Source organism: Ammospiza caudacuta, chromosome 8 (assembly GCF_027887145.1).
Source record: "Ammospiza caudacuta isolate bAmmCau1 chromosome 8, bAmmCau1.pri, whole genome shotgun sequence".
In the NCBI taxonomy this organism is placed as follows: Eukaryota; Metazoa; Chordata; class Aves; order Passeriformes; family Passerellidae; genus Ammospiza; species Ammospiza caudacuta.
This window is the reverse complement of record NC_080600.1, coordinates 22,310,777-22,372,447: the sequence shown is the minus strand read 5'-3', so window position 1 is coordinate 22,372,447 and position 61,671 is coordinate 22,310,777. Positions and strand designations below refer to the sequence as shown.

Sequence of the window (61,671 nt, the reverse complement as noted above, 5' to 3'; positions counted from 1 at the left end):
CAACACTGCTAGAGGCTCACGACTGTGCATGCACACAGGCACATTTTTGTTCTGTACATGGAGTTATGGTTCATGTCCCTTGGGCTGCTTCACTTCATGGCATAGCCCTAAAAATTCCCCGGACTGAAGTACTCGTGTGAAAGTAGCTGCAACCAAAATGTGTGGTTTGCAGTTCTTCATTAAAGTAATGACACCAAACAAGTGTTTATACTGCAGGCTGATCATTCATTAAAAACCAGGAAATAATATTTCTGCCACCTTTTTTTTTTTTTTTTTTTGGAAGGTGCTACTTAAAGCAGAATAAAGCAAAATCTGGTAAAATTAATGAAAATTTGAATAAATCAAATTTGTTTTGCAAGGTGAATTTTAAAGGCAAGTACACTACTAACCAGCTCTTTTCTGCAGCTCTTTTAAAGGTCCATTTTTATGAACTACTCCGTTACTACTCTTTCATTTGTTTTTTTTTAATACTGCAAGTGAGCATAGACATACAGCTGGAATAACTAATTTTTCTCAGAGCATGTTTCACATACGAACTGTAGAAAACAGCTGTATTTTCAGTTGCCTCCAAATTTGTTGCATGTCTATGGGGTTGCTTGTTTGTCAGCCTTTTATTTTCCTAATGATTTTGACATTTGTGCCAGGCACTTCAGGCCAGAGGAGTGCTTTCTGTACTGCTGGCACACTCCTGCACTACCAACATGGAAAGAAAGATTCTCATTGATTTCAGTGGTGCTGGATCAGACCATTAGAGCACACTAAGTCTTTTACAATGAATGTTTTTGTGACATATATTTTCCTGAATAAATAAATATGTGTCCTGGCCTTGTAGCAGTGCACAGTTCTGTATCCATCAAAATGACACAGACCAAATTCACAGAGATTTACTCTGAAATTAAGATGAAACCTTATGACTCTCTTATGGCAGTCTGAATTTGGTGGTATGAACACAACTATATTCTGTCTTAAGAACCAGTACTTTGTATTAATTGTGATTTCTGCTCACGTGACAGGGCCAGTTTAATAGGATCTTTCTCTTCACAAACAGTTCTAGCTGTATGAGGATTAGATATTGCTCCTTTGCACTATTCTGTCAGCAAGCTACCCAAAGGAAGGAGCTAATGCAAGTCACGTGCCAATTCTTAAATAATTAAATAAAAATGCCTGTGATATCCGTGAGACAAATAAATGATAGATAAGGTCTAAGATTCGCTCATTTAAATTTAATCCCAAGAGTTGTGTCTCACACGTGCTCAATTCGATGCCTAGCAGTTGGAAACAAGTTTCAGATTTGGCAGCTAGTTGCAAGAGCACAAGCTGCAATTTTCACTGCAATCGGAACAAAATATTCCAGACTGGACTCAATAGATACCCACCACCATATAATTTTTCACAGATTATGAAACTACTGTTTCCTGCTCTTAGTTTTCCTCAGCCATCATCAGAAACCACAGAAAGACCATTCTCTTTCAGTCATATATTAATTTTTGCCTACTGACTGTTGCTCAAAGGGCCCCAGGCTACAAAGGGATATGAACAAAGTAATTTTTTATGTGTTCCCATTTTGCCTCAAACAGAACAAAAATATTGATTTGGAAGGCTTCCAAGAGGAAAAAAAGTTGTAAAATTACTGTTCCTAAGTGGTATATGTGAATGTAGAGATTTAATACCTTTTGGATAGGTAAATGATAAGAGAAGAACGCACCTCTTTGAAAACCAAGTTTAGGCAAGAACCCAGGCTTGCCTGGGTATCTGTCTCCCCAAGAGGACCAGATTTAGTATGTTACTGCTTGGAGTTACAGCACAGGGAGCACCTTGCTGAGGGTCAAACCAATGACTCTGTTTTATGCTATGAGCTGCATATCCAGGTTTATTTTGACCATGCAAGTAGCCAGCAGTAAGCTAGAAAACAAAAATATGCAACCCAACCCCCACATTTTAATCTCCTTTTGAAAGTGTCCCTCTCCATTATTTATTGGTACAACCTGGAACTGTGGTTTATGCAAATAATGGTACAGATTGCTAGCAGAGGAGAACAGACTACAATTTCTTATAAGAAAAATCTTTGCAGACAAAATTACAAATTGCAAACACCTCCTTGGAGTTGCAAGAACTTGTGTCTAGCCGCTAAGAAATCATACTTATGATCTGTCCTGCACCACTCTGCTAGCCTAAGTGCCAGGGAGCCCCCAAGAACACTTGCAAATCTTCACTTGACAAGTGAAGAGAAATAGGTATGGAGAGAAACCCCAGATGAACATGACCAGTTTGTCATTAAGAGGTGACTGAAGTTTAGGGGACACACATTCTGTTCTATTTGCAATATATGGCTACGTACAGCTATGTGTTTATGTGATTCACTCAATCTCAATCATAGTTTTTTATAACTTTTCCTAATGTCAGTGAACTAAGGAGTCTTTGGCAAAGGAAAGTCACCCTGATAAAGAAAGATGCACCAAATGACAAATCATTCTTCTCCCTATCATAACAATATCTGTTATTCACATGTCTACTTAACCACATCTCTAAAATGCCCCCATATAATTCTGGGAAATATATAGGGAAAAGATGCTTCACAGAGCCAATGCGTTACTGTAGTTTAGCTTGATCTGGAAGTCTTTTGCTGTTCTTGATCATCAGCCAAGTGAACAAAGTAACCCTCAGCTGTAAATCTTCCTTGGTTGTTTAAGCCAATTTACTCTTACATAGAGTGTTAAAATCTCTGCTGGAGATACAGTCCTGAGAACTTTTTGTAAAGTGGACAAGGCTTCCTTTATACTGAAAAAAATTAGACCACTGGTCCACAAAAGAGCTTTTCATAAACAATTTTGGTACTCTTGTGTTTTGTTTCTTTAAAAGACAACAGCCACTGGCGATTAGCAGATTGAAAACCACTAGTTTAAGCAAACAAACAAACACAGGAACAAATCCAGTCCGTTTCTTTTCTACTAGCCTAGCAGACTTCCCACCACCTGGAAAATAGATCTTTTTTACTACGTTTCACCAGAAAGAATAGTATTGCAAATAATAGCTAAAAAAATTCATTTTGTTCTGAAAAATGTGGCATTTTTAACCAGGATGGTGTACATGCCTTATGGCAGTGTTTAATGGTCTAACTCAATCAGCCTGTCCTATGGCCCTGACCTTAGAGCGAGAACCCTACACTGCCAGCACGGGGGACACACTAACCTGGGTGCTTGAGCCCTTACACAGGGAACAAAGACCTCAGCAATGCATCAATCCATGCTGCTGTGGGTGAGCATAAAATGCCACCCACGTGTGAATTCAGAGGATCAGGAGACCTGCTTCTGTGGGGCAAAAAGAACCATTCCTTCTGCCCATACAGCCAATGGAAAACACCTGTAACCCAGTAATATGATTTTGGTGACATTAGCATAGCAGGAGGATCTGAGAGCTAAGGCTTTCCTGCCATTACTCTTCATCTTAACGGCTGTGCTACACTAAATCTACATTCCTAATGCCTCTTTTTATGTTCCTTTAACAAGTAAGCTAGATGAAACACTATAAAGTTTAGAGTGGTATTTGAAAACAGATAAAAATATCGCTAAATTCTTTAATGACTACTCAGATCCGATTTTGCCCAGTTACTGTTCAGATAATGGAAACAGTTTCTAATCCTAGCAACCTCTAGTATTTGATCCACATCTTAAGCATAGATATTGGAATAATTATTTTTAATACACAGACATTTATAGATTTATAAATTACCCAATTTATGTGGAGTGACATTTTCTTCAACATCCAAGCGTATCAGATCCAATGATAATTATCAAACAGTGTTAAAAGCCTATCAATAAAATAATCTATCTTTCCCTTTGGAAATCCAGCTGAGTAAATGTGTAGTAGGCATATGACATCAATGAGCTATCAACCCCATTTTCTCAGGCTGGAGAGACCAGCCCCCAACAGTGCATTTAACAGGGTGACATCTTCTAACAGGTCCAAGAATTTGTAAAATTTTGTAATTGTAACCAGCACTGTGAGAAATGTGACTTTAATTTCAATGTGACCAGGAAGAAAGTTCAAAAAAAATAGGACAGGACTGGCTGAACACTCTTAATGTCACGTCTCACTTAAGAAATGGGCCACCTGGTGCTTCTGGTTGCTTTTCAAATGTAGCACTAAATCAAATAGATTTGTTAATCTGATTTTGGACTTTACATGTGCCAATTGTTACAGCAAGAGTTATACAAGAAAATGGCTCTCACAAATTTGGTGTAAGGATAAATTTGAAAGAAAAAAATAAAGATGCACCCAAACAAGAATAAAACCTTTGTCTGCAGGTTGTCAGTGCCATTCATCTGTGATGCTGTTGTGTCCATCACCAGTGATCTAAGGCCTGCAACAGAGCTCACCCACCCCAGAGGCAGATGGCCATACATTGGAAGAACCAAGAATTTTAAGAACATGGCTTTGGCCTGTTTTGCTGAAGAAGAATGTCCTAAATTTGAATTTCATTGTATTCAATAAAAAGATGATGGTGTGATGGCATATCTAGATGTTGTTGGCATCAGTCACATCCAGACAGAGACACCCAGATCTGTGGTCACTGCCAGCCTGCAGTTTGTGTCCTGAAGTCTTCATCAGCTGCAGCCTGAGCCTCACCAGTGGCCACATGATGTACCAGCAGTGTCACCAATTGTTCACATTTGCTGGATTTGTCACTTTCAGGGCTTGTTCTGCATCGGTCTTCTTTGCATCCAGCTCTGCTGAAAGTTCAGTCAGACCAGCCATCTGACACATCACTGCAAGTCTTCTACACCAGCACTAATTTAACTAAACACATTTAGTTCTAAACATCTGACTAAGAGAGTTTCAGATCCTGGCAACATTACTCTTGTAACTTTTGCCATCCTCCAGGGAGCTGGGAGGAAGTAAGGGATTTGGAACATCATGCATACACATGGCTGTTAGCTGGACTAGGCTGGAATTTAGCTGGATTAGGTTGAAATTTAGCTGGATTAGGTTGAAATTTAGCTAGCCTGTGCTCCCTGCACACTTATGTAAACTGAATATGGCTCATGTGGCTCAAAATATTTCTCAACCAGGCATTCCTTTTCCATGTCCCAGTGCTCAAAAAGATAAAAAGTGCATCTTATTTGCAAAATGTTCTGAAATCATTGCTGCACAACTTTTTATTTCCGCTTGCCCTGTCTCTACAAAGACCAAAGAAAACACCTGGTGCTTCTCTCACATCTTTCTCCTGGTGCCAGGAAAAGGATCAATCTGATCTGCCACATCTCCTCACAAATCTCAGGAGGCGCCCAGCCACACCAACTCATACCTACAACCAGAAAGACCATGTGTTTTTAATGTATATACATCCAAGTTATTTCAGTCAGCATATTTTTTTTCCTTACCACAGTTGTACCCTGGGGAGAAACTATGTCAAGTATGAACTTCTACAGCTGTAATGAAGATATGGCAAAGCTTTTCTTGTTCCTTTTATGGAACAAGACAATGATTTTAGATGGAATAGACTCAGCTTCTGAAGTTTCTGCCATGTTGTATCTACTGAATCAGTTCTCAGTCTCCCTTAAAAATATAGAATGGCACTCTGATGATGAGGCTATGTGTCTAAACTGGAGGTGTTGGAAAAAACCCCAACAAACCCCACTAGAGAAAGCTTATTTATGAGATACAGGGGGGAAATGATTCAGAAAATAAAGTCACTTCCATGTAAGCTTTTCAAAAGAGGAGATTTCCCATCTAGAGGTGAAAGTTTTATACAAGATCATTCAGCTCTGCAGCATTTAGCTGTAAAAATGGAAAAGCCCCTATAAACAATGGGTTGCTTCTACGAGGACTAAGTAATCAGGCAGAAGCAGTCACAACTCTTGCTGAAGTGAAATGAACAGCATGAAAAGCCAAGTCCTAAGCCACATCCTGGCTCAGCAGAGACAGCATTCATGCAAGGTCAGCAAGGCTCATGTCCCTGCTCCTGCATGTTGGTCTCCCTAAGGCACTCCCCAGGGCTGTGGAGGTTCAATGGGATGGCTTGGATCTGATGAATTCTCTACCAAACTTTCTTCTCAGGTGTTCTAAGAGCTCCAAACATAGGACTGATGAAGGGTTTTGTAGGTGGGTCTTGCTCCCTCTCCCTTTCTTAGATCATTCAAAGGGTTTTGGTTTTATTCTGGTGTGGAATAGCAACACATTCTTAATATGAAAAATCTTTTGGGACAAGGCAACCATTTCCTGCCCAGCTCTACAATAATTCACAGCACATCCCTCTTACAGTGTGTTGCAGATAAATATTTCAATACAGCTGTCTCTTCCCTCCATGCAGGGTAGGCAGTTTTGATCATTTCTACAGGAAGAAGAAGAAAGTACTTTCTTTCTATGCTGGCCTGTAGAAGAGGATTTAGACCCTCTCACAAGAAGCTTTGATGAATTAATAAACCTCCTCAGTATTTACCATGCTTGTCCAGAAACTGAATTCAATTGCAGCTCCTTAATTTTCCAGATAACATCTGTAGAGTTTGAGAAGACTTGCTTAACCAGTGCCTACAGTCAAACTGTGAATCATTATTCTTATTTTCATTAACAAGATGGATCTGAATTTTGCTACAGTATGAGCTACACAAATATCAGGATGAACCTTTACAGACATTGCCACTGCAAACTGGAGTCCTGATTGCTGCTTTGTCATTTGTACCATTTTGACAATGCAGTCCAGATCCATGCTTTAAAAAAAAGACTTGTGGGTGTCTGTTCAACTAGGGATTAAAGAAAAGATAGCCAAGTATGGAAGCAGCCTGTTAACACAGGTTGGATCCAAGGAAACCAAAGGCAGAGTTTGGCAGGAGGAGTAGTGGACTGTGCAGTAGCACAGGCAGGGAAACCAGGACAAACTTGTTGTCTTCCTTCTGGAAGCTCCTGCTTGCAGATCTCTGTAAGATCTGCAGATCTCAGATCTCTGATCTGAGATTTTATTTAAAAGTCAAATCCTGATGCCATAAAGCATAACCTGTGTGAAACCAGTTGCTCTAAATGCACCACTGGCATGTGGAAATAAGCTCCATGGGGAGTGAGACCCTGCCATGGTCCTGGGCCCCAGCCTCCCCTCCAGTGACCCAGCGGATCTGTTCAAAGCTCAGTCCAGGCCATTGCTGTCTTTGCCTAGCCATGGCTCCTCCTTGTTTAGACTCTGACCTGTGAGCTGGTGCCCCTGTCCCTGTGGAAGTGCCTGATGCCCTGGGCTGAGAGCACTGGGATGGGCTGTAGAGGCTGTGCCCTGCCCACCTGCAGAGCTCCTCTGGGAAGCTCAGGTAAAGCCAGGAACATCAAGGTCTGACTTCAAGACCTTAACTATTTCAGAGCACAGATTCCTCAGCAGCTGCTGGGAATGACAGGGATATGCAAGAGCCTGGGGGCTGGTAACACCTTCAGTGAATAACATAGTGAAGTTTGGGTTTCTGCACAGCTGCTTTGATGTCCGCTCAGTGCAGCTGCAGGGATGACAGATGTGCTAAAGGAGGCCTGGCACCCCTGAAAATCTCACTCTGCTGAATAAAAGAATGCAGAAAAGGAGGCGAGAAAAGGTGAAGAAAATGATTAATCAAATGGTGTTCATACAGTTTGTGATTCCCCCGTTTGCTTTCAGAAATGCTATTCTTGCATCCCTTAAAACTCTAATAAACCCTTTCTATCTTCATGTAGGTTGCTGGAAAAGGCATCAGTGTTATTTTGTTTGTCAATTAAGAATGCAGTATCTTCCTTAAGTGTGAAGTGATTAATGTTAGTACTCTGACTATTGCATTTTTACAGACACATGTTCCTAGAAGTCATATCTTATCTTGTTTACGCAAAAATTAAACCCTTCTGAGCCTATCTGATTATGAAAATAAGAGAACACTGTCAGCAGCATGCAATTAATTTTATTAGTATGAAAATCAATTATAAGGTACACCTGAACTTTCACAAGCCCAACTTTATTTCTTACCCCATCAGGGACACTACCACAAAACATTTACACCAACTTCCCAAGGAAATGCATTGGAGCTACAGAATTGAGTTTGGCCTCAATTTTGAATTCAGGTTCCCTATAATGGTATCTCCTTAGTAAACTCACAGGACTGTGTGTGTAACTGAAAAATTTGCAACTTGGCTCATGCTTGAGTAGTTTTGGCACCATTCCTTATACTGAACAGTGGACTGCATTAAATGGCTGATAGGCAAACACTTGCCTTAATGGTACACTAAATGCCCTGTTAGATCCATTTGATCATGCCAGTCCAGCTTCATCTGTTTCTGTTGGTCTGTGTACCTTGCCAGACTGTTTAGTGTACAGAGAACCTCTGGCATGGAGTCATGCTACAAACACGCTCCTGCTGCTGCCTGGCACTGGATGTGTTGGCAGGGAAGGACTCACTCAAGTCTTCCTTCATTGTAGAGATTTCCAGCAGCCATAATAGCTCTTTAAAGACACTGACAGGCACCATAATGCTGAGGAGCCCCCAGGATGCCCTAAGCTACACCAGAGGGGCTGCCTGATTGTGGGCCAGGCAAGGAGAAGGCATTTCAGTGCTGTTTTTTCCCCTCATGTCTCTCTACTTCTTGGCCTTTTCTCAAAACTCCAGCTGTACCACACAAGTAGTCTTCAGACACTTCACCCATGCACAAAATTTCTGCACAGTTCTCTTTGACAGATTCATTGCTAATTGAATCTGTGACTGTCAGCATTCCTCCTGTGTCTTGGAAAGGCCTGGCTCGTTAGAGACCTGCTCTGTGGAAATGCAGGGCAGTGTTTTGGGCAGACATCCCCAGCTGTGCACTGAGAAAGTGCTCTGATGAGGCCTGCTGAGCAGCACGTGGCCCAAACTTGCTGTCTTGGGACGAAGAAAGGTTATACTGCAACACAGATCAGCTCTGCAGTGTCCTCTACCACCTCAACAGTTCTCTGAAGAGGAATATTTGCAATCAGTGTTGGGCTGATACAATACTCTTGTATCCACCTTAAACTGGACTTAGCCCATAATGTGCTTCATGAACTTGAGAACAGCATGTGACACCTAGCAGCATTCTCAGTTTGGGAGAAACTAATTTAAATGCCTTCATTTTCTGGTGATTTGTTTAATCTTATCTACTGTCATCCATTCATCCATATGGCTAGCTAGACTGTAATTTGAATGGCCAAAAATAGTGTTATATAGCAAGCAGCTTGAGAAAATGCACAAGACCAAAAGTTTTTGTTGTCATCTATGTCACAATTCCTTTTGTAAAATATTCCTAACAATCGTATCTGCAAAGGACCATTCTGCAGATAAAGGTATTGTTATTGTTAGCCATACATTTTGTAAAATATTAACAGAGAAAAAGAGATGTTAAAAACTGCCAAAATAATTGATTAAGGGAACTAATTAAAGGAACTAATAAGAACAGTTGCTTTTTCCTAGGCAGAATATTAATCCTATTCAAGTTCCACACTATTTAAAATGCAATGTATGTATGTATATATGTCCTAGACCTGTTTCACCTGCAGTTTAACCCTAGCAACTAATACCTTACAGGCAGCCCAGTGGAGAGATGGGCTATGAGAAAATGGAACTCCATTTTTGGTGTGCCTGTGTAAGCATTTCTCATTGAGGGACTTTCTGAAATGTGAAGCACACGGGACAGTGTGGTTCTGCTTTTAGGTTCCCTTGAAAACCCAGCTGGAAGCTCATCCTTCTCTGCACTGAAATCACAGGGACTAGCACCTTGAGATCTGCTGTGAAGCCTTTGAAATCCGTGGAAACTAGGGAGCTTTCCGTGGCATGGAGCAAGAATTACCACAATGAAGTTTGTTAATGGTGAGGCCATCTGAAGAAACAACTCACACGCAGATCCTGCAGGAAGCCAGGCTTCATCATGAGACTGATGCATTTCCCTGAAAAGCTGGAGGAGAGAGGCATGCTGAATAAAGTAGAAGGTAGGGATGCAGTCAGTTCCATTGCTCCCATCTATTGTCCCTGGAGATATCCCTGGAGGATTTCATACAAGGTGCTCTGCTGAAACAGTCCTTTCATTTGAGCAGGGAGGAGGACTGGGAATGCAGAAACAAAACTACTGCCCCAGTCTCCTGTCCCAGAGACAGAAGCCTGACCGTCTGTGTTCTTCTGCCACTTGTTGGAGGCATGGCCTCAGCACCACTCAGTTTTCCTCCTGTTTCGGCTAATTGTTTGGATTTAGCAGCAGATTGCTGTTGATATTTATTTGTTCATACTTGCTAGATTACATCCTGATTTTTGTACCCTGATTTATTTTGCATCATCTGCCTCCATTTCTGCAGATGGCATCTTTGTATCAAACGGAGCTCTTCAAAGAAACATTATTTTTTAAGTGGCTGCTATGATATGGATTTGGCCTAGCCTATCCTTAGTTCAAGTTTTTGCCCCATGGCTTGTGTTTTTAGCCTTCTAAGTAGTTCTGATAATGAAAAGACTCAAACAGCACAAACCAGCTTAATTTAGACTCTTGCAATCTCTTAATGCAAAGCCACTCAGCTTCTCAAGACTGCTCGGAGTTTCTGTAATTTCAATGCTATTCAACTTACAGCTCTAATTAGAAATGTAGCTTTCATCAGCATTTAAAATAATCAGTTCTCTTAAACTTCACTGTTCTAAGTCCTCGGTCCTTTGTTCCAATGTATCTACTGGCTCTTCTGCTTTTGCTACTGCTCTAATAGCATGCTTCCACTATCATGTGAAGAATATATTCAATATATTCATGTTTAGAGTAATTCAAGAGTAAGTGTCACTGGGGGAGTTTCACACACTTTACAAACATTATTACATGTTTATGTCCCATGTCCTTTGTACATAAAATATTTAAAATTTTACAAGACTGAAATGTTGTGCTATCTGTCCTTCACAGTAGAGTAAGTCATACTTGATAAAATGAGATATTCTAATTCTTAATAAAGTGTGGCTAAAGGAATGAGGATCAAGAGGGACTGCAAGATAATGAAACAAGTAATTCACATATCCTTTATCTTCTCAGCAATCAACATACTGAGTATGTAATTTTATAGCATTTTCCAACACTTAGGTAGTCTTTATATTACAGATTTAAAACCAAGAAATTTATGGTTGCTTCAAGGCAAAGTATACTTTCCAAAAAGCAGAGTTTGTCTTCTGGAATTAAGACTCCCAGCCTTAAGACGAAGAAAAGGGAGCTATACCCTTTATATGTAACCCACTGTCCCCGAGACGCTTCGGGAAGTGTTTGGGGTTCCGTTCCCTTGTGCCCCATGTCCAAGCTGAGGGGGCAGAGGCTGAGCAGGCAGTGCACGGCCGGGAGCGCCCGAGCTTTGCCCTCGGGCAGGGATAACGGAGGGCACTGACTGTGGCTGCCAGCCCGGGGTGCTCGGGAAACGGAGGACAGTGACTGGCTGCCAGGCCGGGTGCTCGGGAATTCCCCCGAGAGCATCCCCGGCGCTCCCGCCCCGCCGGCCGGCCCGGCGCTGCGCCCCGCGGGCGTGGGAGCCGCGGGCCCCGCCCCGGCCCCGGATGCAGTCGCTGCCCCGCCGGCGGCGCGGCCCAGTTCCTGTGCGTGCCCTCGGCCCGCCCGCGCAGCGCCCTCCCTCCGCGACATGTCGCTGGTGGCCGAGGCCTTCGTGACTCAGCTGGCCGGTAAGGGGCGGGGGCGGGCGGGACGCCGGGGCCGCGCTCCGAGCCGCGGGGTGAGGGCGGCGGCGCTGGGATCCCGCGGCCTCGGTGCCGGGGTGACCCCTGGGATGGGGCCGCGGGGAGGGCGCTGTGGCGGGCGGGGGGCGGCCGTACCGAGCGGTGCCGCACGGAGCCCGGCCCGGAGCACGGGGCCAGGTCCCGCTACACGCCTCCTCTGCGAGCACGGCCGTGCGCGGCCACCAGGTCCTCCTGTATGGGCTCCCTAACCCGGCTGTGCCGGCGCGCTTCGTTACTTTCATTTAATCACTTCTTTGAAACTGATTCGTTTACTTCAGTGGTCCAGCACACCATGTTTATAATTGCGGCAGCTGGCGCCGAGCCGCGCTGCGTGGGAGGGCTCGGTGCGGCGCCGTGCCCCGCGGTGCGCTCTGTGTCCCGGTGTCCCAGTGTCCCCGGTGTCCCAGTGCCCCGGTGTCCCCTGTGCGGGGAGGCTCCGGCGTGTGGCGGGACTTTTGCTGCCTGTCGGTGCTCCCGGGAGCCGCTTCAGCTGCGCCGTCTGCGCCGGACGTGACCTTGAGCTAAAACCGAAAGTGTGTGTCACTGTGGAGCTGTTTAGCAAGAAATTATAATAATGTGCTCTCAAGGAAAAAACCAAAACATGAACCGTAGATAATGCCTGGCTAGGAAGTTCAAAAGCCAGGTAGTGTGTTGCATGCTTAAAATAAGTGCCTTGGTCAGTTTCTCCTTTCTTCTTAGTCCCTGTTTTGGAATTTTTGCTGCTGTGCAAACTGCCAGACAATAAATACTGCAAGGGAGCAGTGTGTTGATTAATACTGACCTGTTGAGGAGGATGCTGGAGTTTTGTCTCCGGAGCTGGGTCTTCTGCCACTTGATAGAGGCCTCCACATAAGGATCTCTATTATGAGCGTACCCTGACTTGTAAGTCATGTGAGGGTGGTGGCTCTTCAGTCTGGGTCTGTAGAGGCACCCATGGACAAGCTTGAAAGTTGTGCTGGCCTCTTGAGTTGGCACTTACTAATACTCAGATGTTAGCGCAAGCCATGCTTATGTTGAAGGCCAGAGCTCTGCATCCTTGGAATGTGGAGAATAGGGTATTTACTTGCTTTTAGCATATTTTATTTATATTGTGAAATACAAGGATAATGGTGTACATGACTGAATCTTGATTCTTCTGTCTCCTTAGTAACCTTTATGAATATTCTAGAGTGACAGCTTGCTAATACTTATTTCTTCTGGAATTATAAACACAAACTCAAGACTATACTGTATGTAGGCATCTTATTGCTCTGTTATTCAAAAAGCTGTTGTTTCACAGTTTCAAAAGCAGTTATGTGCCTTAAAAATAAAAGATACATTTGCCAGTGGGTTGTGACCTTTGTAGCTTGTCTGTATGAGGCACCAGGTCCAGATTGAAAGTAAATAATGGCAACATTGCTCATATTTGCAGTTCATTGCTCAATTTGTTAATATGAAAGAATTTTTAAATTTAAAGGTTAACCAGGATCTTGGCCAATGCCCACCACACAGCTGAATTTCCTGAGATGTTAACCCAGACACAGGGAGTATTTAATTCTGGTACTAAGAAAATATCCCCCAGATCTAGGAATATTAGTGAGGAAGAAAAATGATGTTTCTACAAGGAAAGAATACTGCTTAACAATGACACTTGTTTTAATGGCATCTTATCCCATATCTGTGCTTGTGAATGATTGAGAATTTTTTCCATGTTCCTGAAAATGAAATTTTATTGGCTTTTCATTGGGTTCCTGTACATGAAGATGTGCCTTTGTCGCAGCAGTTGAAATGAGCTGCTGCTGCTCTTAACGTATAACAGCTATAATGCATGGGTCCTTATGTACAAGTATTTTAGATAATTGGCTCAGCATAATTTGTTTTCTAGAAATGTTTTAAAAGCTTAGGAGAGGGTTTTAGTAGAGAAGAGGATCAGAATTTTCTTTTACACAGCAACTTTTTGTGTATGTATTTGGATTTTTTTAAAGTATTACCTATCTTCGCTTTGTGTGTGCCTTGTGCATTCTCTTCACCATCTCAGCAGAAACTGAAACACAGAAAACACCTTCTTCTGAATGTAAGAAAACCTTCTTTCAGTGTGAGGATGATTTAGCATTGGAGCAGATTGCCCAGTGCAGTTGTGGAGTCTCCATCCCTGGAGGAGAGTGGAGGTGGGCAGCGTGCTGTGGCTTCCCATGGGCATCCCAGAAGTGCCTTCCAGCCTCAGGGGTTCTGTGCCCATCAGTTCTCAGTGCTTGCAGTGCTGCAGTAATTCTGCATCCTCTCTGAGCAGCATGCATTCCCCTGACCATGCTGGGCACAGCCTCCTGCTCTAATGCTTTAATGATTAAACACAAGACAATGACCGAATCACCTGTGTGGAGTGTCATGCTTGCATTAGTGGCATTCAACCATTTGCTCGTTCAGAAATACAAAGAGGCTGATGTTATGTCTCAAGGAATAATAAACAAGTGCTTCCATAGCCTCGTGAGTTGTAAGCATTCATGAAAAAGAGGCATCACAGTTTAAATCATCCATTTCTAAACTGTAGAAAATATTAATTGAATAATATGGTAGAGAATTTATTTAGAGTAGCTCAGCATCAATCACATATTAACAGGATAGGAAATGAATGTTTATGCTGTAAGAAGAATTAGAGTGCCAGCTTTCAAGTGGTCTACAACATTAATCTCACTCTAGTAGTTTTGAGAAGCTGACTGCTCAAATAATCTCTAAATGATTGTTGAACATACATTTAATTGATCACTGAATTATCCAATATGCTTTATTTTTTCCCCCAAAATACATTAGTTTTAGGTCAGCGATCAAAAGAGAGAAAATAATAATCGTTGCTTGTCCTTTGATCTCTGGAAAATGACTTCTGTTTATTGCTGTTATGTCCAAGGGTCTCAGGCTGGTTTTAATACTAAGGGAAATGAATGCAGTGTGAAAAGCAGGTGCCCTTCTGCCTTAAGGTATTTGATGTTCATAGTGAGTCTGCCTCCAGTGTGGCCTGCCAGAGTACAAATAAATCTTTGACATGCATGTTTTGTGCATTGAGACAAGCTTCAATCTGAGTGAGAAAAATTCATTGGGAGCAGAACCTGACCACCTAAATGGTTCCCATTCATGAAGACATGATATTCAAACTGAGTATGCATTTTGTGCATCAAAATGCACGTAGGTTAGCACTTCCTCCATGTGTGAGGTGAAAAAAATTGTTATTCTTGCTTAAAATAGGTTGTTGTCAGCAGAGATTGTTTAAGCCTGCTGCAGAAGTTCTTGTAGTGAAAAATTCAAGTTTATTTGAAAATACCAAATTTGTCAGGCTACATGATTTTATCTTCCAGAGTCTTTTACATGTGTGCTTTTCATTTGGTAATCAAGCTGAAAGGAATCCCTTTTAACTCCTGTTCAGTTTCAATAAGCAAGTTTCTTATGTCTCTCCTGCCAATTTATGCTCAGACATGTTTCATGACTTGGTTTCCACCAATCCTTTGAGTGGATTGCTTATCCAATCTATTTTTTTGGGTCAGGGAAAACATTACTTTCACAATTATTGTAGTATAGTACATATTTCATTTTGAAATATTGTTATTTCTTGTTTTTAAGCAGCAGCATAATTACAGTTTATAATAGAGCATGCTTCTTTAATTGTTTCTGTCTCCATTAAGACTAAGCAGTCTTTCTCTAATCAGCATTTTATTGTTACATGTTTTCTGTTAAAGCAATGTCTTCTTTTCTCATTCCAGAAATGAGATTGCTCTAGAAATAATGCTAACAAAATCAGTGAACCAAATGTAGCACCTCTTTTGATACTGTCCAGTTTGAATTGGAAAGTAAATTTTCCTTGGCTGATGAAACCATGGCAAGTGGTTTGGATGGGAGTGATGTTTTGGAGCCTCAGCTCAAGAGGTCACAGGAAGAAAAAAAGCAAATAATGGGAGCAACTTTGGAGAGAAATCAGATTTTTCTTCTCTTTCTCACTCATTTTTTGTCTCTGGTCCTTGGGTGCTCTGTTCTCTGACTGATCTCAGGCATCAACCTGGTCTGTTCCTGTAGGTTTGGACCAGGTGAGTCACCTTTTCAAAACAAGAATAAATGAAAGAGCTTGGTTGCTGTTCTTTGCTTTAGTTGAGCAGGCATCACATGTTGTACGCTGCTGGGCATTTTCAGCTGTCTCTTTTGAAAGGGAGTGAGAAACTGCAGCTACATGCAAGCCATGGTGAGGATAAAAAAGGTACACACCATGCTCTCAAATTTTTATTATTATTACTTTGGCATTCTGGGCTTTAGTTATTAAGAAGATGACATAGATATCACATGAACGTGGATGTTTTAACACAAAGCATAAGAAGTTATATGTAGTAATAAAACCCATGAAATGCTCAGGAACCATTGGAAACATCAAAGGAAAAATGCCAATGATGCTGCAGAGAATGCAGGACAAGTCTTATTGGGGAGGATGGGAGCTCAACTAAAAAAAATTTGGTTTGTACATTCTGAATTAGAAAGTAAAAATGCTGAGAGGTGGGAATTTTTAACAGTTCTGCCTTCTAGCTGTGGTATAATGACAGTGAAGCCAATGTAGTGTTTGCATTCCTAGCAAGAGCTTCCAAAGCTCAACTGCATGTTTGGTTTTTTTGGCATTTGAATGCTATATTGGAGGAACTCTGGATGCATTGGAGTGCTCTCACTGAAGGCCTTGGAAAAGAAATGAGGGAGACTGTGAGGGTATGATTAAGGGAGCAGGATAATGTTTTCAGGTTCTGAAGCAGGGAGTGTGCAGTGTTTCCCAGAGGTGAGGGAGAGTGTGAGAGGTGCTGTGGCAAATGCCACTGTCTGCTGTGGCTGGTTTAAAGGCCCAGAGCCCTAAGGCAGCATCTTCCCCTGGCTGGCTGCAGAGTGCTGGCTGTCTGCACTTGTACCCTGCAGAGCTCTCCTGCCTGCAGAGCTCAGCTCATCTGGCACCTCTGCAGGACTGGTGCTGCTGTGCTCAGGGCTATGGGAATGAGACAGTGGAGGGGAGCCTTAATGAAAGGCCGGAGGGGCCAGGGCTGGGTGAGCTGGAATTGTGTGGGAAGCAGCTTTTGGAGCAGCTATGGGATGCTGAGGTCCTGTCTGGTGGGACAGATGTGTGTGGACCAGAGGAGGGGTGCTGTGAACGAGGGAGCTGGGAGCTCCTTGGGGCGCTCTACAGAAGAGGCGGTCAGACTGCCTGCCAGACATCTTCAGGGGAGGAAGAGTTCAGACTGCCACAGAAAGAGGGGTCACAATCTAGGAGGGCTTTCAAAGGATTGATTTAAAAATGTACATATCTACAAATGTAGATATCATGGCTAAGAAATGTTCCAGTCCAATAAGGCATTAATAAGTATCAAAGCTCCACTGTCCTGCTCTTCACAGCTCCTGTGCTTGAAGTTTGACTTCTTGGGTCAGGACCAAAGAGGAGCAAGGGAGTTAAGTAGCACAGAGGGAAGGGATTGATTTAGAGATCTATAAAAAGATAATTTCAAGAATTACAGAGCTTCTTTGAGATGGAGCACTTATGCTGAATATCAGAAATAAGTAAAATAACTCCAGCTTGTCAGGACTTTATAAATAAATCTTTTGCGATCATTTAGCTGGCACGCTGTCTGATTTTTCTGAAGAAATCCAGATGTTGATTTAGGAACAACTTTTATTTATGGACTTGGTTTTGTTGAGATCTTTTTGGCCTCGTCTCCTGACAGGATCTCCCTCCTGTGGCCTGCCCGAGCAGCAAGAGTGCGAAGCACCCTGGAGGATTGAACCACAGATGTGTACACTCCTGAAAGTCAGCTCAAAGACAGTAACAGAATTGCACTAATGCTTAAATACATGCAATTAATAGCTTTCTTGGAGGGTGAAGAAGCAGATTATGTCATGTTAAATGGCTGCTGCAGTAATGTCTCATGCTGACTCTCATAGTGGTATAGCTACAGGAAACTCAAGTTTGAGAATTGCTGCTGAGATTGAGACTTTACATTGAATATCTGCTCAATCAATAATTACTGGACAGTCATGTTTTATTTGAATTGTAATATCTCTACAGAGGAGGCCAGGGACATATTTGAGCAAATGATGTAATTATTTGATACATGATTTAATGCAAGGTGTTTAACTAGTGTGAAAGTTGGTTTTCGTTTGGCAAGGCAGTATGAAACATGCTTTGGTCCTTTTTCAGCAGAGCCAGGGAGTTGCTGATGCTTTCGTTTTTTCTTGGCTCTTGTTAGTTTATAGGATCAGGCAATTACATGAAATTGATGTGTACCCAGTGTGGGTGGGTTGAAGTGGTGGGTCTTAAGGAAGCTTATTCACAACTTTCTTGTACTTCCTTTATTGATCACTCTTAATGTATGAGATGTAGACATTTAACTGCTTTGGTTCCAAAGTGGCTGCAGCTTCACTGTATTGGTCAAAATGTACCCCTCCACTTATTTCCTGAATACTAGAAACACATCAGTTCCTGGAATTTTCTTTTTAAACAATGTATTGTTGCTTGAAAATACAGATTTATGTTAAAAGAGTAAGAACTGTTTCTTTGATGCATTTTAACATCAAATGACTTAGAAATCTTCCTTGTTTCTGCAGTCTGGGGAATAGCTTTACATGTGTTTTTCGTTTGGTTACTAAATTTAGAACATTGTGGTCCTTTCCATCTCAGAATATTCTGTGATTCTTTGGTATTGAGCAGCAGGTCCCCCCCATGTCCCCAGTCTTTGGAAACCAAAAAGGGTAACTTTTCTTGCTGATTGTTGTGATGTTTGCTTCATGACATTTAGAGACTTGTAAATAACAGTGTTGGATATAGATGTTGCCCAGATGTAAGACTGAATTTCTTTTTAGTGTTTACTCTTGTGAAAAAGCAGTTTTTAGAATCCTCATATTTTAATCAAATCTGTACCTAGGGAGAGGCTAAAGGAAGCTGTGTGAAAATAATGTGTAAGTTAATCTCTCCAGCTGTAATACTGCAATACAGTGATTCAGATTAATGCCAAGTATTTTTGTTTGCTTGTTTTTAATAGAAGGTATCTTGCCTCTTGGCTCTTACAGCAGGCCTTTAATGCCAAGTGAGCCAAACTGGTAAATACAGATGTTTTAGTGTATTTTTTTTTAATGTAAGTTTAGTATCAAAGTGTTCAAGAAAAATGTAACAAAAAGAAAAGTGATCCATGCAAATGTGGTGATTTTAGAGAAGGACTAGTCTTTATTTTTATATGATCCATAACAACTTCATAATATTTCATAAGTTGCTGTGTTAACGAAGGTCAAATATTCCCAGGCCAGATCCCAGCCTTGCCTACACAGCAGCACACAGTGAGCTGTGTGGAAGAGATTGTTAGTCAGCTGAATACTGCATTGACAGAAACAGAAGGTGTCACAGAATAAACTGAGAATCATGGCAAACTGAGAATATAGTAAACTTTATTTGGAGGAGATTTGGGGCAGTAATTATCTTGATTTACTGGTTATTAGCCTTGATTCCTATTAGGCATAGGCTGCTTTTATAACAGAAAAATATTCCAATCTGCATTGCCTTCCAAAAATATTCTTGTTCCAACAGAATTCTATGGTATTGCTGAGAGCTGGGAACAGACTAATTTCAAGTTGAGTATTTTCCTAAAAACTTCTAACTTGTTGATGACTTCATTTCTCATTCAGGAGGGAACATCTTGATGCCTGGGTCTAGAGCTCTCTGGCTTTTGTCTGTGGCTGGTGTTCAAGAATGTCACAGCTTGCCAGCAAGCTAAACTAGTGGCAGACTACAGGGCAAATCACACTGCCTGCCCTATTGCTGAAACTGGCTATTCTTACTAGACCACTGAAGTGGCTAAATTGTTGTTTAGCATATTCCACAGTTTAACATGCAAAGTATTTTGTCTTCTCATTTTCACAGTCAGAGTCTTATTTTTTAAGTAAGAGGATTAAAGGCATAACTGTAAACCATTTATTTCATTACATCTCTTTCATCATCATGAAGCTGCTGGGGGAAGGTGGATAAAAATGTTTGTTTCCCCCATACATCCTGGCAGCACTGACACAGGATAAAGAGTTTCCCAGTAATTCAGAGTGTAGAAGTTGAAATCAAGTTTTGTGCAGTCATAAATAGATTCTGACCAAGGAGTTGGTGGGGCTGAGGTACTGTAGAGCATCTTAGTGATATGGTGCTTCCTCTTGAGCAGACTTCACTGGGGGAGTGTTAGTGCAGCCTCTCATTCTTTGAATTGAGGTTCACCAGTGGGCAAGTGTAGTATGTCCTGTTTGAGAGCTTTAGTTGGAACTGTGTAGGCTTCAGGTGAGCTGCTGATTGATCCCCTGCTGGTAGTGGGGTTCAGTGCTCTTGAGTCTGCTTACAGCATATTTGTGTTCTTTTCTCTTACTGTCCCAAAAGTATTTGGGTAGGTGAAGTCCTGTTATTGAAATGTCAGTCTGAAACATCTGGAAACATTGAAATCAAGTTGTTATTTGAATATCTTAATGTTGCTCAAGTAAAGCATTTCACACAATATGAAAATCTGAAAAGTGCACCTAATGCAATGCACCTTCAGTGGCAAAGAATTTGATGTGACTGTCATGATTCATTCTGTGCTTTGGAAGATTTTTTTTTATAGAGCAAAAATTAAGTTTTTTCTAAGTCATTCTCTGATAGGACAGGTGAGGAGTTAGGAATCTGTTTCAGTAGTTACAAACCTGAGTACTTAAAACTCTACTGGGAATGTGCAACGCACCAGTTCACAGAATTTTCTTCTAATTTGACAACTAAGAACCCTGTTATCACTTTGAAATCTTCAGCATTTTGTATGCTAAACTGTTAATAAGTAAAACACTTAGACTAACAAATACATTTAGCTTAGTGAAATTTTCATGCATTTTTAGTCATCCACAAAACCGAAGAAGATTTGCTGTAGGTTTGCTTGCTGTTTGACTTCCCCATTTGTAGGGGTGCTGTGTCTGCTGAATTCTCAGCACCCAGGATTACAAGGCTTATGTAGTGATGTTTTCTGTGTCCACATCTTTTTAGTTCTTATTTCCCTGTTACTTTTGAACTCAAGCCCTTTTCAGACATTGTTAATGGAGGGGAGGTAGAGGGGGGGAATAATCCCACAGATTGTTTCCCATAGGCTGTTTCCTATAACTGGCATTATTGTTTTAATCAACAAGCAGTGTGGTAGAGAAGTAGGGAAAGACAATAGTATGAGATTTGATTGTCCTGAACAGCAGACAATCCACATGAAAGACTAAATATTTGAATTTGTTAATCATGGGAAAAGTTTCAGTAGGGTGGGAAAACAATTTTTACTAAAGACTGCAAGCCTGCGAGACAGACCCATTGAAAACCACACAATAGTAATTCCTCTGATTATAGAGGCAGAAGGAAGAATGAAATAGTTCCTTATTTCTAAGAAATGTAGAGAAGCTATTCCTGTAAGGCATGCTTCCAGGCAGTTATTTCATCCTGTGAGCAAGTAATGATAAAAATGTCTGTTGCGTAGGATCTAACACATAAATGTGATTCTGTGTTGAAAGCTTCTGAAGCTGAATTGACATCGCATTTGTTAATTTTCTCTTTATATACCGAGTGCCACAGTAGCCGTGGTTAGCAGAGAAATGAACATCTACAGACCAGAAGATTATAGTTGCCGAAGGATAAACTGGATTTGACTTCATTAGTGCACAAATGATAAGTTTGTGAGGAGTTATTATAGCATTAATCAACTTGATGGATTGGAAATATGACAGAACTGAAGCAGCGTGTAATATTAGTGCCTATTATTCTACAAATTATGTCTTCACCTACATTCATAAGGCAAGAGTCATTGCTGCACATTAAAGATGTTACACTCTTTCTCCTCTTGCGGAGACATGTGACAAGCCTTCAGTGATCCCTGCTCCTCTCTTCCCCAGCAGGGCTCTGGTGTCCCTTGGTGTCTGCACCTTGGAACTAACCAGAGGCAGCATGGGAGCTCCTGCTTGAGTTTAGCTTGTGCTTGGTGAGCCTGCACCCCTCACGTAGCAGTGTGTATTTAAACTTCCTGCTTCATCAGAAAGAAATGTTTCATATTCTAGACAACTTGGAAGTGGGAGAATGAGGAGAAATTGTAAGGTATGGGACAGATAGCGAATGGGTATTTAATTATTTGATTTCCAGAGTATTGCACAGGTATTTGTACCTCTGGTATTGTGGAACGTGATCTGCATGCAATTCTGAATGCATACTGCAGAATTTGTTTATTTTCTAGGATGTAGGTAATTACATGTGAATCTTAATGTGAAACTGATAATTTTAAAATCCAGTCTGTATAGAAATAGTGAAATCAGTTACCTTTGATCTGCTTTGCATGCAAAGAACTGAGGACTTTGGTTCAAGGCTTGTGAGCATGTGTCTACCTCATCCAAACACAGTCAGAATTGTGGCCTCACTCTGGAGACTGTAAGGTGCCAAGTGCAGGGTGTATTATTCATTTTCTTACAACAGCTGAAATTTGGAGTTCCAGGTGTACTCATAATGAAGGCTGAGATTTTCATTTGGCTCTTTGTCCTTGTTTCATTTACTCATCAGAAACATATTAGTACACAACTATGTGTAAGTGAATGCAAAGGCGTTAAACTTTCCTTGTCCTTTCCTTCCCTCAAGTTGGGTGCTCTTGTGTACTGGGGCTGTGGGATAAAGACTTTGTATCATCACTAACAAAATTAGGGTCAGCAGATATGGTTAATGAAAATAAGTATGTGATCAGTAGATTGTGGAAGTAAGATTTATGCTGAAAAGGGCAAAAGATACACAAGCAATCTTGTATTTTACTTTATAGCGGGGATATGGCATGCCTTAGCAACAGCGTGGTTTTGGATTCAGTGTGCCAAGAAGCTGGTGTATATGTGTGTGTGTGTATTATATCTGTCTCCATGGCTGCATATAGCTGAGTGCCAAAATCAGACTGGAATTAGAATCTGAATTTCTTGGAATGTACCTAGCTCTTTTGTTTGATTTTTTTGTAGTCCAGAAATATTTCAGCCATGTGTAAAAAATAGGCGACTTCCAGTTTGGGCTGGAATCCAAGAATTAGTTATAAATCTGACATTTCAGTCAGAAGAGGATCAGGCAAAAAGTTTTAGTAGGAATGGGCCCATGCAACTGAAGGTCTCTGTACCCTTTTGGGCATGTAAAAAGGATGTTTTCACTGTTTGGCTGGAGCATTTACAAGATCATTGTAACTTTGTCAGTTAGTTACTTCTGTAAGTATCTCAGAGTCCAGAACTGATAATTTTGCTAAAATGTAGTAATAACATTCTTATTTTCCTCCTTCCATTTGCTCCTGCAAGACTTCAGTGGACTTGAAGAAATGTATATTAGATAAATTATTTTAAATGCTTAGGGTTGTAGTACTGCAGACGCTATCTTAGTTTCTTTTTATTTAAAGATGTAGATGTACTTCCACGTCAAGAATTTTTACTTCAGGGCAAAACTTTAATGGTGGGGTGTAAAACCAATAACTGCTACAATAAAACATAAAACATTTTTCCATGACACTTAAATGTGATTAGTTGCTTTCTCATGTCCATACTAGTATCACTGATAGGCTCTGTGCCTTAATGTTAGAGGCAGTGACCTTCACAAAACTGTGTACAGTGTTTTAAGCTTTACATTTTGTGTGACTCCCATAAAAGTTAATACTTCATGAGTATCCAAAAGGAATGATAGTTAGAAAATTGTGCACTTTTTCAGTTTGAGTTCTAAAGGCAAAGATTCAAAGCCTTACTTAAGCCGGTGACATATTTATGCTTGATCCACACATAGCTATTTATACACATTATTGCTTTAAAAAATAATTTACATGATTAGAGCATAAATTTTGTTTACAAATGGCTGTTCTGGGTAGAATGCAAGGTTTGAACTGATATTTAAAAACAGTATTTTTAATTAGACATTAACAAGGAATGTAATGGATACAAAAAATGTTATGAACTGTTACCTTAATGCTACCATTAACAGTAAATTGGTACTGATTATTATTTTTGTCTTCCCTTACATTCATATGGTATATGATTGATTACATGCAATAGTTCTCAACTGGAGGATGTGATTGTCTTATTTGCTTGCCTCATTTTTTTAGCAACTGCTCAACTGTTTTGAACTGATGATTCAGTTTCTTGAATGCATATTGACATTCCCATTTTAGGGTTGAGCAGTACATAGCTTAAAGTTATAGGCAGCTCTGGTCGTCCTGCTCTGGTGGGCAGAGTTTTGAGATGCCTGGGCTCCAGGTTCTGTGGGTATTACATAGGATCATGAGGATGCAACTTTAAAAGGCAGAAAGCTTTTTTCTATTTCCTTAAAGCATTCTTCACACATTGGAGGTTTGTGCTTCTTTCCTCTGTGTCTTGTTCTGTTCTCTCCAGAATTCTTCATTTAGTACCTTAATAAATAGTTGCTCTTGGGAGTGGCTAGGATTAGGATGGGAAGTGGCCAGAATTAGGAAGGGAAAATATCTGCATAAGTTGCTTCAGAATTACAAGGCTGTTCTGTAATGTAGCTGGAATTTTACTCTTCCTGAAACATTCCATTCCGGGACTTCCTTCTCCATGATGAACCCCTGTGAGCAGGAGAGAAGTACAGCAGGGGAGCTTGTCAGTGGGACATTTTTAGGGCAGGCTAAATATTGCATCATCATCTTTGCACTCTAAATTCTTGCTCTGGGTAACACTCATGTTCAGTTAGCATTTATAAGCACATTGGTATTCAGCTTGCTCAATTAATATCTTCTCTTTCCACAGCCGCAGAGCCTTGGCCTGAAAATGCTGCATTGTATCAGCAACTGAAGGGTAGGTACACTGGTTTGGGCAATTAATAATTACCTTATTTTTAGAAAACACATTAAATATGCACTAAGATAATTAACTGCAAGGAAGCACAGAAACTGTTAAAGTAGTCCTTTGTGTTTTTTTGTTTGGTCAGAGGTTTTAGTTATGCTTGGATCTGCCAATATAAACCAGCTATTCATGGCCTATAAGGTCCTTGGTTTATTATTGACTCATTATATTGGCTGCTGTAGCCGGTGTAAAATGATGTGGTTGCAGGCACAGTTGGCAGATTTACTGCACCAATAGCTGAGGCAGCAGATTTTTGAAGTCTTGTGGTAAAGTAGGCTCTCAGTAAAAAGGAACTGTTAAAATGTATAGGCTAGGATGGTTCACTCTCCCTTTAGCAGCTCTTCATATATCATCAGATCACATTATGGCCCCCATTTGGGGCTCAGCAGCCTGCTACAGTTGTCAGAAGACTGCAAAGTAATGAAGACTAATAGGTAGCAGCTCTAGTCTTCTAAGCATGGAATTTTTATTGCAGTGAACTTGTCATCTTTCTTTTGTGTGACAGACCTAGACACAGTGTGCAATATTAGCTGCAAGCTGCTTTTATAGGTTTCTGAATACTTCTACTTTTTAGCCAGAGGAGATATGAAGATGCTATTTTATTTAACTTTGATTAGAAGGAGAGTAATTGGCATAAAAGTCAGGCATTTGCTTTTTCTCTTGTAGTGTTTTTTATTTTTTTAATTGAACATTGGTGATAATATATGATAAGTGCAATTGCATTTGTGGGAGAAAAATTCCTGTTTTTTTTTTCCCATTTTTTAATATTTATATTATAGATTTTCTAGTCCAGCTGCATAATAATTATATATGTGCTCCTTGTTTTATGCATAAGAAATGCAACCTAGCATCGTTTACAGTTACAGGTCAGTAGCTAAATGGGCGCTGTGTTTTTGTAATTGTGTGGTTTATTTTTTCTTCTTTTTTTTTTCTTTCAACAGAGGACCAAATTTTGCTTTCTGATAATGCATCTTCCCTTGCTGTTCAGGTAAAATATCATATTTTCTAAACTAAAGATGTTAAAACAATTGTATTTTTAAAATTATTATCTAGGTAACATAACGATACTTAGTTAAAAGATTAATTCAAGAATTATTTCTGCCAAAATGAATTACTTACTTCCTGCCTCTGATTTGCTTTATGTTGTCATTGAAGTGCCAGAGCCTAGAGGATTTGAGGATTTTGAAAGTCCTATGTAGAGTTCTGCTCCTTGTATTCCTGTTTATATTGGTCTATGTACGGTATCTGCTTGCCTACTCACTCTGGGAACTGCATGGTTCATACCTTTTGTCACTTGCTGTGCATGTTTGTCTTGTAGCACCTTGCATGATGTTTGCCAGTCATTTCATTCTCATAGCTAATACTATGCCCAAATATGCCCAAACGCAGGGCATATTTGCTTCATGCTGTGAGCATTGCGTCTTTCTGTGTCTCTGGTAGGTTTTTTTTCAATTTCATCATGTGTACAGGCTGGAGCTCCAATGTGGTTTTTAGAAATAGTCCATATAATTGACAAACTTGCACCTGTAATTGACTTAATAGCACCTCTGTGGCTGTGAAGTCCGTGTAATCTCCATTAACCTGTTAGGTTCAGTAACCCCAAATCTCAAGGGGACGTTTTCCCCGTTAGGAGCAAAGGCCTGGCTGTTAGAGTGGTGGGGAGCAGGATGTCTGTAAGGTTCTTGTCCTTCAGAGCAGTTTTGTGGCTGCTTTGATTAGCAGGGAGTTGCACTGTTCTCCTGTGCCTTGCTTTTTGTGCGTGGTCTAGCTCAGAGAAGCTTCAGCATGCAGTCTTTGAGGGCTGTCCAAAGAGGTCACATTTCATTACCAAAAATGGGACACGTGGAGATGGTAACTGATATTACTGGGGAAAAGGTTAGGATCACTTGATCATGGTAACTACTTCCAGGATCTCTTAACTTTTCCTTCCAGTCTGGCACTCTAGGAGATAGCTCTAAGAGTAAATTCGATCACAGGAAGAAGATAGCTTTATCCTTTGCTGGAAAGAGGAATCACCTCTGATACACCTAATAAATGGGGCAGTGTTTATTGGTTTGAGTAGTATGTTTTATATTGATCTCAGTGTTCCTTTTTACCCCAGCAACTGTATTTTGGGGGTTCTCATGAATTTCCTTCCCATCTAGCAATACATGTATATGTGGCTTGTATTTAAAACACAACCCCCCCCCATCTCACCAACAAAATAACCCTAAAATTTCCTTTTCTAATGCATCATTTTTCTTTACTGTTTCTAGTACATTGTTATCCTACACATGTCACTTAGATGATAAATTAACTATAATATATTAAAAATCCTTGTTTTTCTTCAATATTCTCTAGCTGGACAGCTGATAGTAGCCATGACTATAAATATGGCTCTGGTGGATATCTGATCTTAAACTTTATAGAATAATTCTGTATTGAGGAATTGTATCAATTTTGAAGAATCTGTGTAACATGGTTTTGACAGGGAGAGGATAACTATTCTTGGTGTCTTTGATCCATTTTGAAATGATACTAGGATGTGTAGTGATTAGAGAGGTTTAAATACATCCGTGTGTTTTGCATAAGGAATTTGTTTTTTATTTGATTGTTTGTCTGTTTATTGGTTTTGTTTTTTTTTTTTTTTAAGGAGGTGGTGGGAGTTGGAGGATATGTGTCTTTCTCAAAGGGAAATTTGGGAATGAGGGATAGGAGGAGAAATAGGAGCTGGTACCTGGGACTTCTTTCCTACTACTGTAATTCTTTTTCCCCCTGTTACTGATTAGGGATGCATCAATATCACCAGAGGAGATACATAGCTTGTTTGAGGTTGTTGAACTTCCATGTGGTGAAAACATCAGAAATTTGAGTTGAAAGCATGTGGAGTCAGCCATCACCAAATCTTTAAGAAACATGGTTTAACTGCAAGACTCTGAATGTGCTGTAGCCAGTCTTTCAGGTATTTATAAAATCTCTTGTAGCACCTCTTTGTGAAGCCGCTCTCAGGTCTCAGAGGGATGTACATGCTGATATCTACACATAAAGTAACACATGCAGTCCAGTGCCATAGTAAGTAACAGTTAGAGTAAAACTTGACTGTTTCACAGTTGCCATCCCTGCAACACAGATGGCCTTGCAGGTACTGCTGGTTGAGGGAGCAGAGCAAGCTGCTCTCACTGCAGATGTAATTAATGAGTAGAGAGGGCTGCAGGTTGAATATAGGAAGTTGGTTGAGTCTTGCTGTTTTAATAATGATTGGACATACAACTTCTCATTGGGTAATCAAATCTGGACTCTTAATAACCACATGTCAGATGAGAGAAAGGATGACAGTCTTCTGGGAATTGCTGAGTAACTGCTGGTGCTTATAGTAGTTAAAAACCAACCAAACACAAAAATTGTTCTCATCTTGTGGAACTTCTCTGGCAGGGTTGTTTATTTTTGTTTGTTTGTTTTTTAATTCCTATTCTGCTCATTGTTTATTTCGGAATCAGACTAATTTAGCGATTTCTTTGGCTTTTACTGCGTTCAGATTCTTTGTATTTTCTGAAAATACACTATAACTTCAAGTAGCAAGTGCATTATCTCTGGTACGTCTTGGTGTTTGCACTTCTTGCTTGTTAACTTGAAGTAGTGTATTATGCAGTCAGGTTCACTTGATCTTGGGCTGCAATGCCTTGGTATTGAATGAAATTTTATTTTCACTGCAAATTAATTAAAATCAAGGGAAAATACTAATCAGTTATGATTATCCAGCTATTGAAAGGAGATTGTAACAGAATGAAGACTCTGCTCTTGTGGACACTCAGCCCTCTTCCCATCAGTGTTAATGAAAACACACCTCCTGGGTAACATGACACATGGTTAAAATCATTCTCCATGTGCAACTACCATTGTACAGCATTCCTGCTTATCTGGCTTATCACAATGAAAAAAAGCCACCAAAACCAATACACAAATATATCTCAATAACAAAACAATGCTACAACTTTAAGGAGGGAAAAATGGAGTTTGAAGTTGATTAAAACTGAATCACCATAGGAGAGTGTACTTCAGTCTGAAGCAGAGGGTCTGTCCAGGCTCTGCCTCCTTATTGATGCCTGGTGCAGGTAAAGCCATTTTATTTAGAGCCTGGCCAAGTAGGAGGGAGGGGGTTAATACAGCTGCACTCTGCCAGGCCTCTTGCCTCAAATGGCAGCTCAAAGCATCTTCTGCACTGTTCCAACTTGTCAGGAAGAGGAATGTGGATGATGAGACTGCCTCTTTTATTACAAGTTCTTCTGGAATCTTTATGCAGTTAGTCTCATAGTCTTGCTCAAAAGGCTGTCTAAAATGTTCAGAATTCTGGAAATTCTGACAGCTGTCCTGAGGTTAGAGAGCCTGCAGCTTATTTTGTTAAGATATGTATTAATTGCTTGTGCAGTTAATGTCCTTGTAAGTGGTCTTAACATATTCCAGAGAAGGGCTTTTAAAATCGTCTGTTCTTAGGCCTGAATGACAGAAGGAAGTTTGGGCAATTTAAAATTGTGTTACACAGGCCAATTGCTTATTTACTTCAACAAGTAATCAAATAAATGTGTAAATCATACATGATTAATTGCCCTTGACAGACTTGTGATTTTTTTTTCTCTCTCTCTGTGTGTGTATGAATTGTGGTTTAGTTTTTCTCTAGACAAAACATTAGCAGAAATTTGAACTTGTTGCTGAGTCTTAAACAAAAGCTTGGTACTGAAATGAAAATCTGCCAGTCCCTTTTTTTAAAAGAGAATAAAAGCTGGAATTCTTCGTGATGAGGAATGCAGTATCAACATAATCAATCTAGCAGCATTGTGTTGTTGCTGAAAACATTCTTAAATCCCAGGCTATACAGGTACTGTTTGTGAGTGAAACATCTTTCATATAGTTCTAAGATGAAATTACCTCTGAATGAATAGAATCTTCATTTATCTTCAAAACCCCTGTGCTACCAGTGAATCCACTCTTTCTACATTCTACAACAAGAATTACATTATACCATTAGAGGCAGTGCCATGATGCAGTATAAAATAGATTGTTTTGGAGAATGAATGTGGCTTTGCTATAAATTACATTCACAGGTACAGAGGAATTTGTTATTTTGTTTAAAATAGTCACAAATATAATTAAGATCTTAATTTATGTTAAACTACACATGTGGCCATTACCATAACTGGATTAGGAATTTAATCTGTCACTCAAGCAATGATATTGAACAGTTTTCATTTATAACCTTAGACACACTATTTCAGTTACAGGGACTGCAGCTGTTTGATATGAAAACTGAATTATTCTGGAGATTTTTTCATAGGTATATTTTAAAATGTGTTCCTGCAGTAAAGTAGAGAATAAGTCTTTAGTTGTCATCACATACTGTCCATTGTATGCTCATGAAATAACATAAAATGAAAACAGAAAATGCATTTCACTCCTTCTTCCTAACAGTATGTTGTGTGAGTGCCTTTAGAAGGGCTGCTGAGTAAGAGATGGCTTGGAATGGCTTGTTCTTTATTAAAAACTAATCATGAATATATCTTCTTCAAATGGAGCCTGGACTGTGCCATCTGAAAATAGTGTTCCTCATGTGGCGACGTAAATTGTGAACTATTTGAGTCTTGGCATAAGTAATTTCATTCTTGCCTCTGATCTCAGAAAGTGCAATCTGGATATGATTTACTTCAAGTTGTAACTCATTTTTAATGAGTGTATGTGTTTGCTCATCTGTGTTTTTCTGGGAGGAAGCTGTAGGGGAAGAGGAGGGCATTGTGGTGGAGCTGTTGGCAGGGGCATTGGCTGCCCAGTGCCTGTCGTGTGTCCGGCTGACGGTGTCCTTAGCTGGCAGGGCAGAGAGGAAGGGAGAGCAAGAGTGAAAATCACTCCTAAACCAATTAACTCTGGTAATATATAAAAAAAACCTCCTCTGTCCCTTCTCTTGTATTCCCATTGTATTTCATGTACAGTCTCTTCCTGTCTTGTCATCAGAGGAGGACGCAGTGGCGCCCCTTTCTTGCATTGTTCTGGGGTTGGCAGCAGCAGAGATGAGAATGTCAGTCCTGTGAGAAGAGGAGGGTTGGGGAGGCAGGAGGAAGGGGAGGGTGGGCTGAGTTGTCCTGTGTCTGGCTGTGGTTTCTGGGCTCTGGGCTTTTGAATTATGCCAAATCAGTGCAAAAGTGATTGCTCTGATTGTTTTTTTAAATAATTGAAATCAAACATCCTACTTATGTTTTGAATTTTAAATTGGGTGGGCTGTAAGAAGAAGCAAGCCTTACATGGATTGTGTCCTTTTAAGCAGTGCTGTTGTAAATATACTCCATAATTCTGGCAGGAGGTGTCACCTGCCATGATTGAAATGAATGATATGCATAACATATTTGATTAATTTTGTAACAAGTGTCACCTCAAAGCTTCCTATCAGCCCTCTTCACATAGTTACCAATACCTCATTCTCTCACAGCAAAAATATGAACTTGGTTGTTCCACCTGATTTTGAATACAGAGTGGCTCATGCTCATCTCTGTGAGTGTAAGGCAGTTCAATACAAACCACAGTCAGTGTGGATCAGTGTGCAGTGGGGCAGGAAAGGCATTGAGAGGCTTCCCCAGACTTTTCTTCAATTCATTGTCCACAACTCTTTCTTCCCTACTCTGTAAGAGTAAATATTGGGAGGGTAGGGGAGGACAGACATTATTCATCTGGTTGCTTCTGTTTGCCTTGCTCTCATCCCTTTCTCCTCATGGATGTGCAGAAACCTTCCATGTTTGTCTACAGCAAAGTCTCCCATTAAAAACAAGGTGCACAGGGGCAGTAGCAGCACTGTAGACTCAATGGTTTCAGCCTGGAAAAAGAGAGGTATCATTGCTAAAAATGTTTTTTTCGTATTTCTTCCTTCACTTTCTAGGTATTAGGTAATGCTACAGCTAGAGAGGCTGGAAGAGTGTGAGAGAGGAGATTGTCAGTCTGCAGGAAAGAGGCAGAGAGCATGTGTGGGAGAGAAACTGACAGACCCTATTAAGCCAAATCTTTATTTTTTAATGCCTTTATCTGTTTCTTACATTAACCTCATCCAAAGAAAGGATACACTCTGTTCCTCTGGTGCTGGAGGAGATCCAGCTTGAGGCCTGTAGGGTCACCCTCTCTGTTCTTTGGTAGTACACTTTTTTTTCCAGAGGAGAAGAGAGCTGGAAGTGTAATGCTGTTGGAGCTACAGGCATCTTTGTGAGGTGGGACAGGCTGTGCTCAGTTAAATATCTTGTTTCTAGTTTTGCTGTTACTGCCTTGCTTGCCATTTTCTGATGAATTTTCACAAGGGTGTCATTAACTAGATTGTGTGTTACTTGGAATTTAGTTGGCCCTTTTCAGTCCTTTTTTAAGTTGATCAGCCAAATTTAGGATGTTAACAATAATCTCTGATGTACTAGAATGAGCCTGGGCTCTTAGTCTTTCAGATTGCTCAACTTTTGATGCCTTGTCTTTGAAGGGGTGTTGATATCTTCATAAATCTTCATAAATCTCAGCAAAACTGCACTGAAGTGGTTTCAGCCTTCAGTCTCTTGCCCAAAAGCACTCAGAGGAGCTGAGCACACTCCCATTTGCTCACAGAAAAAGATTTCTCTCATAAGAAAAGCAAGGGTAACTTGCCTGCTCAGACTGTGTATGTGAGGTACCCAAAGGGAAACAAGATGTTCTGAGCTGAAGTAATCAGTGTTCCATGGCATCTTTTATCAGAGTTGGAAGCCATGGTGGTCTCATACCATCTGCACACCAAATGTGCTGGTTCTTGACATTCTGTGTGAGTGGTCAAAAAGGGAACAAATCCTCCCTTGATCACTGGGCTAAAGCATGTAATGAGATAAAGACTCAGAGAAATTGCGGCTTTGTTCTGTATTCTCTCTCTAAGATTTCTTTGATCTGTTCCAGTTTCAACTCTTTTGGCAATAGTTCATGCCACTTACTGTCTAATATCAGTTATTGTCTAATATCTAGCATACCTAGTTGAATGCATCAGAAAAAAAATTCTGGCAGTGAATATTTATAGGAATGCATTGGTCATGATCCTTGTCCTTTTTTTTTCTAAAAGAAATGATAATTTCCATAAATATGGAATGCATTCACTGTGCTTGAAAAGTCAAAACCACCTGACTTGTTAATGCTAATCATTTCCAAAGCTTGTCAGTTACATCAGTGAAAGAATGTAAGTACTTATAGTAATGCAAATTGCAAGGCTTGTTTCTTAGGCTGAGCCCTCCTAATTTGGGATAATACTGCTGTCTTTTACTGATTCACATGAATATTTTAGTTGACATGAAGGGTGTCCAGTGGACCATTAGTTTAAGCTGAAGCAAAAAGTAGATACTGGCCTACTTCTGTAGTTAATGTTTAGGTAAGCAGTGTAGATTCAATAAGGATTAAAATTGTCTTATACTGTGGACCTTTCCTTTATTTTGCTGCAGAACATTTTGTAAGGAGCACTTAAAGTTGAGCAGGTCATGGTTTGGATACAAGTCACAGCTCATAATAAACAAATATACTGGTCTTTTTATTCTCTGGGCTTCTATCTTTTAAAAGATGTAATAGCAGGGTTTCAAAAAAATTTTCTTGAGTTGATTGTATTTTATATTTAGATTATACTGTTAATATTACAGAGTATATTACATATTTAGGTTTATTTCATCACTCATCTTAAAGCCAATCCTAAATATAGACAAAGACTGAAGTGGAACAGGTCTTGGCATGGGGATGCTGAAGGGGGTGCTGGAAGAAGCCTCGTAAAGCTGCTGAAGGGGCAGCTCCCGTGGTCAGTGTTTCAGAACCTCGCCGGAAGACTGATCTGGTAAATTCAGCACTGGATGGGTTTATCCAGTTTTAAGCATGAATCATTCTTTTCAGTGTCAGTACTAATGAAGCATTCATCAGAGCTAAAGATGACTATTCCAAGAAAGTTTTCTCAGGTTTTTGATGTGGTGTTTACTTTAGGGTCTTCTTACATTTCTTTTTAATTTTGATTTTTTTAACTGAGGGTAGACGAAATGATTTCTGATATTACTAGAATCTGTGCTCTATTATGAAAAGTAGCAAATCTTAAGGTTAGGGTTTAGGTTGCTTTCATGTGTGTGATTAGAGTCTGAGCAGCTGAAGCTGTGAGAATGTGGTTTACTGCCAGATCCTGCCCTCTGAAGAGCAGGGAGGAGGCTTGTGCAGAAAATGCTGTGTTACAGCACTCTTTTTCTTCATGGTGGGAGCCTGGTTGCTCTAGGCCTTTTTTACCTCAAGTCACGTTGTATAAATAGTTAATAGAATAATTTTGGAATCTGGACTTGTGACCTGTCTAATTATAGAGACAAAATGAATGATAGGACTGAGCTGAGCTGTGAGAGTCTCTAGCAAGTAAGAGATTCCTTATTTGCCATGTTCTGTCCAAACTGCAAATATTTGTCTTGACATTTTGGTATTTCAGCAGAAACAGCCTGTGGATTTTGTGGTAGTGGCAGGTGCTGACAGAAATTGTTACCCTCCTGAGAAAGCTTTGAATCCAAGAACACAGATAGAAGGAAATGGTAAATCGATCACTTATGCTGTCCATGAATCCCATAAATTAAAAATAATACTTTCTCCCCAACCAGACTTGTGCTTTGACAGTATCACAGAGCAAAATTGTTATAAAGTGGAAAGCTGCCCTATGTGTTTGCCATGTTGCATAACATTACCTTGATGAGTCAGCTTTAGCCAGGAGAAATGAGTATTTTGGTTTTTAAAAGGGGCAAAATGTCACTCAGTTTTGTAGAGCCACAGCACTAATTGTGTCTGTTAGATACTGCTTCTTTGCCCATCTTAAAAAATAATAAAAATAGATGAATCTGCATTGGAAGAATTCCAGTCAGTGTTATCTTTAGATAAACAGTTATCTAAAGAAGGTAAAATTCCTTTGTTTTTCTTTTACTTACCCTTCTTTCTTCCTAAGAACAGTATGCAGGGAACTATACTTCCTAAGAGTGTGCTGGGAGCCAGCTAACACAGGCAAATGCATGGAGAGCACCACATTTGTTTGCCACTGGTGTATGAATGCTTTTCAAATGCGACTCTTTGTTTCCAGGCCTTCTTGCAAATGTGCAATCTGCCAATCCGGGTGATTTGCAGGGCAAACGCCGAGTACATGTCCCCATCTGGTAAGTGTGGCCTTCATTTAGATTACTGTGTTACACCTCCATTTTGATACCATGGCAACTAGGCCTTGTCTTGCTGATAACAGGCAGTGCTGCTGTGTGTGGGTTGCCTTTCCCCCTCCTCTCCAGAGCAGTTTCTCCTCTGCAAGCAATCAAAACAGTGAAATGCAAAGTAACATTGGCACCATGTGTAACAGTACCTGTGTAAAGTGTTCACACAGCTCAGTGCCTGGTGGAAACCTCCTCTCAAATGCCATAAAGCAGAAAGACAAATATGTCCAAAAATGGCTTTATTCTGCATCCAGGGAATATTCCAGGAAGTGCTGTTATATTTTCCTGTTGCTGGAATGAAACAATGCTGGAGAAAGGTTCTCTTTTGTTTCTCTGTGTGGGAGTTGATTGCCAGGATGCAGGAGACCAAAGGGTGCATTTTCACTGTAAATGGTGACAGGTGATTTTAAATCTTCCTCAGATCCATGAGACTGTCTGGAAAAAAATTCAAACCCATCACCAAAAAGTGAAGTATTAGAAGGGTACGCAGCCTGTTGTTGTTGGAAGTGACTGCCTAAAAATGCCCAGAGACCAGCTTCAGAAAATTGCCTAAAAATCAGAAAGAATTACAGAACACAAGGTGCCAAGATCCTTGTGCTCTGTCCCAGATTTTTGTTGTGTGAGGAGCTCCATATTTACTGATTACCTGGCTCTGGCTGATGACTGCCATATGGAAGTGCCTGTCACTATATGTCTGCCAGCTATATGGGTTCTACTGCTGGTACTGATATTTTTGGTTAAAGCAGTGAAATGAGGTGATTTAAAAAATACCCAAAACCAACAGTTGCTTGGGAGGAGTGGAACCCCTGCAAAAGCAAAATATGCAGGTATATGAATTATTTGTTAGCAAATAGAGATTTGAAATGCTGAATCCAGGCACACAGGGGCATCTTGCATGTGCAGGAGTAGGACTGGTGACACTTACATGCTATGGCTTCTCTGCCACTCGCATCTCATGTCCACACTTACTGGCACCTAATGTTGTAATTTAGGTCTGAACACTTCCTTCTCCTAAAAACAAGGAGCCCAAGAGGGAAAATGATACTGCTTCAATTTTAAATGTAGGCAGAATTACATTTATTCTTTTTGCCCTTTCTTTACTCCTGGAGTCCTTTACTGTTTTTACTCACTTTTACTCACTTACCTTGTTTCCTTTCTTTATATTGGTTTAATGATAATTCAGAGAAGGTTTACATTTTTTCCCTTCTCTCGCCCCACCGCCCTCTGTCTCATTACTCCAATACATTTCTCCTTTTACAGGCAAAGTACCCTTTATTCATGTGGGAAATCAAGTAGTATCTGAACTTGGACCCATAGTCCAGTTTGTAAAAGCCAAGGTAATTGTTCATTGTTTTCATTAATTATGAATGTTAATCCTGCTGAGCATTGCACTGATTTAGTGTGCTTTTCTGGAATCTTACTAAATTTGTTAAAACAATATAGGAATCTAGTACTGTTTTAAAAGACAGATATGGAACAGGAGTTCGTGAGGTGAAAATGTTTTTCTTTATAATTTCCTCAAATTCTCCAAGTAAATTCTATACAGAATAGCTGCATTCCAGCTGCCAGTTTCTGAGACTGTTTTCCTACATGCTTTGTCTCTGGGTCTCAGAGGTCTTAAGCCTAGAATTGACTGTTTTAAATCCTGAAATGTCAAATACTGTTCAACTTTGCCTTTACTCTCCCAGCCCTCCCCTGTATTTTAAAAAATGCCATGTTTATACTGAGAAGTTGAATCTGTATCATGGATGTAAATATGTTTACTTTGTGCTATAGGGATACACTAACCAGGCAGTTGTGTGCTCAAAGTGTGCTCATCTATAACTGATAATAGTCTAAATTTCCTGCAGATTATCTTAGATTCCTTATGGATTAGATTAGTTACATAATGATGATTTGGTTCTAATTGTAAAGGATACTGTATTTAAAAATTTCACATGTAATTTTTTATTGAACTATGCAAGAAAATAGGATCTGAGCCAAAGCTCATTGATGTTTAAGGTCCTTGGGTCATATGTTGCTGAATATTCCAATACCCATTCTTACATGTGTCTTTTTTCTTTTCCCCATTAGGGCCATTCTCTCAGTGATGGGTTGGATGAAGTCCAGAAAGCTGAGATGAAAGCCTACATGGAATTGGTCAATAATATGCTCTTGACAGCAGAGGTACAGCAAACCCTAGTAACTCCACACACTGTAGGCAAGAAAGCTTTAGGATTTTTCCCTGTAGTGGAAATAGTGCTGTTCCTAGATTAGGTCATCAGCTTTTGAGGTGAAATGACAGGAATAAATTCTCCTACACTGTGGATTGCTTGCTGGCCTGGGGCTGGGTGTGGTGTGGGCAACAGGAACAGGCTTTTGGTCTCAGCCAAGTTTTGGTGCTGGTAAAGTAAGGACTAGCAGCTGGGCTTTTGCCTTCCAGTTTTAATTTCTGTTGTACATCAAAGGTCTATGAAAAGAAATGAAATGGAAATTTAAATCTAATTTAGAAAAGAAAATTCTGCTAGTGAAAAATGATTGTCTCTGTATTCTCCTTTATTAGGAAGTTTTAGTAAGTGTTCTTTCTTTTCCTAGCTCTATCTCCAGTGGTGTGATGATGTTACAGTAGAGGAGGTGAGTGGTTCCGCAGCATTCATCTTAATTAAAATTTAATGAGAAAACACTTTTGCTCACAACTGCAAGTCCCTACTCATAAATGAAACATGGGGGTTTATACCATTAATGATAAAGTCTTTTCACTTTAATTTCACTTGCATACACATTTTAGAGAAGCTGTGTTACTGGAGGGAGCTGACTGCAGAATAGATACAGGTTTTGTTCATCTTTCTGAAATAATAATTTTAAATAGTTATGCTGCAAACAATGGATCTGTGCAAATAGTTACAGCATACACACAGCTGCTTTTCTCTTCTGCAGCTCCTTTTCTGAGAGAAATGTTTAAATATCAGCTGTTTTGTTCAATCTGTATTTCTTGCATTATAACACAGTACCTTTCTGTTTTTCAACACAGATTACTCACCCAAGGTATGGCTCTCCTTACCCCTGGCCTCTGAACCGCATTTTGTCCTATCAGAAGCAGTGGGAGGTTAGGAGGAAGATGAAGGCCATTGGATGGGCTGGAAAGACACTTGAACAGGTGAGTATGAAAAAATCAACCTTATTTCTTTAATTTCTTTCTTTTTTTTTTTTTTTTAATAGGCATTGGAGAGTAGTATGTTCCTGAAACAGATGTAGTGAAATGCATATTCTGTACTTTAAACATTATCAGGAGTCAGGTATTTGCCTCCAGCAGCAATAAATTTTAAGTTGTGTGCAACCTGATGGGGTCCAAGGAAGGATGTTTTGCCACAGCTGTACACAGCTCTGTCAGTGTTAGTTTAGACCATAGTCCTGAAAATAGGTTGTGAGTTCTGTGCCCTGCTTCCTGTATGATGCTGATAGGCACTCTTTGTGGGATTGTGGCAAGCTGTGGGGTTTAAGTCAGTACCTTTCATTAAGCTTAGTTGTAAATGTTATGGGAAGCACTTAATCAGAGTTGCCTTACCTCAAATGTTAGATTAAGTAACACTTTGGTACCTGGCTGCTGTGTAGGTTTGACTGACTTTAACAGCTTTTGATATTCCAACATGTTACATTCCTTGTTCCCACTGTCAGTGCAAATAGAATAAGGAGGTTATTTCTTGCAATGGTGTTATTCCTGACAATATGGATTTTTCTTTCTTTCTTGCGTATTTTGATAGGTGCTTGAAGATGTAGATCAGTGCTGTCATGCTCTCTCCCAGAGATTAGGAACACAACCATATTTCTTCAATAAGCAGTAAGTTACTCTTCCTTGAAATACTGCACCCAGCAATATGAGATATAGGTATATACCCACATACATACAAATGTATTTATATGAAACTCCTATTTTATTTTAATGCCATGTGAGTCATTGCAAAAATACAAATGTGTGACTGGAATCTAAACATGAAATTTCAGGAATAAGTATTTAAAGGTTTTAAAGGGAAAGCCTCTGTAAGTTTGTTGTATTTATGATTTCATTTTACTCCTGCTTGTCTTACAGATTCTACCACAACTTACGTAGACTACAAATGTACATTTTTATATAGTTAGTTTCTTAATAAAAATGATACATTTAAAGCATTACTTGTATTTCTTGGGTAACATTCTCTGCTAGAGGAGTGAATGTATGTTGTGCCAACCTGATCAGGGCAGCTTGTCTTAACACGAGAAGCAGTTCTGAATGAACTGAATTAGCATGAGGGTGTCTGAGTTCTAAGAACTAAGGGAGAAGCTAGCTAATCCACAAAGAACGAAATGTAAAGTGAAAAAAAAATATTCACATTGCCAGGAGAGAAAAAAGAAATTATCTGACCTCCTTGGAATGTCCTCTGTTGTCACCAGTTTCTTTCAATTGCAATATGTCTTTTAATTTTTTTTTCTCTCCAATAATTCACAATTTTGGAAATGTTACAGACTTAAATAATATCACATTAGCTCCCTCTTGTCCCCTGTGCATAGATCAGCCTAGAAATGCTCAGGTCTGGATTTCAGTTTACTGCATTTGAACTGGGAGATGTCTTCAAATGGCAGCATTTGGTTATTTCTCTGCATTGTGGCTTTGCCCCTTATCTATTTCAAGTTGAGATTAGCTGGGTAGTCTTAATTCAGAGGATACAGAAGTATTCCTTACAGAAGATGACTTTAAGGTGCATCTTCTCCTTTGATTATTAAACACAGTATCTCTTAACTTTTCTTTCTGTATTTCTAAAGAATTGTAACTTGGGGAATTTGTGTTGGTTGGTTGTTAATCATACTTTTTTGGTAGTTTCAACCTTTAAATTTTTTAGCTGTCTGAAATATTACTAAGAAAATACATGTTCTTGGTCCAGTAGTTTTCAGTGTGTGACTTCTGCGAGTCTTTAGGAGGTAAATAAGAAAAGCAGCCCGTTTCTGACAGATTAAAGTTTGTTATGCAAGGGCCCACATCTGCACTGGAGAGTGCTTAGTGATCCACAAATAAAAAAGCAAAAATTTTACCAGTTAGGAAAGCTTTGTGATGCAGACATTTAACATTAGTAGAGGGGGACTCTGAAGTCATTAATAGATTTGAAAAAAAATTGTTATTTTTACATGGACTACTTACATACATGGACTATTTAAAGGTCCAAGGTGACAATTCAGAAGGGTCATCATACCTAAAACATTCCCAAAAACCTGTTTTCTTCTGTGTAATCCCCTTTCAGAAAAGGGATGTTTCCAGCAGCTGCCACCATGGAACTCCCTTTTTTGTTGGTTCAGTAGTTCCAAACTGTTGCAGAGCACAAAAAAATGAATGGGAGTCATAAGCTTCCACTCGTCTCCTTTTTTTTCCCTCTTGTGAGATAATAGTTGGATTTTTTTAACACACATCTGCAGAAGAAAAAGAAGAGCCACAAACCACTTGATAAGCATTTGCCCTTGTTACAGGACTAAAAGGTGGAGCATGGTTTGAAACTAGATCAGTAAGTCTCTCTGATCTAAGAGATGTTATTTCCACATTTCCAAGCTCCCTAAAGCAAGGAAAATGCCATCCTGAGAACAAGCAGAGTTCTTAATATACACTTTAGACAGATTTCATACATTTGGTTTAGCCTTGCTTGATTTCATCCCAATTCTAGGCTGTATGGCTAGCTACACGTTACTCAGAACAGCACGGTTTTTCTTCATCCGGACTTGTCTTCCAAAATACCTGTTTACCTGTTCTTTTTTTCTTCTTCTTCTTTTCTTTTTTTTTGTTTTTTCCAGACCAACTGAGTTAGATGCTCTGGTGTTTGGACATCTGTTCACAATCCTTACTACTCAGCTAATCACTGATGAACTCTCTGAAAAAGTGAAGAACTACAGTAACCTCACAGCGTTTTGTCGGCGAATAGAGCAGCAGTACTTTGAGGGTCAGGAGAGAGACAGCGCTGCAATTGCAGCCCGATCTTCCAAGAGGTCCCTGCTCAGATAAACATGGTGCTTGAGGTGGATCATGTTACAGTTTTGGGTTTATCATTGCTCTATAAATGGATTTTGAGAATGGAAATGTGTGTTAGCTTTTTGAAGCTGCCAAGTCATTCTGGAGCAAGAAAAAATGTTCAATACAGTTTTTGTGTTGTAGAATACACTGTGCACATTTAAGCTGAAGTGTCTGTACGGGTGTTTCCATTTTAAAAGCCTGTGTGCCACTTACTGTAAAGTCACCTTGGAAAAATATTGTATCTGTTTCAAAAAATAAAACACTGAAAGTTGATCTCTCATCTTTCTAAATGCCTCTTTTACTAAATTTAATTTCTGTGTAGTTCATGCGTGGGATCCTTTTGACAGGACACTTGGAAGAAAGTTGTGAACTAGTTACAATTACTAGGCTGGGAATGAAAGTATGCATTAGAGATCTTAATGTTTGTCTGCCTCAGCTAAAACGTATTCAGAAACTGGCTGAAAAAAATGTCTTGGAGCTCTGTAGCACACAATTAATGTGATCTTATTCAGTTACTGTTTTTGTGTCAAAGTACCTTCTGGCTGTCAGTCCTTCATCTTGTATGTGTCTTGCCTCTGCTTTTATCTTTCATTCACCTTTGGTTTTTTGATTATAATTTTTTTTATCCTGTAGTTTCCCAGTTTTAATCCTCAGCTTGTCCTGCAATGTATTTAAGAAACTAATTTGCTAGGTAAGTGTCTGCTTCACTGTTTCCACTTCCAGTATGCTGACATTGCTTCTGAACTTTGATCTATCTACCAGATGTAGTTCTCATAGGAAAAGGAGTCACTGTGAGCCTGTGGCTGGCATGTCTTGGTCCTTCTGCCTCCACATTATTCATGGTACATGTAGCCACAATGATACAGGAGTAAACAAAGAAATATCACTGTGGTGCTCCAAAAACCCTGGCAACCTGGAACTTTTCAAGGGAGAGTTCTTGTGTGCAGGCAAAGACTGATCTGACTGGTATTATTTCGAGTGCATTAAATGGTGCTGCTCTGTTCTGCTGTGTCAGTTGTACTTGATGCTTTTCCAAAAGCACCACCAGGAACATGCTGGTGGCTGAAACAAACCTTGTGCATTCAGGAAGTCATGGCCACAACTGGGAGCCAGCTCAGGCTGTTTGGCTTGTTGGAACCATTGTGTTCTTACTTTGAAATATGTTCATTTGACTATATGCTTCAGTGTAAGAACACTTAATGGCTTGAACTGGTTATAAATGGTTATACAATGGTCATGAGGTTTTGGCTGCCATTTCCTTCTCTCTTAAACTGAGCAGAAAGCAGCTGCATGCCTTGGACTGGCTGCATCTCCCATGTCAGGCTCCTGAACCACTCCTGCTTACTCACTGCTTTTGTGGGGATCACTCTTGCCAGCTGGATTGTAAAACAGAGCTGAATTCTTACTGCCTGCTTTTTGATAGAACAGGCCAAAGTCCCACTGCAGCCAAACCCACTAAGTATCAGTGTCTTGGTCTTTCATCCAACCACTCTTGCCAGGAGAGGCAGATTGCCCTTGTCCTGCATTTCAGTCTTAGAATTTCACACGTCTCTGTGTTGAATACCTTGTGAAACTGAACCCCCTCAGCTGTTGATTGCTTAGTGACCATTTCCACTATCAAACCAGCTGGTATCTCAGAAATATCTGAGAACCCAGATATTTCTTTCAAACTTGCTTTTTTTTTAAAGTTTGGAGAGAATATTGTGATACATGCTACTTTGAGCAGACTAAAGTTAGCATGCTGTGGTGATGAGGAAATCCTGTGTGAAAACTCAAGTATCTTAATCCAGACTAATGAAACTGGTCTTTTACCCTCTCGCTATTTGCAGAGCACCATTCATGAGGAAAGATTTTAAGCTAGCTTCTGTTGTTTTCACAATTCTGCTACCAGTAGACTGAACTACAGGACTAATTTACTTAATGGATTTTTAAACCTGCCTATTAATTTTTATTGGTCTTAAAAAGTGCAGGTGGACGTGTTCCTCCTCTTTCAAGGCTTCAGTGGCCATTAGCCACCTTGTAGCTGAATTTCAGCAATTGCTTTGAAACAGCATTGAATGAAACTTTTTGTATTCTGGCAAGGTGAGGCAGAACAAGCTCTGGTAATACAACACCTTGAATGCTGAACAGCAAGTTATTGCAGATTTTGTGCAGCAGCATACAGCGAGCTTTATAACTTCAGAGTAGTAAAAAACCCCCACAGAGCGATATGCATTAACCTGCTTTGAATGTCTCATCTAGAAAATAAATGCTGTGGAAGTGGTTGGGCAAAAGATACTGATCTCTTGCAAACAAAGTTTGTGTAAATCCACCTGAGCTACTCAGACTCCACTTAAGGATACAGAGACAGGCAAATCACATCGAGTTTTCAATATTGAAGAGAGAGGACAAGCAGAGACTGAGCTCTCAAGTTACACTGAAGTTTCTGAAAGTTTAACCACCCCTCATTCCTTGTGCGTGACTTTGATGATTTCATTTAAATGGAAAAGAGCATTCCTTACTTCCTTGACTGAAGAGGATTTTTTCTGTACGGCATATTTGCTACAGAGCTGGTTTGTAGTTCAGGCTGCATCTCATTCTAGGTGATATCTGAACTTAGAAGGAAAATCTTGGCTTTGCTACCCGTGTTGAAAATAGCTATTAAAATCCTAGCCAAATTACAGACTTTGTACCTCATAAATACAAGAAACCATTATGCTTTTTAAAGTGACATTGGTAGCATGACTGGTGCTGTGGAGCAGACTGGGCTGAGCTCCAAGGACCAAGGCTTGCTTGGCAAGCTGTGCTTTCACTCAGTGAAGCTGCAGTCCTACAAAGGACACTTAAGCGGATTGCTCCTGAAATGCTGGGCACAGCTCAGGGAAGGGAATGAAAAGTTGTAACAACACCAGCAATAAAACAAAGTCAGAAAAAACCCCAAACCAACCCAAGCCAAATAGCCTTCATGAACTCAGGAATTAGCACTTCTGTGGGCACACAGTTTGGCAGGAAACCAAACCAACCCAAACCCCATAGCCTTTCTCACAAGGGGATTGAGCAAGGGCACAGAGCTGCCTTCTCCCAGGCGTAGCAGCAAGGGCTTTCTGCTGCTCTGAGTGGCCCTCTGGTAGACAAGGCTGTGCATGTGCAGTCTGTGATAATTTTACTCTGGAGTTGTGGGTGTTTCTGGGAGATCTCCCATGCCTAAAGCACAGCTGCTGCACCAGACAGGAATCAGGCCAGGAAGGCCTATGGCTTGTCCCACATAGCAGGACACTGGGGATAGTGGTTTTCTTTCCTAGCTTTTCAGGCTCAAAAATACAAAGTTCTTACAGGCTATTTTGAGTGAAGAGAGAGAACTGGAACTTCTAAAGTTTCCCCAAATTAAGACAAAATTTAGGTTTCCAACAGAAAAAAATGTCAGAAGCAACTGTACCATGGATTATCATTCACCTTCTAAAAATGCCTCACCACGAAGTGCAGGAGTTACCCAACCAAAACAGCACACAAAGTTACAAAATCTCTCAGAGCTACAAATGAATAGACATAATTGAGTCTGAGTACAAATCACCTGACCATTGTGGTTTGCTTCTCCTAGTCTTTTCCTTCTACAAGTAATTGGCTTCAGAGGCAAGGCTCAAGTTGGAAAGTAGCAGATACCTTCTTCATGTGATGGAGGTAAAACAATTGGGGAAGTCCTGGTGAAAACAGGACTGCTTCTCCATTCCCTAGATGCTTCTTTGGGACTGTGGATGGGCTAATCTTGCTCAGCACATACGCTCCTCAGCACTGTTACCTCCTCATGTTCTTGTTGGATTTTGGTGTCTGCTCCTATCAGAAATATGCAGGGTGCTAGTTCCAGGTGTGAAGGTCTCATTGGCCTGACCAGCACAGCACTGCACACACAGCTAGACTGTGGATCCTGCGTGCCCTGTGCCACTCTAGGTACAGCTCAGGAAAAGGAGCAACCACCCTGCTCCACCATGGGCTGTAGCAAACCAGCTGGTGATTTGAAAGTGGCCAGACAGCCACAGGCTGATTTATAGTATTGGAGCATTGTTTCCAGCTGACAGTCCTCCCTGATATTCTGGTTTTCCTGTTCCTCTCTGAAGCAAGTTCTCCTTGACTGGGCAGCCTCTTGATGCTGCCTTTTATTATGTGATGAGATTTCAAGGGAGACATGTGAGAGGGTTTTGGTGGGAGCAGTTTTTGCTAGGACCTATCACTTTTCACATATCAGTTATAAAAATTTTAGTACTGAGTGGTGTTAATGAGACATTAAACTGCTGTTTTCTCTGCCTTTTGTTTTATTTCTCCTTTTCCTCCCCAGGGAAAGGAAAACAACCTGGCAATCTCCTGCCTCTCGAATGTACTTAAAGCTCAGTGTTGTGGAAAAAAAGAGGCTAGCATCGCCTTACACATGGAGAATGCTGCTGAGCTGCACTTAATGATGCCTCTTAGGATCAGCTGTGCTGCTAAAAAACACTTCATTTCCTGTGGCTTTCTTTCTTTATAAGCAGAGTGCAGCTCCAATGGCTCTCACAACAATTAGCACCCACTTGTTTTGCAGGTTTGAAGTTTTTGCATTAGTCAGGTTGAGAAATTCATGGTATTAATCATGACTGAAGTTGTTATTTATCACCTGCTGGGTGAGAAATAATAATTTTGGCACTACTGGGGCAGCAGGCCAGAAGTACCAAATTAAGTAAAACATCTAAACACCAGCAAGGATCATTTCTCTGATTAATGAATTGTTACAAAGAAAAACTGCTACTCGTTATCTGATCTTAGGATAAAAGTAGGAAGTAGAAAGCATTAGCAAAGTCAGGCTCTAGCCTGATGCAGTTTGAAACTTCCTGGCTGATCTACTCTGTCATTCACTGACTAACACATGCTTCACAGGTTTGTGATACTTGGCTTGCATCCCCCGTGCCAACTTTGTAGAAAACCAGCGTTTGGCAGGGAGCTTGAAGCCTGTTGTGTAACTGCCTCGAAAGAAATGAAAGACTTAAAGCTTCTAGGGCTTGTCTAGGCTGGAAGGGTTTGCCACAGGAGCAGCTACCAGCCTGGCAAAATACCATTGTGTGAAGGCAATAAGAGGCGTGCAGGAAACAAGATTGGCGACACCAATGGAGTGAAGTTCACACCCTGGATCCGCACTGGGGCCATTAGGCACCCTTGGGATTGAAGGGGCCCACAAGTGACAGCTGCCTGGTCAGGTGTGTTTCACATGCACCTCACTTACACACAAGTGGTTGCATTGGCATGAGGTCTGTGTGTGGTGCTACAACCCCAAGCCACCAAATAACCATGACACCACATCCCCTCCCTGACAGGCCATTGTGGGCAGCTGAGGAGCTGCTGTGTGCCCACAGAGGTGCTAATTCCTGAGTTCACAAACGAGATGTAAAAATGGAGTGTTAGCCTTGACTATGGTCAAAGGACTCAGCCTAGGGGAGATGCCTCACCTCTGAAAACAGTGATTGTTGAATCTTAGCTTGTTGAGACTTACAAGAAAAAACTTAAACAGAGAGCTTTAGAGACCTCTTTTCCTCCAAGTAATTCATTATCTAGGAAGAAAGGACAGGCTTTTTCCATAGAGAATATCAACCATTCCCATCTATTGCTCCAGACCTCAAATATGGTGCTAGTTGAGAAAAAGAACTTCACACTGTTGACACAGATGGACTGCCATCCATGCCACACATGACATCTATGGCAGCCAAAGTAACTCCTGTCTACAAGTCAGTGTGCTCAGAAGCTGACTTGAAACAATGAGCTGACATGAGAGGTCAACATGAACTCACCCCTCTCCTGACAGTACCTGTGGGTTGATAGTACTGGGTTGACAGTAACCCAGTTTGTCAATAAAGATTTTTTTTCTAAGTGTTGTGTCACATATATGTTTTCTCATCCAGATTTTTTTATACCTGGAAGTTTATTCTGCACTTAAGAAGAAAATGAAAGACCTTAGTAATATAGGGCATAATGATCACCTTCCCCTCAATCACTGCTCAAATCATCAGTCTTCCAGGGTTTATGTTCTCAGTTCACATAGAAAGACTTGAAACAAGAATGAAAAGGATGATGATGCATAGAAAATATAAATGGCAGCAAATGGCTTGCTGCAAACAAAAGACCATCTTCTGAGGCTAGGCAGGAATCACCCGAATGTGTTTGAATGAACCTTGTTGTAGGTACCATGGGGAGGAACCACTGAAGCGTAGCCATGACAAATTCTGTAGACCAATCACCACTCAGCTGTTCTGGCCAAACTGTGGCATCACCCAGTCCCCAGAGCATCTATCTCTTCCAAGGCTGTCTTCTCTCAGCATGGATTTACATTTTCTGTCACTTCTTCCTGCCAAGACTTTGTCAACAGCAAGCCCACCTCCCCAGTCATACATCTCAGGTTGCCCCTGCCATACTCTCATGGCTGGTGACATCTCTTTCAACTTTTGGCTACAAAGTACAGCTTTGTCGAGGTTTCTTGACTTTGAAGGCATCTGTTTCTGGTTATAACATTCTCTCACTGCTGCGATCAACATTTTTTTCACCAACACACAGGGTTATTACATGAGATTATCTTGTGGAAATTATCCTTCATCTTTCAGTTGTTATCACTTGGACTGTTAGGTAAGAGCTAGCCACTTTCTTTTCTTGTCAAGACACTGCAAACTTTTCTTTAGGTTCACTGCTGTTTCTAACTTAATTCCTGTAAATTCCTCCCTTAAGTTCCTCTGCAGTTTTTACAGGCTCCTTCCCTCACAAGTGTGTAGCACCTTGATCTACGATGCCTCCTAGCAAAGAAGTGTATAACTGACATTACTGGCTATCACCATGATCTCTTTCATTTGCAGCTTTAAGTCTGTGTTGTGGCATGTTTAAGGAACCAGTTGATGAAAATCAGTAGTTTGGGGGCATTATGGGAAGGGTAAGTTTTTAACTACTTAAATAAACTTTCCAGCATGTTCTATTGTAGGTTATGACATTTTGCAAAAGACAGGTAGGTTTCTGCATGTGTGTGTAAAGACCATCACTTGTGTATTACATGCAAATGTGAGTGCAAAGGTCTGGCTGTTGTGCCAAAGCACATTTGAGGCAAAGCCCAAAGGCACTGCTGTGCAAAAAGCTGCCTGTCATCTGATGGAAATGCTTGTGACACACTCAGGACAGCTCCTGCAGACCTGTTTCTATGGAGGTGCTTTCATTTGGTTCAGTGCATCTTCCTGGGGCCCATCCTGCTGCCCCTTCTCCCTGATATCCTTTGTGATTCCCCTGCCCTTTCTGGCGCTTCAGGGTCTTCCTGCGCTGAGAAAAGGAAGGGTCTCACTCTTGGGAAAGGTTTTCACACCTGTGGACTCTATTCCTCCCTCTGCTTTGAAAGAGGTTTCTTGTGCCAATAAAATCCCTTTAGTGTGAGTAGAGAAACAAGCATGCTTTCAAAGATTTATTTAGGCAAAGACAGTCATCCTACAAGCTTGCATCCTTCTGCTCTGTGCATCTATAGGGAGTCCAAAAGTTGCTGCCACAGGAAACGCATTTTGTTTCAAAAAAATTAAAATGCTCAAAATTTGCTTTCTAACTCAGTAATCAGAAACAATTGCAATAACAAGGTAATTGGTGTTAACTGAGATTTTTTAAAGCTTGACAAAATTCAACATTGAAAGAATGGGAAGTGAGATTAAAACTCATATAGATAATGCAGTTCTCAAATTTCATTGGCATTTATGTCTCATAACACTAAAAAATTATCAATGTAGTCATAAACTCTGATTTAATGAGAAAAGCTTGGAAGGGCAAGGAGAAGATTCTTCACTCCTGAGGGAGTTTAAAGAACAAAATGCTTTGCACTTTAAACTCCCTCAGTCTGGGAAATGAGGCATCCAAAAGAGGCAAAACTAGTAGCAGCAAGAGAATGGAGCTCCCTTCCAGTCCTTAGCTCAGAGTTGGTCAGTGCATCGTCCTTCTCACCGCAGTGATTTGGAGCCATCTCTTGCACTGAAGCCAACAGAAACTCTGTGATGCATCTTATTTGAAATGTCACTGATCTGCAGTCAAACAAGTGATTTCCAGCTGAGGATTTTGAAATATTTGGTGAATTTAACCAACTGGATGAGTCATACAGAAAAACCTGCCTGACATAAGAGTAAGTCAAGCCACAGCAGTTGCAAGTAATTTGTCCCAAATGTGAGCAGGGCAAAATCTAGAGCGGAAGGCTGAGGGCTTGTTTCCCAGCTCCGCGCTCCAACCACCACACTGCATTCTTTGCGGCTTTTTTAACCACAACAGCCTCTGAAAATCACTCTTCAAAGGCATTTCTTGGTAGTAATAAATGAACCATCAAAACCTAAACAAAGAACTCGGCAGTTGAGATGATGCAACTTAACAAACAGAAATGACTAAGATTGCCTTGTCCTCTGCTTATTTCCAAAGAATAAAGCCCAGGTCATTTATAAAGCACTCCCCCTTCCCCTCTCCTTCACAGCCCCTTGGGAGTCACCCAGGAGACAGCACCACTTTCTTCTGCTTCCCCATCTTTAAAATATATTCATTCCAGTTTTCAAATTGCTATTTTGTAGCGCTAAATCTCTACCCACACTAATTTCTCCAGGTCAGAATCTGACCCTGATTTGAACAAAATCTGGAGTCAAATATTCACACCAGAATGCTTTTGCCTTGCTGCATGTCAGATGCCATCTCCCTGCAAATGTTTCACACACCTTGGAGTGCAGCTTGTGGAACTGATGAGGTGAAGAGCACTGCAGAGCAGCTCTGTGCTGGTAATCACAGGACTGAAGAAACACATACATCATCTGCCACATAGGTTGGCATTTCAAGTAAAAAACCTTCACAATGTGTAAGATGTTGGACAAATGATGGCCATATGCATGTTTGCCTCTGTGCAGATGTCTTTGCATTCTCAGCTAGGAAAGAGCTGAGGTAGGCTTTTTTTTGCAGACAGTTTAATATTAGTGACACAGTTTATGTCCTCTGCAAAAACAATAATGGAGGATAAGGTGACATAAATTATTTGCAAATCGTTTGACATATGCAGGGCATTGTCCTTGCAATAATCACCATCAGTCTGTCAGTTTAAGATATGAACCGTGCCACTGCCATTTTATATCATTGTGTTAAGCTTTCACATGTTGTAATTTTACAGATTTGTTCTTTGGAGAACTCTGCAACACGAATCAAATTGTATTATGTTCAGTTATGTGCTGTGTGGAGCACCTCCCTGCAATTAGGAGTGGGGGAGATGAGGAGCAAGCAAACAGTCCTAGATAAGAGGCAGCTCCTCAAAAGTTTGGATATTTCTTAGATACCATTACTCAACTTTCACAGTCATTATTCAGAGCAAGAAGAATTATTTAAATTCATGCTAACATCAGTTGCTGGCTGCATGAACAAAGTGAGCACTGGAAAGCACCATACTGACAGATAATTTAAAACACCCTTGTCTATTTTGTTTTGCTATAACAGTCAGGCACAACATTTGATTCTTATGAATAATGTGGGCTTTTCTAAAGTAAATAAAATGATTTCAACTCACAAAAGATCCCTTCGAGATGCGGTAGGTACCGGTAGTATTAACTCTGCTTTCCACAGACGTGCAGAATGGGTCTGGAATAGCAATGACCTCAGCATTGTCTCTCTTATTCCTGGCAAATTAATTCCTGCAGTATAGTTCAAAAAAAGACCTAAATCTGACCACTTATTTTTAGTCTTTTGTTTTTTAAATTTGAGCTGCAGATTACAGTGGGAGTTCACAAGTGTATTCTAAACATATTCAGTGCCAGACACCTTTGATTAACCATTTGAGAACTGTAAGTGTGCTTAATTGGTAAAGGACTCAGTGGGAAATACCATAATATACATTCTGGAGTATCACATTTCAGTGATATTTTTTACTATATTTTGAATGGAGAAATGTGATTTGTTTTCCCCTGGGAAAATTCCCCACATTCAGTTGTCAGCAGAACAGAATCTTTCTGCTTCCAGTGAGCCCTTAAAGCAGAAAGATTTATTGCACTTACACCCTTGAAAGAACATATCTTTTTCTTTGAAGGCAGCCATTATCACCATCCCATTTTATATCTTTTCTGATAAGTGCAGGCAGTAAAGCAGATAAACTCCTTGCATACCAATTAAAGACACATGCACACTAAGACACTGTATACTATCAGAGATGCTCAGAGTAATATTCTTCCTAGCACAGTAGATATATCTAAGGAGTTTGACTTTTATTATTCTCAGCTTTGCACCTCTGACATTTCTAAAACCATGGAGGAAATTAATGAATTCTCTCTCAAGGCTCCATTGTCTAATCTTGCACCAGTGCTCATGAATTATGGAAAATGACATATCAACTGATGACGTACAACAGGCTATTTTAAACCTACCCTTTTTAACAGAACCTGGACCATGAAAGGTTCATCACTGAATTTCATGCAGTCACCTGGCAAAACATTGGCCTCATGTTAATTGATACCTTAATTGATACCTTGCCTCACTTCCTAGCATCCAAAACACTTTGTTACATGCAAAAACATGAAAACAAGACCACTGAACCTCAGAAAACCTCCTTTTATTTTTTTCCCCCTAACACTCAGGTAGGATGCTGAACCTGCAGCCCTAACTCTTGGCAACCTGCCTTGGAGTTTTCTTTTTTGAAATCCCCACAGGGAAACAAGGGCTCAATAATATTTTAAAGTTCTTACGCACAACCTCCTCCACCTACCTGTGTACCTGCTGCTTCTTCAAGTGCCTTTCCCCAGGCAGAGAAAGGCCTCTGCTCCCTCTGAGCAGTGGCACTCAGGGATTGGTGTGAGGACACTCTCCCCCAGCTGAGACCACTGAACACCAAGCTGGCACAGGGGGCAGCTGCCAGCCCAGGGCTGGCTGGTAGTGTGGCACTTGGCAGTCAGAAGCCACCCTGTCTGTCCCTGATGCCCCTGGCTAGGACGTGTCCCACAGCTTTCTGTCCCAGCTGGGGTGGGAGCCCCTCTGCTGGGCTTCTTTCCAGGTAACTGAAAGCCCCCAGACATTTCCACAGGCAGACAATGCCAGCAGTGCCAGTCTGCCTGAGGAGTGCTTTGGGCAGCCCTGGAAATCCAGCAGCGCAGGGCTGGAAATCCATCCAGCAAGGGATGCCCCACGGTCCTCCACAGCTGGGGCTGCTCTGAGCTCCAGGCTGCCCCCCAAGCACCCCACAACCAAGGAGCCCCACACACTCAGCTTCCTTCTCCTACTTCAATTCCTTCTTCTACTTCAATTTAAAACTATATATTTTCTCAGGACAGTTTTGTTGCACAGAAAATGAATTGTCTGCATTATTACCTGTGAACTTATTTTTACCTCTCAAGAATCTCACCCAGGGTTTTCCCTGAAGAACAGTGTCTCAGCACAATGACTGTCTTGTGCACAGGGGCTAGACACCAGTTTTCTGACAGGGTTCCCTTTAGATAAGCAACTATGGAAGGCAATACATCTCATTCAAAAGATCTGAAAGAGTTGAAGATACAGAAAGCACTAATCAGTAATTAATACAAATAAAAGAAACAATCTTTCATGTATGGGGTAATAATAACACTCTGGAGTTTGTTCTAATCCATCTTTTTGTCAAATGAAGCACCAGGGAATTTGTCTGCAACAATCAGTATTTTCAGAGTTTCTGCTTTGATTTGCAATAGGGGGTTTAAGTCTTGTGTTAACACAGGGCTCAGAATAAATAATCAAAGAGAATAGTTTTAAAATCAATAATAAAGGTTTTAATATGCAGAGGAGTTCTGCTATACTTTTATACCCTGCTTACAAGTCAATTTTCCAAATTAAGAAGCCCTCTTTCCACTTTATATAGAAATTGCAAAAGCATGACAAAATCCCATTGCACAAACCCCGACAATGCCCTTTCCTCCATATTAAACCACTGAGAACACTGGAATAAGGGACTTCTACTCTTTCTCTCCAGAGAAACAGTGTCTAACAGAACATCAGACAGTCTTGAAATTCTTTAAATAGCCCTGTACTCACTATATTTAATGACAATTACACAAGTGACTTTGTGACTGCAAACATGATTCATGACTCTGCAGCAGAAGTAATACCTCTAATAGACTATGCATTGAGCTAACCCAAAATAGCTGCTGAAGAACAGTTTTTCCTGAACTACTCCATGGATAGATTTAAAAATTTTTATATTACATAAAAAGAACAGATTATCCTGCTGTGTAATTATTTAGCAATACTCTTAAATCTTCATGTAAACGAAATTTCAAACGTGGACAATCATAAGCAATTAGGAGATTTTAGGAATGACTTGTCTGGGACTTGCCAGAAGTTATAAAGCCCTATCTTAAATGAAACAATTTGCATTCAATATTTGGTCACTTTTCAGCTCCATTATTGCAATCACTGTTCAAGTTAAAAAACAGGAAAAAGACAAAGAGAAAAAGAGAAATTTAAAAGCAGTTTTTCCTACTGGGTAACGTGAGTTGAAATCAGGTATTTTCAATCCTGCTAGACCTGAGGACACAGCTCCAGCTCCCTCCCCAATCTGGAGTAATACAGAGAGCACAACCCTGCTGAGGACAGCACTATCCCAGGGTCTGCAAGCCCATCTTTAACAGAATGATGCTGCCCTGCTATTGATTTTGGTGCCTACACAGTGCCAAACATCAGGGCTTCACTGCAGGGTTTCCTTTCTAGGAAGCCTGGAAATGATCTCAGAAGATGTGTCCACTTCTCTGTGTGGAGACATGGCTATTCCATTGTGCACTGTCACTGTCCTCCCAGGAATGGGCTGCTCACAGGCCTGCTCTCAGCTCCTGCAGGTCACCTCAGCACCCCAGGCAGACTTTCAAAGCAGGAGGGTTGACAAGCCAGATCCATGCCCTTGCTCTCAGGGCAGGCAGGAAGCACACTAGGGAAAAATCAGAGTCTCAACCCCTCCCTCTCACTGATGCCAACTGCAGTTTACCTGTGAACTTCAGAGAGCCCAGAATTTCATCTGTATTGTTCAGGATTTCTGCAAGGAAGGCAGCCAGGTATGCTCTAGAGGGAAACTCAACTTTCCAGCTTTCAAAAGAAGCCACAGAAATACCCCATTGCCTTCTCACAGATGATACTAAACACATGTGCACCAATCCTTTAGTTTCCTTTTTATTCCTTTTTGTAGCAGATGCTCTGTGCAACCTTCCAGACAACAGCTACTGCCAAAGAGGAAGGCTGGGACGCCAGAGCTGTGCTCGCTACAAAATTATCCAGGTGGGTGCTCTCAACTCACCTTTAAAATTTGTATAATTTCTTCAGCTTCCTGTCCAAGTGCTGTCCCTGCTTGCTTGATTAGAGCCACAGCAATTGAAACCAAACCTCCCAGCACACAATGGCTGTTATCACTGCTGACAAACCTCACTGAGCCTGGCTCAGAGAAATCCCAGGGCCCCAGCTCACTGTGCATCTCTCTGTTCTAGCTTGTGAAATGGCATTCGACAATACTGGTATGTAATCTAAAAGCCATCATAAGTAATAATTAAAGATTAAATCAGATTAATTCTAGGCTTGTTTGCCCTTGATAATAATACTATTAATTCTCCAGACGCAAAAATAAGATAATCTCATGAAAACAAAGCACAAATAAAGTCCATAAAATGCAGAGGAAATATTTCCCATATTAATTTTGTAATATGGAGTATCCGTTTTGTAATACAGTGGTGACATAAAATATGCAGCAGCAACAGAGGAAAACTGATGGAGTGCCAAAGCTGTTTCTCCTTAAAATGCACATTGCTCCAGAGCAGTTGGGCTTGGTGCTGAGATGAGACTGCCTACACAGGCATTTTCAAAGGGCTCTTTCAAGGCTGATGTGCCACTCTCAGCTCCGACATGTGCTCAGAATTAAGAAAACCACGAAAACCCAGCCAGGGTGTGAGACAGCCTCGGAGAGGAGGGCTATAAGAGATATGTTTGTAGTGTCCTGGGGTGCTGCCCTGCCTGCTGCTTTCATGTCAGCTCTGTTTATAAGCAGCAATCTGTTGATGCCTGGCAGTGATGGCAGAGTGATCTGGGGGTGATGAGGCACTGGAACAGCCTGCCCAGAGAAACTGTGGATGCCCCATTCCTGGAAGTGTTCAAGGCCAGGTTGGATGGGGCTTGGAGCAAGCAGGTCTAGTGGAAGGTGCTCCTGCCTGTGGCAAGGGGTTGGAACTGATTTTTAAGGCCCCTTCTGACCCAAACCATTGTGTGGTACGTGTCTGTTGGCAAAATGAGCCTGCCTGTGGGTTGTCATGGACTCCAAGTAAAGGAAGATGTGCTACTGCATTGAGGTGACTGCAGGGAGCCGAGAACACAGCAATCTCCACAAGAACTGCAGAGGAGGGCAGATTCATCTGATTGATTGCATGAAGTTTGAATTAATGGCCAGGAAAAGAGCTGTTCTGGTGCTCTCACTCTCAGGCTGCTTCAGGGAACTTTAGCTATGCTGTCTGCTCGAATGTGGAGCAAAAGCAATGCACTCTTCAGCACACAGCCAGCAAGGCAGGAGCACAGCTGGGGCAGCAAACCTTGCCTGGATCAATTTTACAAGGCTGAGTAGCTGATACATAATGAATGTTCAATAAGCTCAAATACAAATACCTTGCAAGGAGCAGGCTGTTAGTCAAACCAATGCTGCTCTAACTTTTGAAACAGTGTTTTTAAAATTTTATTTGCAATGCAGGCAGCAGAGACAAAGCTAAGCAGGGCACAGTGTGAATTGCAGCACCAAGAAACTTTGGCTCCTGTCTTCTTTGTGTCTCCTGGTTTCTGAGGCTGGAAAAACTCACTAATTAAATCCTTGTAGCTCCTGGGAGGAAAGGGGTGGGGAATAATTGCTATCAAATAGCAATGGTCCAGCATGTGTTTGACATGTGGGAAAACCTGGTGCAAGCCCTTGGTGCTGGGGGGCACTGGCTTTGGGGTGGGGGGAGTGTGTATGGAGGTGTGTCTTAATTCTTGGGAAAGCACTGTTATGCTATTCTTGGAGCATGTAAGAAATCTGGCTTCTTTCAGGTTTTCAGTAACCTTACAAAACTGGAGCAAGTTCCAGAGCTAAAATTAAATTCACAAGCTCTAGCAGGCTTGCAGGCTGGAACAAACTTGCAAGCAACAACCTGCTTCCAACATCCCACTTGAATGCAATGCTTACACTTCTAAGCATTTCAGGATTACACCAGACTTGTAGGTAAATGGAACTAGCTCCACACTACAATCTGCCCCACATGCCTCACCTCATCTCTCTCCAGGTTTGCTTTTGTGGAAAACTTCTCTGCTCTCAAGAAATTTCCACTAGTAAGTGAAAAAAGTCTCAGAGAAGACAAAACAAAAGTAAGAAAAATTAAAAGCCAGCCTAGTCCTGGTTTCCTATTTCTGACCCCAGTGGTCACCTCCTCCCAGCAGTTCTGAAGCTGTGACTTTGTTGGTCCTTCTTAGCTTCAGCTATCTGGAAATTCAGATTACAAACTCCTTGGTCACACATCTCTTAAGAAATTCTCACTAGAGAATAAATGCATTTCCACATTTCCCCATGAAGAAACAGCCACTTACCAATAAAGGAAAGTACTCAGTGAGATCTTGTTTCCAGGAGTTCAGTCAACAGTCATTGCAAGTGGGTTTGTGAGAGCTGATACAAACACCTACAATGAGCAACCAAATCATGTTATATTAGTGTGATCGAGATAACCTGTATTAAATTGTTAGCAGTCATTTAAATATGTAAACTAGTAGTAGATCACACAAAGAATAAGAAAAGATAGTTTAATCAGATGGCCCAGTTGTACTGTATGTTCCTAAGGTGTTTCTAATTATATGTGAAGCATTGAGTTACTAAATAGTTACTTACAGTCATCAAAGGCATCACAGGCTCAGGAGTCAGTGATTTGTATGGCCCAAACCAACAGATCACCTGTTGGACTGTGAAACACACAGAGAATCTCAACTGCAAAGCAGTTTCTCAAGCCCATGGGACAATTGCAGAAGTTTCACACATATAATGTCAAAGAAATTGTTTTGCTTATGTTTAAGCTCTAGTTTCACTACGCTCATTTCTGAAATGTCCTATCTTATGAACTTCCTAGAAGAATCCAGAACTACTTAACACATTTGGAAATATTTCACAAGAAACCTTCTCTGTTCTAATAGTGTGGCGTTACTGGGACTTACCAAGCACTCCTACTTATTCATGGGCCAAACTTATTAAAATAATCTTGAAGAGATTTTGTGTGTACATGCACATTTGTACACAGAGTCAGAGGAGTCTACACAGGTGTAATAGACTGGAACAGCAAGAAGAAAACACAATGAACTCTCTTCAGAAGAAAGAGGGAACTATATTGGCAGGAATTGTAAATATGTAATGTGCTACAAAAGGTATTTCCCACTGTGCTGATTCATTCTCATTAAATGGTAAAATTAGCTTTGATATCACTACTCAGGACCTGTGTGGTATTATAGCTAAATGCTACTTCATCACTGCTGCTTAATCTGTTTTTATAAAATAAACTTTTACTGGAATATTCAAACAATCTATTGAAACAAGCCTGTACTGATTTTGTTTTTCCATGAACACAAATGCCTTCCTAGCAAGTGGGAACATCATGCTACAGTGAAGAAATATTTAAAACTCTTCATTTACAACCCAACATATCTAAACAGCCAGCATTAGGACATGGAATTTATTTTCTCTGTTCCAATTTAAGCCTTTCCCCCTCCTTTTTATATGTCATGGCTCCAGGGCTCTTCACAGCAAGGCTCTGCAGAGTCAGAAACAAATCATGTTTTGCAGTCAGTATATTCAGACGTCTTGTTCCTGTTCATCTGACTTAAGAGCAGGGTCCAAGTGCAGAGCTGTGTTTTGATCATCTTCCTCTTTCAGCTGGTACTGCAAGGCCATCTGAGAGTCCCCACACTCACCAGATATTCCCTGATTTAGGCTGTTAATGTCCATAGTGATGCAGGGCTGGAGCTGACCCGCTTTTCATTCCCAGACACCCTTATTACATGCTCTCCTGGCTACAGATAAATTCCTGCATACTTTCAGGCAATCTGGGGCTGATTTATTCAGTGCACCTGCACGAGGCTTGAGGGAACACGCCGCAGCGCCCAGCGCCTCCCCGGCGCAGACATTCCCTCGCAGGCTGCTCGGTCACGACCCTGATCCTTCTCCTCAGCTCTGCAGGGCATATCTGAAATGCTTCTCAGGGGAACGTGTCCAAAGGGTGCTGGCTGAGCACTGGGGAGCCGGGGGCAGGAGGCCAGCGCTGGCTCTGGGGACATCTGCTGCTCTTTGCGCTGCCCGACCCCTCGGCGTGCGCTCCTGGCCTCAGGAGGTGCTGTGGCTTTCACAGCACACCAGGAGAAGGAAACTGTGACACATATTCACAGAGAAGGCATGAAACTGGCAGCCTGGGAGAGAAGCAGCAGTATGGCAGGCATCATGGTTTTCTGAAGTGAAAGCTGGTGTTTCCATGACACCTTCAAAAAAAGTGGAAGTGTCCCGGAAATCTTACAGGGCCAGCATCTGGAGCTTTCTTTCCTACATCAGGATTTTTGTCTGGATGAGTCAGAGAGGAATTCCCTCTGAGTTACACAGAAAACCAGATGAAATGAGGGGCCAGTGATCTCCCTGTACAGGCAGCACTTCAGCTAATGCACACATGCACAAGGGCACTGCTCCAACAAAGGAAGCAAGAGGATCTGTCAGGTATTCTTTGGACAACCTAGATTCATTTGAGGACTAATCATATCAGTGTTTGCTCCACAAGGCTGCGTGTATTTCAGGCGCTGCTCTCTTCTCCAATCCTTTAAACAAGGAAACACATATTTCCTAAGATTCTGGGGTTGATTTTGGTCCCCTTCTGACACCTCAAATCCTCCCAACGTGCCTGCTGCTGCTAAACTAAATGGTGGTATGAGGTAATTTATTTGGGATGAGGGTTAAAGTGTTAACGAGAATACCACATTTCTCTGAAGCTCTGCAGAACTGAGAGCAGCATTCTCAGCTGAGAGAAAGAAAAAAACAAATTCTCAGCACATTCTGTAGCCAAGGAGCATATGGAGCCATTTTAGTCCATGGTTGCATAGCTTCTTCTCAGGTTTCAGTGGAGTAAATCTGAAGGGCAGTTTGAATCCTAACACATGTGCAGGAAGTCCCTGCATTCAGGATGACTGTAAGAGTAGGTTAATTGGAGCCCTTCTCCAGTGAGGTGCTGAGAGCCCTCAGCTCTGCTTGGAGTTTAGAGCACTGGTATGTTTAGCACCTTGAAGGATTAGGCTTCTAAATGTTTCTTCTGCTGATAGCACACTTGCTAGCAGGATTGATTTGACAAGGGTAGCAATGTATGGCCATTAAATTGTTTGCAGATTTGACCTATCTGTCCATAATAAGAAATAATATCTGAAGTGCCATAACTCTGTCAAACATTTGAAAGGAATACTTGTTTAAAGATTGAATGCATTATGTAATCTCATAATGTCAGATTAGGACATAAAACTATGGAACATGACACAGAGCAGCTTTACAAGACATACTAGGTCAGAAACTGTATAAACAATTTCTTCTGGACCTCTCACATGTTATCAGTTTGAGAAGTGACTATGATGCATTTCAAATTTCTTCTGGCAGCTGGAGACAAAATGATGTGGCAAAAAAGTGACTGGAAATATCATCCAGGGGCTCTTGAAAAATAATTTTTCTATAGCAAAACAGTACAGAGCTGCAGATTTTGTCCTGATGTGAGAGAACCTACGGGGAAAACGAGAAGAGAGAAAGAAGAGCAGAACAATCAAAGGCAAAGTAACAGAGCTTAGTCCTGTGTGCCAGCAACTGAACCACAGTTCCCAGTTAATAGCCCCAAACTAATTAATAACAAACTAAATGTAAAAACCTGTTACCTATAACCAGTACAAGGGCTTAAGAGCATCTAACACTTATGCCTATGACTTCAGAAGCACCACTTTTCTCCTTTTGGATTTATTTTTATTATATGCTATTTGCCTAGGTATGAGACTACCTAGGCTAGATAAATATCTTTCACTTTGAAAGATGTATTTGGTTTCTTTTAAGTTTTGGAATTTGGGGAAATAGAAAAGCAAAAGAAATTCCTACAAACAAAATCTAAAATTGAGACAGATATAAAAAGACAGAGCTGAGAAGAGAAAAGGAAATAAACCAGCAATTAAATAAACAGTGATCATTTTTTCTGAGAGTCATAATAAAGAAAAATGATTTTAACTTTCCTTAAGTGACAACTAGTAGAAAAATAGGTAGCAGTTAAAAAAGTAACAACTGAACATGCTAGGCTGGTGAACATCAGCAGACGTTGCTTTTTCTGTGATTTTCTTTTTATGTTCAATCTTCACAATTTTTATGACCTTATCCAATTCAAAGTGTGCATAAATGTCCATATGCATATAAAAGTATATATGAATGTCACATGCAGCATTTTTGTGAATTAAAATTGAATCAAGCAGAAGCATATGGTGGGCACCTTCAGCACCATCTGCCTTGGCCAGTGTGGAATAACAGCTCACAAATCAGTGATTGAAAAAGAGATGATTTTCACTCTCACATCCCACCTCCATCAACAAGCATGGCTGAGAGCAGCAGAGGGGTTTCAATGAGGCTGTACCAGGGTGCAGACCAGCTTCCACTCAGCTCTTGTTTTCCCTCTGCAAAACTGTGTGTGGTGAAGGGACTGCAGCCCTCCAAAAGACCTCAGAAATGAAGAGTTCAGGCCTGTCAAAGCAGCACTAGTGTGAGACCCCTTCATGAAGGAAACGGGGGTACAGCAGGAAAGTGGCACCCAGATCCTGCCTCTGTGGTGCTGCCACGATGCTGTGCCTTGGGGAAAGGGTGACAGGAGATGGATGCCAAGAGATGGCTCTGACAGGGACCAGCTGAGCAGACCCCAGGGTTTTGTCTTGCTTGCCTTGGCACAGCCAGTGCCAAGCTGGTCCTGCACCCCGGGAGCCAGAGTTTCACTGAGAAATGTGCAAGTGCTGCTCTGCTGGGCACAGCGGAGTTTGAGTGGGTTTGTCTCCCTCTGTGAGCCACGTGGGCGTGTGAAACATGGGCACACAGAACACACAGAGCAGGAGCTGTGAGCTCTCTGTGTTTCTCTGCTCGAAGCACTGGTGTCAGCCCCTGCTGGCTGCCCTGGCCCCAGCAGCCTGGGCCCTGGCTCTGCCCTGGCTCCAGCAGCCTGGGCCCTGGCTCTGCCCTGGCTCTCCCCTGGCCCCAGCAGCCTGGGCCCTGGCTCTCCCCTGGCCCCAGCAGCCTGGGCCCTGGCTCTGCCCTGGTTTTCCCCTGGCCCCAGCAGCCTGGGCCCTGGCTCTGCCCTGGCACCAGTAGCCTGGGCCCTGGCTCTGCCCTGGCACCAGCAGCCTGGGCCCTGGCTCTGCCCTGGCTCTCCCCCAGCCCCAGCAGCCTGGGCCCTGGCTCTCTCCTGGTTTTCCCCTGGCCCCAGCAGGCTCTGCCCTGCCTCAGCAGGATGTGCCCTGGCTCTCTGCACAGGTGGCATCTCCCATCACTTTGCTGCTGCCCCAGGACAAGCTGCTGACAGCACTGCTAAAGCCTGGGACCTGCACTTGTCTCGAGGGACAGGTGATGCCTCCCACCTTCCCCTCTCTGTGCCTCCCCGTGCAGGAGCTGTGCAGAGCAGGCTGTTGGGGAGCTGGGACCAAGCCATGCTGAGCAGCCTTAGCCTTGGCAGGGGCCTGTGCAGGACACAGCACTCACCACAAATGCACGGAGTCCCCATGGATGGCTGCTCTCTGAAACCTGTCAGCCAGCACCTCCACATCAGCAGATGCTAACTGGGTCAGCATTATGTTGCATTAGATGTAATAATGCTTTGTTCACTCCTTTTTCTTGCTAATAACT

General features: G+C 41.2%; 1 protein-coding gene across 1 annotated transcript; it reads left to right on the top strand.

The window, feature by feature from the left end:
- Positions 1 to 11,513: 11,513 nt before the first annotated feature.
- MTX2 (metaxin 2) lies at positions 11,514 to 41,052 on the top strand. The gene is given in 13 exon segments (XM_058809551.1): positions 11,514 to 11,542; positions 11,544 to 11,580; positions 11,582 to 11,636; positions 15,704 to 15,739; positions 24,462 to 24,509; positions 25,499 to 25,545; positions 34,645 to 34,717; positions 36,026 to 36,102; positions 36,839 to 36,931; positions 37,340 to 37,378; positions 37,776 to 37,901; positions 38,506 to 38,582; positions 40,556 to 41,052. Coding segments are annotated over 13 exon segments (945 nt in total). The 3' UTR covers positions 40,764 to 41,052.
- Positions 41,053 to 61,671: the final 20,619 nt, after the last annotated feature.